This window comes from Anomalospiza imberbis, chromosome 1 (genome assembly GCF_031753505.1).
Source record: "Anomalospiza imberbis isolate Cuckoo-Finch-1a 21T00152 chromosome 1, ASM3175350v1, whole genome shotgun sequence".
NCBI classification, from domain to species: Eukaryota; Metazoa; Chordata; class Aves; order Passeriformes; family Viduidae; genus Anomalospiza; species Anomalospiza imberbis.
In genome coordinates, this window is record NC_089681.1 from 41883831 (window position 1) to 41944778 (window position 60948).

Sequence of the window (60948 nt, forward strand, 5' to 3'; positions counted from 1 at the left end):
AAGCATACAAGCTTCCCTCTCTGTGCTAGCCAATAATCTGGAGCTATTTCAGTTTATCAGAATTTTTCTTATTGCCTAATTCCCAGCTTCTTAAAAACATGGCTTTAGTAAGTGAGTGAAAGAAAACTGGGAAGATTGTAACTTTGTCTCAGACATAGACTGGTATTTTAAAATAAAATACTAGATAAAGACTATTTCTATCACTTACGCAATTTCTAAAGCCTGTCTGAGAAACTACAGGAGAGGGTCCAGTTCATTCTCTTTAAGATAGAAAATAAGACAAGTCCTTATCACATATTTTACATAGAAGCTCACTATATACTGTGGCTCATTTAAGGCTTGATAGTGAAGTTGCAAAACTGAGATCAAAGTAGTTTTCAAAAACATAATCTTCTTCTTTTAAGTAGAATCTGTAGATTATGCAGTGTTTCCTGGGTACGCATAAACAACCGGCTTCATGAAACCTCATCATTTAGTAGTCTTGAGACAATGGTATATTCTTACAATACTTGTCTGTGACAACTCGTTATTATAGCAGAAAACTAAACTAACACGTCCTTAGGCCTAATCACTGAAAGGTCTATTCTCAGTTTAGGATCACATTCTGCCTAACACATAGAGAAAAAAAAAAAAATCTGTAAGGCCAAAGAGAAAAACACATCCCAGACTAAGGACAGTATAGACTTGGACTTCCGCATGTCTTCAACACATCCCATTAGGCCCATTTGTGGGTCTATTAACATGATCCAAAACTCAAAGAAGCCAAACACTTTGTGTCTCAGTTGTTCTGGCACTAGAGCTGTCCCTGTGGTTTGCAGCCACACTTGTCTCCCCAGTGCCAGAAATGTGCAGTGCAGAGCTGGCCCAGCACCGCTGACAACTGTGAGAAGTTTGAGGGAATGAGCAGCCGAAGCCATGCATGAAGCTCACTTTTGCAAGATCTCAAGACTTTCTTCTGGACCAAGCCGGGGATCTCAGTGCCTAACTCCCATTATTTAGGGAGAAGGCAGGCATCTGATTTCCCTGTGCATATAACCTCCAGGACAGCTAACATAGGAACTTATCAACTTCACATGTATGTCAATACTTAAGCACAACTTTGAAACGCCTTTTCTTCTGCAGTGTCCTTTTCTTTTTAATAAAAATAAATGTTGCATTGTGTTGTTTAAGTTGTTCCATTTCCTTAAATGGTTTGGTCCTGTACCCCCAAGCAAATGGTTCTGCCCTCCCTTACCTCCTCCCACTTGAGTGTCAATCCTGTTCCTCCTCCGCCCCTACCCCTCAAAATCTGCCGAGTCATTCCCCTAACCCCACCCCGGGGTCTGCCTGTCACTCGACAGTCCTTCCCCTCTGTCCAGAAAGTTCCATCAAGGGCATCGAGTGATAGGCTGGGCACTGGGGCCCCCTCCCCTCAACTCCTTCCATTGGTGCCTGTTCCTGCCCGTTCTCCCTGTTGCCACTCCTCTCTACCTCGCCATTGGTCAGTGAGAAGACCACGCCCCTGTTCCCTCCCCAGTTTAAATGTTGCTGCACAGCTCAGTTCTATGCTCTTCTTGGCTGTTCTTCCCTGGGTTAACGAGCTCATCGGCGCACTCTAATAAACCTGGACCACGAACCCCAGTGACAGTCAGCTCCTTTCTTGTGCTATCGTCGCCTAAGTCTCCTCAGCGGTCTACGGCCAAACCCAAAGCCACCCTCCTAACCCCTGGGGAACTGGAAGGTGGCCCCCGCTGTCCGCAGTGCCAAAGTAAGCCAGGAAGTCTCCGAGCACTCAGCTGGAGCGGGCATGGTGACAAGTAAACAATTAAAAAGGGATAAGATTGTCATTTCCAGTATTGCTTTTGGAGTATCAATATATAACTATATATAGAATCAAGCAGAACACTGAACTCCTTACACTGAGGTCTCAAAGATGGAACAAGGAGAGGGAAAAAACCAAAGCTCATCTCATTTTCCCACTGGAACAATGCAGAGAGCTGCATGAGCACCTTCCCACATTGCACAGCTGTGGCTTCCACTTGAACACAGCAGGAGCAAACAGAGGGATTGTGGCAGGACCTGGCCTGGCTTCCTCACCTTGAAATACTGCCTTGAAACATCATATTTGGGGTCAGTCAGGTGTACAGGACAGGGAGCCATCATCTGAGAAGCAGGTAACACCTGCCTGTTGTCAAACCATCTGGGGGAGTAGATGGGAAAGAAGTCCAGCGGTGCAGCACCAGACTCAGTGCCAGATGCCCCAAGCACCCACACAGCTGGACAGCTCTCCTCCCACATCAAGAGACCCATTGGTACCTGGTCATGGAGACTCCAAGCCATAGGCTCTCATCTGGGAAAAGAAAAAGTGTCAGAAGGTTTTTAATCTGAAGGATAGTATTTTCCTCAATACGTAATGTTGCAAAATCCAGTTTCATGCTTTTGCGATTAGTAATTCAATTGCAGTGCTTGTTCCTAAAATTACATCGGAAAGACTTCAGGACACTATGCATAAACATGTGTATTAGAACATAGAGGCTGTTCCCAAAAGGTAAAAAAAATCCATTTTTTCTCAAATCCAGAAACTTTGACATCACATGTATGCATAAGAGATTAAGTGAAATGCCAAAAGTAACAGTTTCAATTGGATTTCATTACTCTGTGATGAGGTTGTCCTCTGTTATTTTTGGTATAGCTCTTAATGAGCTGAGCAACTATGCCAGTCTAATAAAGATTTGCTTAAGGTCTTTCTTCAATTTATAAAATGTATTTTTAAATAAATCACAACTTATTCTGACTAAGGAGTAACATAAAAGACTCGGTTACAAAGCAGAAGTTTCCTTTTGTGTTCATGTACATAAGAGGGTTATGTTGGTGATCTCCCTAGCATTCCCTATTTTTCCTCCCCTTTTTTTTTTCTCTGGATTTCCATCAAGCATGCACTCTTCTTTTAATGGTCTGGAACTAGAAGTTTCATGGGGTGGAGTTGAAAAAAATTGCAGAGAGGAAAAATAATTTCACACTTAATACCTGATAGGGTGGGTCATTTTTGCAGAATGGAATATAATTTTTTTTTAATTTCTTCACTGAATAAAATTCATTTGTCCCATGTTCCTTACACCTCATTGAGACATGAATGTCTCCTTTATTCACATACTCTGAAGAAAGATGTCTTCACTTTGGAAAAGACTATGGTTAGTCAAATAAGAAGGAGATTCTCCAAGTATGAAATTGCTTAACAAAAAATGGCATATTTCATAATAGCAATGAAAAATCAAAAAGACCTCTCCATGTCTCTGCATGAATTTTTTGTCTAAATGAGTGCCACATGTCATGGCTTCTCATGGAGAGAGGGGAATTTTTCTTTCTGAATCTCACATATGGTACACAGTCTAAATCAGATGGAGATAAAAATGGAAGCAAACTGCACAGTTTTTTCATGTGGTCTCTTTGGTTACGAATGCTGCTTGTTTATCAGAAAAAGTAATTAAAAGAAAAAAAAAGCAGAATAAACCCAGTTTAAGGCAACTAGGCCCACTCCTTCCAGTGAGATCCTCAGTGGTAAAAACTAATCTTGTTAAAGCACCATTTATTTTCCCCTTCAAATGTTTTTTCACATGCTGCAATGGGTAGGCACTGTGAGACTTGAACTATGAAGAATTTGTTTTCAATACTTCAGAAACCTCATAATTCTCAAGGTTCTGGTAGGTGCAATGACATTACTCTGCAACTGAAATCTCGGGTGCAAGGCCTCAAGCATAAAAGACAAGTTTAGGTCCCAAGCATCCCTGCTTACCTGAACAGATTCTTCAAAGAGTCCTCTGTTCTCAATGGGCCTAAATTCCTTGTTTAAAATAAAGGAAGTTAATAAAGTGGGAAAATGTCGAGGGTTTTTTTTTTAAATCAATGTCAGCAAGACTATATAACTAAGACCGTATTACCTTAATATACTTGTAAGCAATGACATTAACATGTATGTTCTTAAAATAAAATTAATTTTTATAATCCTTCAGAACTAACCATACAAAAAAAAAAAAATCCCAAATAACAACAAAACCCCTAGAAAAATTTCCACTTGTTCAATAAATTACTTTTCCTACTTACCCTGCCTCTCAGTCTTCCAGGAATAGCCTGGCATATACTCTGGTGTCTGTTATAAATTGAGATTAATAAAGCTTATGTTTTAAAGGAGTTTAATAAAGTACAGAACAAATTAAGCCAGAAGTAGCACAACAAAAAGCCTATTAATAGTGCTACACCAGGGCCCTCTTAAAGGCCCATAGCTTTGGTGCATTCCAAGTATCATCTTGCACAGTACCTTGAGAAGGTTTCACAATGCGTCTGGTTTTCAGTAAACCACTTGTTAAATTTTGGGTTAGTTTTCACTGAAATTGTCAAATAATCATTACTCCAAATTTGATTTCTAAAGTACTTTATTTCCTTATTCGATGTGTATTTTGGGGCACAAGATACACAGTGGGTTTTGTTTGATCTACCTTTACAGTGTCAGTTAGTAGGTTTAATTAGTCTAATAATAACCTTCACAGTTAGGAAATGTTTCTGCCCCAGTGCTACTTATACCCCCTTGGAGCACCCAAAATAATCCCTTTTACTATGATAATGCATTACTTTCAAGTTAATAATTCTTTTTATTTTGGGAGTCAAAGAATAGAGTAGGATGTAGGATCATTTCCATGTTCATTTTAATTATCTATTAATATTTAGAGCACTTCACAGAATTTGAGATGAGGAAAAATTACATATATCAAAATACTGAGCTCCTTGGTTTTCATTTCCAAGAAGATGAATACATTTATTACAATTTAATTAAAGCTCAAAACAACAAAAGATAGAAAATAACTTTTTAATATGAGTACTTTTTCACAAATAGGAAGAATCATCTGAAGGAAGCAAGGGTAAATATGTCCATAAATATGTCCATTACCAACTCCGCAAAGAAGTACCTTATGTGTAGCCACAGCAGTGCTAAGTTAGCTGGCTATTTACAGTTAGGTATCTGGGGGCTAAACCTACAAGGGATGTAGGTATGGTGACTCTTCCTTTTGCCCTAGCAAACTAAGGCAAGCATTACACCCACTGTACTGACAAGTCTCAGCTGCCTTACATCCCTCCCTCCACTGCCAGGAAAATAGGAGTATGGAGTGAGGTTCACAGGTCAGCAAGAGGGACACACACGGACACAACACAGGTGAAGAAAGAAGAGAGCGTGTCTGCCATCCTTCTACTCTCCTCAGCCTAAAAGCACTGAATTAGACACCTTTGGGAAACTGGTCTTTGATATCTTGCACTAGGCACATATGATTCCTGTCTGTATGTTTATCGCCTGGTTTCAGCTTGGATAGAATTAGTTTTATTCTTAGTAGCTGGTACAGTGCTGCACTTTTTGGATTCAGGTTGAGAATAATGTTAATAACACACTGATGTTTTGCTTGTTGCTAAGCAGTGCTTACTCTAAGTCAAAGACTTTCCAGTTTCCCATGCTCTGCCAGCGAGCAGGTGCACAAGAAGCCAGGAGGGAGCACAGCCAGGACAGCTGACCTGAGCTGGCCAAAGAGATATTCCATATCACAGAGCATCATGCTCAGTGTATGAACTGGGGGATGTTGGCGGGGGCAGGGGGGTTTGGGGACAGGCTGAGCATCAGTCAGCAGGTGGTGAGCAACTGGTTTTTATCTCAACACATGAGTCTTACTGATTCCTTTTTTTTGTTCCAATTCTCCACCCTATCCACAGAAAAGAGGCAGGGAGCGAACAAGTGGCTCTGTGGTACTTAGTTGCTAGCTGGGCTTAAACCACAACAGTGCACAGCAGGCTTATGATTTCTCTTGAATCACAGCTGGTATAAACATGAGCACAATCCATTTTATATACAAGAACCTAAGAAGCAGGGTCTCTTCTTGTGTGTTAAGATACATCCTAGCTGGGACACTGAAAAGTCCAGCATACAAAATACATAAGGGTTGGTGAGAAAGAAAAAGCAAGTCAATGCATTACTTGTGGCTTGAGGGGAAGGGCAGTCTTGCTGCGAGAGGAAAGATGTGGATGATGCCCAGAGAAACTTATATAAAACAAATTTCTATCCTATTAGGCTTTCACACAGAGAAAACTACACACCTACTTTTTCTTAAACTTCACCTCTCCCCTTGAAGGCTCTTCTCAGCTCTCTTTTGAACTCTGGGGGTTTTTCCACTCTCTGATATCTCATACTTTTAGTACCCTTCCCTCAGCCTCTCTGGACTTCACTCCCTCTCATAATTGTTGCTGTTTAAATGAGACAGACAAGTCACTTCTCCTAGTTGTCTCCTTCTTTCTTCCTCTCCCATAGTTCCCTTGCCTGAAGCAGTATATCGAGCTGCAATACTGCAGCCTTCCTCAACAATTTTTTTAAGACTTCAGTTATCTTTACAACTGGGAAGTTATTCTGAATACATTCTTTAAACCACTCTTAATTAACCAGTGATTTAATCACTTCAAATCACTTAAAGGTACAGTTTATTCTTTGCCCTTCTTTCTACCTTTTATGTGTTTGAATACTGTCATTTTACTCCCAAGTCTCATTTTCAAGATAAATTCTGTTTTTCCAGTCTTTCCCATATCTCAGTCTTCCTAGCCTAATCTGAATCCTTCTCAAGTTTTTTATATCTTTCTTGGTATCCAGTACCCAAAATAGTCACAACTCTCCAGCTGAGGCTTTGAGGGAAGAAAGACGGAGTGGCAGAATTACTTAAAATAGGTCCAACCAAAAGAAATGTGACTCATTTCACATGAAGTGTGGGTCTTGGTGAGTGAGGTGGCACAATCAAAGTAACATTTCCAAAAGCTCAACTCCATATTTTCCAACAATGGTAGAAGATTCAGCACTTTTTGAAAAGCAGAGCCTTCAAATGCACATGAACAGTATAATGTAGAATCAAACTGTCATTTGCTATGAAAATCCCTGAGTAAGGAATGGCCAAAGGCTGATGTCAGCTCTTATATCTGATACTACTAATCACTGAATGCACTCCTATAATTTTTAGTTGGAGGATGAATTGAAGTCTTAATTCTGCAAAAGACTGTATACACCACCTAAGCCATATTTCTGTGTAGTATTATGGGGTCCTCTGCAACTGGATTATTTGCTATTTGCACAAAACCAGATGACTTTATAAAGGTAGGAGGAAAGATAGCAAAAATTTCGGGGTTCCCAGAAGCTATTAAACCTTTTTACTTTGGATATCGTTTTAGCCAAAAATAGTTCTCATAGGAAAAAAACATTTTCTCTCTGTCTAACACTTTCCAAAATGGAATAAAACCTTTAAATGAGCTAAAAGGTTTTATACCATGGTATTCTACAAGGTTTTAAATTATAGGTTCCTGATTCTTCCATCCCTAAACAGAAGCCAAATATAATAATGTAGGGAATATAATGCCAGTTTAGCAGGTTTGGAAAAAATGTTGTTGTTTTTCTTAATACAGAGCACTTTCACATACTCCCTGCTGTGTGACTTTCAAGAATGGTGATGTGGCAATGTATAGTTGGCAAGGTATGCTCCATGACAACAGTTAATTAGTAAATAAATTATCCCAGGTCCATTTCCACTGTGTAATAGCACAGTATGCAGGTTTAAGCTCCAAGCTGACTAATTCTAATAGTTATAAAAGAAATGTTGCTTTGCTTTGATATATGCTTTAATTTTCTCCATTGACAAGCAACAGATTCAGAAGCCAGATATAGTTCTGGTCTCCAGCACAGGGATTCTAAACTGCAGGAACAGCTAATGAATGCATTGGGATGGTAAAATGATGTACAAGTTTACAGCCTATTTTAGAGAACAAAATAAGATATTTAATCACAGACCTTCATAAGGAGCCCAGACTCTTCCCATGGACCATTCTGTATTAAAACTACACAGGAAGGCTCCTGTACCCTGGTCCTAACATCAGGCACAAGAAAAGAGACAACAGTTGCTCACACAGAGATCACATTAAAAAGTCATTTCTAGCAATTTCTAGGAATTAAAGGTTTCCTCTTCAACTTTGCCTTAAGGCAGAGTAGGAGCACTCAAATGGCAAGTTACAAGGGGGAGGCAATTCAGGAAGTTGCTGCTTTTCAGAAACAGACAAGGAAGATCCCTTCACACAACAAGATGGGAGAATTCCTCAGGCACAATTCACTGGACACTGACACCATATTTTCATGCCTGCAATGATGGTGAATCTATGGTCTCATCTCATCAAGTGGGCATAAGCTCAGGAAGAAAGTCTCACCTGCCCTTCTGGGATCAGAAGTTTCTATTAGGGTCACTGCTCCACTAAGAGCTTTCTGCTTCACCTGGGCAAGCCATCAACATCCACCTGGCCCAGCAGGACCTCTCTGTCCCTCTCTCTCCAACTCCCTCCATTCTCAGTGGGAGAACTACTTTTGGTACCGCGCTGATACAAAACCATCTCGGGTACAATGCTGAGAAGCCTTCTCTTTTATTAACTTAAAGAGCAAAATCACTTGCAATTTATAAATGAAGGAGGAAGCTATTGGCTTGTTTTAAAATTGTTAAGCACACTATCTAGGCCAATTGAGTTTCATCATAGAATCTAGGTCAAGATTTTCACATGCTGAGGGAATTCATAAGTCTCTTTCTTGTCTTGTTTCTCTGGTCTCTAATTAGGGGGAAATTTATGCTTCAGCTTTAGGATAGTTCTGTTGAATTCAACAGCAGCAAGGTACAAATGCCTTAAAAAGCAGACTTTTGTGTGTTCACTGAACCACTTGTTTGGTCAGATCCATATGGTGAAAATTGCTACCACTTTCTAAATAAATAGAACTTAGTAACAGGGAGACCAAATTTTCTGCTGCTCTACATCAACAAACACCAAGAAACTCAATGAAGATTCACACCCACTGTAAATCTGACTGCTAACACTGACTTTTCTACATGTACAAGTCTGGAAGTTGCCTGAAGAATAAGATCCCCCTACATTCATAGACAGAAATTCTATTGGTGTCAGTGGGAAGCCTGGGATAGTATAAATATTTTACACACATGCTGGTATATCCTGTGTCTGCAGAAGAAAATGTTTGTTTAATTTAAAGTAAATGCATGTAGTGGGTCACATCCTCAAGCTGACTACACTTCTCTGCCAGGACCATGTCACCTTCTAAAGCTGAAAGACTGCACTAATCTTTCGATGCACAGATAAGCTAGAGGATATTTTAAGTTTCATAGCATAAAAATCATTGCCATTAAATATTAGAAAATATATAACAAAGACAATGATCTAGACATTCCATAGTCTGCTTAACATGAAATAGAACCTCATGATCATACAGTCACATTCCTATACTTTTCCAAAAAGGCTATTTTTAGGATGGAGTGAAATTTAATACTCAATAAATGTGTTCTATAAAAGATGTAAATGTAGAGTAAAACTTATTGTTAGAAAGTCACTTAGATAATCTTCTGGCTCTCACCAGTTAATACTATTCTGAAAAATGTGAAAAATCTACCTGTTCCTATATTTTCTACTGTTTATTGCTGTTGAACTTTCTAGTAATATGTAGTGATAGCATGCTTCCCCCTCTTATACTAAGGTCAGCTGAGCAAACGTGAGGTTTTTTAAAGTACAATTTGTGATTTTCAGTGGGCAATTTGATTGAAAAAGTTTGTCTCATAAGCCACAGTTTGTTAAAAAACACTTGAAAAAATAAAGTCTTAGCCAAACTTCTCTGAAGTTCATTGTACCAAAATTCAGACCAACCACTTCCCAAGATCTGTTTGAAATCTCCAATGGTCAAAATCTCTTTCCATTGAGATTCAAATTTTCACTATGATATAAAATATATAGTGAAATACATAATGGGAAAGATATAGTGGTACTTTGCTGCATCCCTGTTTCATCTATGAGAAAAGTAGGTACAAAAAAAGTAAAATAGTAGAACTGGACACAACATTGCCACAGCAGCACTCCACCACCACACACAGAAGTTAACACAGCCTCTCATTTCCCAGTCATACAACACGATTCACGTTGTTTTAGCGCTTGTTGACAAACATCAACATGAGAACTCATGAACACTAGAAAAACAACTCCTTTTGCAATTTTATTTCTTCTCAAGACAGACCAGTCAGCCTCTGCCTTTCTCCAAGAATGGAATATCTTTCTTAATGTATCACCTTAAATACAGCTGAAATGAAATAATATGACCTATGTTTATAATTCATCATTGCCTTTTTTTTTTTTTTTTTGGTCATCCACAGTTAATCTAAACACCAAATTCAGTGTTCCTTGCAAACCATTCATGAAATTATTAATGAACTTCCATGGGATCTTCTCATGTACTGATTGCCCATTTCAAGTTATGTCTTATGTAGGTTGTCTATTTCTCATTTGGGCAATACATAATCACACAATCCAGTCTGGAGAACCATACCAGTGAATTTATCCACCTTTCTGTCTATTACAACATCATTGATCCAAATTGTGTAACAAGTTCTGCTGAAGTCAGGGAGGAAACCCACTCCCTGGCAGCTTCTGCACTGCATCTTTGCAGCATAGCTTTTTTCCCACCAGATATTGCTGCACCATTTTAGGATAATCCAGCATGGCCTAGTTCTAAAATTACCCCAAGCAGAATAAAAGTCTAATTTCCAAGGTCCTGATGTAATGGCTGAATTATGGCTGAAACACCAAACTCCTCCCCTTCAGGTACAAATTAATGGCTTCAGAGTGCCCTTCTAAAAGTTTAGAATCCATGAATTTCACACACACAGTTAAGAGCACTGAAACATGCTGTCTTCCCTCTACCTCTTGAAAAATGGTTACTGAGCACCTGAACCTTATTTTGAGTTTTAAGGCATGAAGGAAGGAAGAAAAATGTCAATAAAACTAGGTGAGGCTTTAATTTCGCAGTCAGAAATTAGGTCTCTTTTTCAGTGTTCAGGGAGTCTTGACAGTACCCTGTGAGTCTATACCTATTTAAGAGCAAAACATCATTCAGAATGGAATAAACAGATCCATTAACAAGACTTCATCACATCTGCCTTTGAGATCTGCCCAGGCTCTCTGAAAATTGCCTGTGTCCAGTGACCATCTCCTCATGGTTGGTCCTGGCAGTGGCCACTAAGGAGGGAGGATTCAGAAGAGCCATTACTCCCAGTTTGTGGGGGGGTTGGGTGTATTTTTTTTAATTCCCCATTACAGTCACTGTTCCAGCACACTGCGACTGCAGAGACAGGGCTTCTGCAGAGACACACAGGAGGGACAAGGCACCCCTGGAGATGTGCCTGACACCAGCTAGGCAAGTCCAGCACATGCACCAGTTACAGGCAGTCCACAAAGTCCCTGTGGCACGATGGCACCATGGCAAAGTTTCCCTGGGCAGCACAGAGTGTGATAGCACTGAGAAGGAGATTGTCAGGGGAGAAAGAAGGAGGTTTGGCTCCTTTTATTGCCAGACCCATGGGAATTGCCCTGGGCTCCTGCCTCCTTCCTCCCCCACCACCAGCTTGGCAGCCCCTCTGTGCTGTCAGGCACAAGCAAAGTTTCCATTAGTCAGAGGAAAAGCATCCAGAAGTACTTGCTATGGATTTATTCAGTATAGCTTTAACCATATTTTGAAATGCAAGATCAATGGCACTGTATATATACCATTATTTTTTATACGGAACAAATTCATTTTCACACTTGGCATGCAATTTAACACCAGAGTCATGAAGAAGCACAGTTTCTAAAGGCCAGTTTCTAAAGCACATTTTATGCTGGAAGAGCACTGCACAGCTACCCCCTAATAAGATGTAATATAGACCACAGCAAGACATGATAGTTTGATAAAAGTGAACACTGTGGCCAATAAACAAAATGCTTAAAACTGTAAATATTACCTAAGCTAAGAACATGGAGGAAAAAAAAGAAACACAGAAAACAGATCTGACAAGTCCTTGAACAATGTTTCAGCTTCTCATGTCTTGAAATAATTTTCTCATGTTGGGACTGTTGTTTGCTCTGAAGTGATTGTTATGTGAGGGCAAATTCACTGTAACCTTTCCCACATCCCTGCTCCTCAGCATGTACTGTATGTGGCTTAAAGAGAAACTTCCACCCTCTGGAAAGCTCACCAGCACACGACCATTAACTGCATATTTCCTCCACCTTCTTCCTGCTTCTTTTCATTTGTCTCCTCAGAGGTGCTAATGAACTGCACTAGTCGTGTCCAAAAGCAAGTTGCCTTCTCTCACAAGCTGATTTTCTCTCCACAGCTGAACTTTCACAGAGAACCACAAGAACAGGGGCTGCATTTCACCCATAGGGTTGCATTGCCATAGCCAGACAAATCCTTGCTGCTCTGCTCTTATTCCACCGAGCTGGGCATCAGCCAGCTGCATCCCAAAAGTCCCATGGCTCTGTAAACCCAGGACTGAGCCAGGACAAGTCTGGACAAGTGTGCCACGTGGCCACTGCCATTCCTGACCAGCAGGTACCTCCACTGCTGTGCCTGGAGGATAGCAAAGCAAGTTCACATCCTTTATGCTTAACATGGCCTAAGCATAAGCAGAAGGGATTTCTCAAGATCCTGACCTACAAGGGGCATTGGAGTTGCGTGGTCTGTTGACCTGCTGGAGTCCATTCCCTTGGGAGTGTTCAGCCTGTCCCCTGCATTGAGGTTCATGGGGGACCAGTTGTGCCATATTCATTTACCCACCCCTATACAGTCTGGGCCAACTTCCCACCACAGATATAGACAGAAGTTATATTAGCCCACAAAGCTGTTTAATTTCACTTTTGCATAAAGTGTGCAAGGTTCTGTTCATCCTCACTCTAAGGACTCCCACTTCAGGCTGAGACAATCTGGCAGTGTGGTCTGGATGCTCTAGGGCTTAAGAAAACCTTCTAAAATAGCTTTCTCCTATTCTGAATTTATTCGCCCCAAAATAATCAGATTTTTTCATCCCCATCCTCATTCTCCCTCCCCTTGCACCTAAAGCAGTTCCTTCCCTCTGGCTTCTAAGAGCTCCCCTTTCCAAGCTATATTTTATCAGGGCAGTCTCAGCTTTGGCACATATTCTTTTGGGCTCAGCTGGCTGATGTCTTCCCATCCCATGCATTCCTCAGGTCAAAGGTATATCCCAAAATGTACTCACTCCCTCTAACCCAAGGGAAGCAATGGAAATTGTCAGATTTGAGGACAGCAGCTGGGTCAGTGAAGACAGCCAAGACTGTAGAGTCCACATGATTAATTTCAGGGAGGTACTTACTGAAATCATGTTAGCTTAAAAAAAATGCAGGAGGGGAGTTCAAAATTTGGACTGAGATTCATTGTAGTTGCTATTTTTATTGAAGTAGTTTGTGCATCCCTGGTGGACTTGTGTTATCACAATCATTTCTATGCTGGCAACAGCCTGCAATGTCAGAAGCACAGAAGTATGATTTCACTGCAGCACTAAGCCCAGGGAGAATCTGAATCATGAAGGAACAAGCTCTGATGGGAATGTGAATAGTTTAAGAACCCACAAATACAGCTTTGGTGAACTATTTTCTTTTTCCTGAAATGTTCCTTTTCTCTGCTTCCAGTCCACTTTTAGTATCACATCCCAAGGCCACCTCTTCTGTGCTTTAGTCTTGGAAGAAAGGGCTGGGGGTGAATTTGACAATCAAACAGGTAGCAGAAAAAGATTAAATTTTACTCTCAGTCTTCAGACAACTGCACTGTAATCTTTTCATTTTAATGAGTGAAATAATGTTATAAAATCTAACACTCTATATAGCAAAGATTCCTGCTATAGCATCTCACCTATGGTGAAGTATTCTACCCCTGAGAAATATAGAGCAAACCTTCTCTAAATTAATTTATGCTTAAGGAGCATGGATGAAAGCAGTACAAGGCAGCAGAAAAGTTATGGAAAATGTGTGTCTCCTGCAATCAGTTTTCCTAGAAGGAGGATCTCCTGAGGCAGCAGAAGCAAAATTGAAAGTCTTGGGTATTGCTGGAAATAGGGATTTTTATTTCAGCATTTAAGAAATTGGTTTTCACTAAAGGAAACCTAACTCCTATGTAACCTGATAATGATGATGATGTATAAATTATCTGTGCCCCATAGACCATTTAAAAAACAAAACCTGACTTCTTTTGGTTGATTTCACTTTTTCTGGTGCTGCAAACACAAGTGTCAACTTACATGAAGCGGAAAAGGTGTTTAGTGGTCAGGAAACATGTCCTTTTTAGTGCAAAGGGAATGCAACTCTCAGACAGAAATAGCCCACCAAAAAGAAAAAAGAAACTTCATGATTTATTATTCTGATTTACAAGCATGACAACTGTTACGTTTTGTAAAAAAAAAAATCACCATTACATCTTTGCAGAAACCCATAAACACCAAAGAACAAAAAGCAAGGTTTTGCTGTCTCACAACAGCAAAGTAAATTAATGAGGCAATTGAAATAAAAAGCCCTATAAAGCCATTTTTGTTTCTAAAAATCTGTAGGTAGGTGCTGTGCTCACATGACATCTGAGTGACTTTCTTACCAGGGCCAGCCTCAGCACAGCTGCTTTCAAAGTGACGCTGTTATGTGCCATGACACAAACTATCAGGTCCTTTAGACCACAGAAGTTTTAACTAGTGTGGTGCTTAAAGCAGCAATGGCAGACAGCAGGTCACAGCAGAAGAAGCCCTTGCACCAGGGCCTTCAGAAGCAGAGCACAGCTTAACCTAGGAGGTAACAGGGATGTCTCTAAACTAATGCAAACTGCAAAATATCTGGAAGTCCTACAGTACAGCATCAAACAGCTCCAGGACTTCCACAAGCAGCTGTCAGGAATACTCAACATGAAAAGCCTTGAGTCAGAGAGCTGAAGCAGGCAAATTCCCTCCTAGCTCTATTTTTCTACTGTTTGTCTTCAATAGGATACAGGGAAATTTTTTACCACCACTAAATGTATGTCACAGAGGCAATGTATGTAATGTAGAGTGGGGAGTTTTGTGTTAATATCTTTAGACTAATAAAATAGTGCTGTAAAAAACAAATATAGACTTTAAATTATGTATGTGCCATCAATACCTTGGCATACTGAAGAAATTTATCCTCAAATAATAAAAAGGAATATAAATGACAGTAAAAAAATCCTGTTTAGATTTCTTGACAGTTGCCATTCTCTCTATAAAGGTGAAAGAACAATCCTGAACAAAGCAGTAAAATGGATACCATGCAACACAAGTTTTCATTCATAACATTCACAGATCTCTTCTAAAATAACAGCAAATGTAATTTGACAGAGTCATATGCCTCCAATACTGTGCAAAAAGCAAAGCATTTTTGTAGATGAAATAGAAATAGAGTGGTCCTGCCAAAAATTTGGGCTACACAATGTAGAACTTCTTGCCCAGAATGGACATTCACTTCACTTCACCTCCATTTCATGACTTAGTGTTAAGTGCTATTAAAGCAGCTGCTAAGTATGAAAGTAAGCTGATGTACCAGCAAGACTTTAGTGTCCAAGAGAGATAGAAGAAACTTTTTTTAAATATAGCTCACATTTGCATTACATCAACAGTAGTCACTCATCAAATCCCAGATAATATTATTTGGGAACATGTCAGAGCTACCATAATAATACAAACATTTAGTCCACATTGGGAATTTACTAAACACACAGTAAACCATTCCCAGTACAAAAACAATGTGGGCAGTTTTCTGGCTTTATCAAAACTAACATGAAAATATGGAATTGAACAACAACAACAAAAAAAGCAGCAACAAATCTGGTGTAACAACTGCACAGCAAATATGTTAATCATCTAAAATCACTGAGTACTTTAACCCATCCAGTCCTCTCTTAATGTTTCCTGTTACATAATGGTGAATTCTTACAAAACTACAAGAGTCATCTACAGAACATGGTTACAAAGCCATTTCCAATGAAGTGCACAAGTACAGCCTGACTTGAAACAGCAAGGCAAGTTAACAACAGGGTAATGGAGAAGGTGCAAAAAATTCTCATCTCTTATGATCTGCTGTGTCTTTTTATTCAAATTATATTTCATATATATGTGGCAGGAAGAATGTAGGTGGCTTTGTTGACCCTGGCTGATCTGAGGACCCAGGTGTTTCAGATAACAGCAGACTCATTTTGTCCTCATAAAATTTCATATCTCTTGCTTCAGTATCTGGTTTCTCACTAAACATTTGCCCTTCAATCTATCCCAAGGGTGCAGAGCAGTGGGATTCCTAATAACAGCAGCTGTAAACATGCAGAGGGTTAGCTCTACTACCCCTGGGTGCAGCTTCTCTAAACTCTGCTGTCCTCCATCCTCTTAAAGAAAAATCAAAGACTGATGGCTTCTTGAGGGACATCAGCCTTCCTTGATATATTCAGCCATAGGGAGATAGAAACAAGTTTCTCACTGCAGTGATAACAGGAACCAGAACAGTGGGGCTCTCTTTGAGGAGTCAGCTTGTTTTTAAGACAAAATTAGCTCAAGGACTTTAAAAATGCTAAGCGAGAGAACAAATATTGAACTGCATTACTACACTGTTTCTCAAGATGAAGTTACTAATAGTGGTTCTATTAGAAGAGAAAGGGGAGAAGAAAAAGGCTGTTTAAAAAAGCCTGCAAACCCTTGTTTCTTTCAGTGAACATATAGTCAAAGATAACCATGATTCTTTGACTGACTCTTCACTGCGCATTGCATTTGTTATCTCCTCCTGCTCTTGCAAAGGTTTTTCTCTTCCCTTGCTCAGCAGCTGTTGCCACAGGCAAAATCAGCATCTTCTTCATCACTGGCAGGAAATTACAGTTCTAGACATCACTCCATTCACAAATTGTGTCTCCACAATGACTACAATATTGTGAAGCCTGAGCGGCCCAACAGGTTTTAATTTACATCAGGTAACTGGATTTGCACTTGTGCCAATGGGAACAGTACCTGGCCCAGAGAGCCAAGCCATAAACAGGTGGGAAGAAGTTTGGAGAGAGTTCATCACCAGGGATATGAGAAAAGTGCACGTGAAAAGAGTTTAGTCAGCAGTCAGCTCTAATTTTTTTTTTTTAATTTCTTTTATTTTTTTTTTACCACAATGGCTTTCTCCAAGAGCCCTGTAGACTTTAATCTGGGTACATTACACAACCCTGTCTACTTTAGCATTAGAAGGCAGGTGTATTCAGAGACGCACACACAGAGATCGTTCACAATCTCTGAATCACAAAGATATTTCTGCTGGCTCTTTGCTCTGCCACCTGCATACTCATCGTTAAGTCAGTGCCCAGACCCGCCAGTCGACTGTACAAGTTCAGAAAATCAAAGCCAGGCAGACGATGGCGTGGGAGGCTGAGCATGAATTGTTGCAGGGCTCTGACTAAAGCTTCGGCAGGGAAGCATGCAGGAAGCTGTGCAGAGCCAGGAAGGACACTGCCCCGGTGCTTCCTTTCTGCCACTTCAAAAATATCCACTAACAGACCTCTTCTAAAAAAAAAAAAAGTGCTTTGGACACAACCTGACGTTAGCTCTTGGCCTTTGCCTCATATTATCTTACTGAAAAATAGAAGGAAAGTACTGCAAGTAGTTAATAGCTTCTCTTAAACAGGATGCTGAGGATAATGATTACAAGGCACTCTGTAGAAAAGACTTTGAAACATTCAAGCTCTGGACATGGATATAGTTTGTACAAGTCCTTGTTACTGCTTTGTGAACACAGAACAAAGTGTTTTCTTTCACTTACTCCCTTCCTGGACACTTTTCATGTACTCTCTCTCCACAGAGTGTTTTAAAAGAGAATGTCAAACAACAATGACAACAACACAGTCATACTGGTTAGACCATACACAGTTATTTATATTGCCTTTAGTTTTGGAGTTTGCAGGGGTTGTCTTATCGCAAACTTGGAGTCATGCTGAAATGTAGGCTTAAGACAGCTACCAAAATGATCTCTGACCTTGAGTGAGGCACTTGATCTCCCAGCGCTTCGATTAGTCGTGCCATAAAACTGGGTAGAAAACAGCACCCCAATGAAATACAGATGGTTCCTCAAAGATGAAGCTATCTTCCATAAATTACAAATGTAAGGGCATACACAAAAAAGGACCGCAGATTTTCTTCCCTCATTTTGGTGGGTATGCTGCTAAAATCCTGCACAGCTTTACATTTATCCTAGTAGTATCAGAATATTGAGCTTACGCACAAAGATTTATCTGATTCACAGCTAAAAAGTCTCCCTGATAAAATTCAGCCTTATGCAAAGTGCCTTCATAAGCCTTACTGACCACTCAGCATAAGCCACTGCAAGCAGGACTTATAGCAGCAGGAAGCTTGAACTTCAGATATGGCACCTCTGTAATTGCTCTGTGTTTTAAAATTGATAGGTTTGACCTTCTACATTTATCTTCTGTGGTCATTAATCAGTTCTGAGGTGAAAGCCAAAGTTGCAGTGTTGTGTCCTTTCACTATTCATTTTTAGCTAAAATTCTAATCTTGTACGTTGTTTAACATTCCACATTGGGAAAATGTGGGGGTGAAATGGTCCCCAGGAGCTCAACAATCCATGCATAGCAAACCAAGTGCCAGGCATTCATTGTTAAATTATCAAAAGTGCACACCAAATTATATCGTCTTTTAAGGCAGTAAAGGGATTACACTCCTACCTACAAACTAACTCCAGTAAAAGCCTTAGGATTTTTAAACACTATTCCAGCAACTGTATTCCCTGCAAAATTTCAGACTGAAAACCTCAAAATCCTTCTTCATAAATTCTTGAATCACAGACTCTTTGATCAACACCAACTATACCATTCAAGGATTTTTGTAAATCCTGAGTGCCTTGGGAAATGCAATATACATGTAGCAAAAGGGTTACCTAATGGCCATATGGAATGCAGTTTATTCTTGCCCTCTTGCAAGTAACACAGAAATGCCTGTATGAAATGTCTCTGGGGGCCTTGGTGCAAGACAGATGAAAATTCAGGGAATGGGTAGAGCGGAGAACAGAGGAGCCACTTTGAATGTTGAACTGCCATTCTCATCAGTGAGTGTTTGATTCAAAAATGAGGACAGAAATTGATTACCACCTTTTATAACGAGCAAAGCCTCTGACATGATTTAAAAGTTGCATCATACAATCAGACCTCAGCTGATCCACATTGCATTATCTGCAGGGCTACACACAGGAAAAATCTAAACTCTAAATTTGAACCTAAATAATATACAAAGTCTCAGTGCATGACCTTCATATGTATTTTTCAATCAAAAGCTTTATAAAAGAATGAGCATTTTAAAAAAATTGATGTTGATTAACCAGGTCTGACTGTAATTAAGTATATGAATAGAGAGAAAAATGCAAAATTTTATTAACTGTGGAAGGAATGCTAGATCCTTAACTGCCCAGCAAGTTCATGAAGACAAAGGAGATCAGTTTACAAGGGTTAAATAAACATAATATTTTATATTACAGTTCAAATGAATCCAATTTCAACAAAACTGTGTAAGGGTCTAAAAATCGGTTTACCAGACTGAACATTTTTATGAACACTAAAACCCATTACATTGCTCTGAAGTACAGCTACCGAACAGCCAGAGCCACGCAAAGAAACCATTTGTTTCTTAGCCCTGTGGCTGAATTGCTTCTAGCCTCCTTGCTATTCATGTCTGGTGGGTTCCCTGTATTTATTTCTACATGCCTGCATGTTGTGCATTTTGTACTCCTTTAAGCTTCCAAGGCCATGTCAAAACAAAATGCATTCCTTAGTGGGTCAGCATAGGAATAGCCACACCAGACATTAACGTAATAACTCGATGCTTACTGCAAATCTGAGAAAAGTAACCAGTGGTTGTGAAACACGAATTTCTGGTAAGGGAAGGAGGCAGTACATGAACACAGTGCTCTGAAAAGTGCTGCTTTAGCAGGAATTTACTTTGAGGTCTTTTATTTATCTGTAGTATAGGCATGCACTCACAACCTCCTCATTCTGTTTAGCTAATTATTAACTCTGATGAGGCTGCAAACAAAGCTGCCAATTAGCACTAATTATGATAGCAACATTTCATTCACAAAAAATGAGTCTGAACCATTGAGCTCCTTTGGAGAGGAAAAGTCCTTTTAAGCACTTTTCAAAAGACTTCCAGCACACCATAGAATTAGACCACAGATACTATGTATGTATTCAAATACAACAGCTCACCATTTGAGGGAAAATCAGCATTAGATAATGGAGAAACTGTTATACAGCATGACACAGAGTGGACCCTTTGTACTTCCCGTAGCATTCAGAACGCTTCCCCCATCAAACCACAGCCACCACTGCAAAACATGCCACTCCTGAGGAGCTGTGAAGTCCAAACAGCTCTCACCGTGCAGCTGATCATTTCTGTCCTGATGGAATTACAAACATTAAGGCATTATCTGTTGTCTTGGTCTTACTTGGGCCATGTTTGTGTTGTGGCCAGTACAAAAGAGCTGAGGCGAGCCACTGGCTCTGGGGAGACCGATGGGCCAAAGGCTGCCCTGAGGGGATGCACCAGAGGCAGTCCATTGAAGGCCGCATCACGGAAAGAATTATCCCAGGCATTTTGAGCTTTGGATTTTTTTTATGGCTGAATTGCAGGGCAGATAAACCTTTAACGCACCTCACAAGCCAGGCCCAATAAGGCTGGTGCCTGTGGAAAATCAAGGAAATTGAAAGATGTGGGTTACACTGCGTGCTCAGCCACACTGGCTCAGGTCCTGCGGGCTCTGCAGCAGCTCTGGCCATGGCTGCCACAGCCACACCCAGTCTAGTCAGGGATCTGTTGGGATGCACTCAGAGAAAATCAATGTCACCACTAGCAGTTCCTCACACCAGGAAGGAGCCATGTTTTATTACACCTGAAACACAATGCTTGACTTCTTGGGATGTGGAAGTAGCAGATGTGTCAGGTGAGCCAAAAGGGATCCTCCCTTAGGCAGGCCGGCAGGAATGAATGTCAGGTTTGTCTCAACCAGGCAGGACTTGCTCTTGCAGCTGTTACACTGAAAGGACACATTATGAGAGGTGAATTAACACACTGGCATCTGTACTAGCTACATTAAAACCACCAAGAGCATGGACAGGATTGCCCACACCATGTGTGCAGAAAGTGAAATGCATGGGTTTGTTTTGTGGCTCTTGCTTGATCTCCTCAAGACTCCATTGGAATAGGTTGTGGATGGGCAGGCTGTGTACCTGCACGGCAGGAGCACAGCTGGGAAAGGGTCCAAATCCAGGAGAGAGCTAGGGAGTAACCCAGTGACTGACAGTCTGGTTTGACCAGGAAAAGCACAGCCTTCCCAGTAAAGACAATGATGCCTTGCAATAGGAGTGGGTGGGTAGGGTGGGGCGAGGGAAGTCTTGAGAGAATTGAGCCCAAATGACTCCCACACTCCAGCGAGCTGGAGACTGGCAGCGATCCTTTCTTGAGAGAGGCGTGCTGGGGTATGTGAGTAGCAGAGAAAGACATTACTGTTAATAAAGATGGGTAGGAGCTGCATTATTTGGACTCCAGTTTTCAACACCACCAAGTACAGAATGTGTGTGGGTCTGAGCATCTGGACCTAACAGATCCATCTCAATTTCCTAAGATTTGTAAAGGCAAACTTTTAGCAGTGTAAAACCTACAATATAATGTGGAAAACCTGTGTTGCTGGGGGAGGTAAAGAGGCATGCCTTAGCCTTCATGGAAAAAAAAAAAAAAAAAGGCTGTTTTGGCAAGGGCAATAATTAATGAGGTAGCGGTCACTTAAGGTGGGCATAAATATTTGCATCTCAGAAACATTTGCCACCTTCTCCATGCCCCATTCACTCTGCCTGTTTTTCCCCTTCTCTGCAGCCTCCTCTCATGCGCTCTTCCCTCCCCTTCTCTCCCTGCCTGCCTGCCTATCATCTTGCTCTAATTGTTTCCAGATTTGTGTGGGAGGTCAGGGCCCGGGAGTGCTGCTTCATGCCAAGTTTATAAACAGAGCAGTGTTTCCAGATGGCCACTGGCTCCAGCCTGGCTAGCAGGTTGATTGGGACCAGAATAACAACAGGTGGAGAACAGACAATGAATTCCTTGACACTTATTTTACTCCCTCTGTTTTTTTCCCCCTTCCCTCCTCCCTGCAGCCACCACGGCTACCACCAGCAGACCTTCAAGCTCTTGAATCCGGGCAGGGAGTCAGGACACAGGGGAGGGAGGGAGGGAGGAAGGGAAGGAGGATGAGGAGAAGGAACGATAAAAGAAAGTGCAAGTGACTTCCTTGACCAAATAAAAGGCAGGACAGGAAAGGGGACACATGCTGCTACTTCCCTGCCAGCCATTACTGCTGCTGCTAATTAAGGTGTCCTTCAAGCCCTTATGGAAAAGACCCTCTGAGCTGAAATAACATAGAGAATAAACAAGATATCTCATACAAATAGGGAAAATTAAAAAATTGATTTAACATTGTTCCTTAGGCAACTGCATGCATTCAGCTTTTGTCAAGACAGCCTGGGCCACTAAAGTCGTTGGCAGTGACAACACATCTGCAGTCACTGTCAGCTCTGTACTCATTTTTTTCCAGACAGAGCTCGTTTCCCCAAGGCTCCGGTTTGCTAACCCCACTCCCAAGCTCCTGTCCTTCCCAGTGTCCCTCACATCTCCAAACTGATGTCTTCTTCCCACTCTCCACACCAAATTCCCACTTTCCTCATCAGAAGCTGTTTATAGAAATGATGGGAGCAGGAAAAAGATGTTCTGCGAGGCAGTTGCAGAGATGCTTTTCTTTCAATTACCTTGCTCTTCTCAGCACATTTAGGAGCGTTACTTGGCAAAAATGCACTGCTCCAATGATTTGGACTTAGAGCAGATCAAAATGAGGCCACTGATGACACAAAACTGCAGTAGGTTCCACTTCAGAAGAGGAAAAATGAAAGCAGACAATCTAGATTTTGGGCCTGAGGTAACATTCATACACAGACAACCATACTACCATATTTCTCCTGGAAATTCCCAAAATAAAGGCAGAACAAATGGGTCAGGGTCACAGCAGCAATGCTTAACTTTAAATGCCCAGTCTGCTTCAAGCTGCAGTAAAACATTTTGGAAGCATGAACAAAAACACATCAGGAGAAATTTGCAGCAGCACATTCTGGTTCTGATGCCTGTGGTTGCTACCTTCTCTGTCCACAAAGAGACCAGCAGGATGCAAGAGCTGGATGCAGATTGAGCTGTACACTGGGTATGCCAGGGGTGCTCATCCTCCTCCCAGGAATCCAGACAACTGGGAGCTCCACTACAGAAGGAGAAGATGAGGAAAAGGAAGTGAATGGGATACTAATGGGGGGACATAAGGAGTACCAGTCAGTCTTCCAGATTAATTCATTTTATATTACTGAACTGCAAATGTTCTTATTTCCCTGCCTGGCCCAGTTCTGCACTCCTGAGGGTAAGATAGCAAAACTATTAAGAAGCAAAACTGTATATGATAAAAAAGTACTATCATCTCCAGTGAATTAATGAATAATTAGACTAAATTATTGAAGTTGCTGTACATCACCCACTGATAGGCTCAACAAACTTGGTATACACAAGAGAAAGCAAAAAAAGGTACAATTTTCTCTCCATTTCCCATTCGTGCTTACACTCCAGAGGGTCAAATTTAAACTAGGATGAATATCATAGAAATAAACCCATAGAGAAATATAAGAATTATGAAATTAAGAGTGGCTGTCTTTAAAAAAAAATATTCTTTAAAAATTAAATGGCTGCCATAAAGAGAATATTATCCAAAGCTGGTAATTAACCCAAGACTCCAGTGCGCTTTTTTTATTTTCTATTTGCTGCACTCTTCACACATAATTAGAGAAATTCAAAAAGCAGTGAAAAGGCATACACAATCTCCTCTGTTCAAATACAGTGTTTAGTAAACTGACTGAACTGCTCACATGTGTAAAACAGACAGAACTTTCTCCATTCATTATTAATAGCATATTTTCTTATTTGTAACCTTTAATTCATATCCTTAATTGTTGACATGTATTCTTGGATTGTCTATAAAATATCCAAAAAAACATTTTTTACTCAAGTACCAGTGTGAAGGTGGACTGAAATTTAATAGGACTACAATTTGCTGCTACTCAGAAAGCTCTTATATAAATGGTGTGTGAAAAGCAAGCGTGATTTAAAAAGCATTTGCTAATATTTGCAATGCAAAAGATCTCAAATTCTTGCATATGTATACCTGGAAGCAGATTTGGAAGCATTTAGGGGTTTTCATGAATGTCAGCAAATTGTTAACAGGTTTTTATTTTCCTGGAGACATTTCATGGCTAGTCTTAGCTGTCAAATTTTATACTGCGTAAGTTCTACATCTACAAATAAACACAAAAACATATTAAGCCAGTTTAAAAAATCTTTGCACTTCCAAAGCTTCTTATATCTCAGGATCTAAAAAAAGTTTAAACAAACATTGTGCCTAATCCTAAGGTTTGGTTTAAATGAGGTCACTCAGCACCTTTTAAGTAGACGCTTAGGATATTTTGCTAAAGTGAAAGATACATCATTTTATGTCAATAGGGTAAGCTCCAACCATTTGGAGGTTCTCCCAGTTTCAGACTGTAAATTCTTTAGGGCAGAGGATGACTTTGACCATATGCTTAGGTAGTAGTATCTAGATTTTACTGGGAATTCTGGGCATAACTGAGATGCAGGTAGGCTGAAAAAAAAAAGAGAATAGGAAGTGCTAATGACACAATGCTCACCAAGGCAGGATTTCATCTGATAAAAAATGGTAATTCTTATGTTCATACGACTTCCAAAATTCTACTCATGTACAAACTTTCCATTTATTTGTAGAGCTTATTGGAACTGTAGAGTCAATCCATTTTCATGTACCATTAACGCTACTCCTTTTGGCACAGAACTATGTTTTGTACAACTCAGAAATGCTTGGCTATGCCTTTCTCATTGCTGCTTCTGTGTTCTACAAGAAATCTGTGTACCATGTTTTTCATAAAGGAACTCAGTTCATTCCTTGGTTCATGGATGTTTTGCAATATCTGTGTTTCTGCTGAACAGAATTTTCCAACTCTGAAATATTAAATCCAGGATAAGTAATGATGCCTGAGAGTTGACTGTGTACCAAATTCTAAGTTCCTGTAGTGAAAGTATTGATCTGATGTAGAACAATGTATTCTTACACAAATCCTGATTCCCTTTCAGCAGCTTAGCATTGACTGTGATGACTACAGTCACCTGTGGCCCTCTCGTTGGAGAGAAGGTAAAATGACATTCGTATTTTAAACCAGCAAAGAACAGATTTCAATAGGTCGAAGTCCTAAGAATTGTTAGCCTTAGTGAGTCTTTTGAGTTTGTTTGCATAATGCTGATTTGTAGTGTTGATATCTACATGAACACAGTATGGTAAATAGATGTTCTTGTTTTGGATATGACTCCTTAAGCTTTTTCACACCCAGCCAGCATAGTGGGAAATACCAGGGAGTCTGGCTTCAGCCACTGGCTCAGATATCAGGTTAAGCTTGAAAGGTCAAGTTCTGGAAATCCACATTGCAGAAGCTTGATATGTAAATATAAGCAAAAGGATTCATCTCACCTAACTTTCTAAGTCTTAAACATCTACTGCAAGGTGCTTAGATTAAAGGTGCTTCTTCTATAATCATCAGAGACAGACATCTATGCAGGCGTCTTCACTGGGATGATTTCTCACTTGAACACTGTTCCCTGTAGAAGGACTTCAGAAAACTAAGATAGCAAGACATCCTTTTTCAGATGCTAAAATAAATTCTGCTCCAAGCATGGCAAGAGCTTTTTGGATTTTGCCAAAGATTCAAAAGATTCTTGAAGAGAATCTTCAAACAGACATAGCTATTGAGATGTACTGGTGGAACAGCATTTTCAAATGTGAATATTTCTGAACATTCCTGCTGTAGAGAGATTACATAAATGCTTCCTGAATTATAGCTTATTTAGAAGTGAAGTGCATACCTTAGTTAATATTCCTGAAAAAAAAAGCAGCGACATTTCTCCTCACATAATTTTGAAGTTGGCAGGGTAGTGAAAAGGCTTGTGTGCAATAGGTGACAAGTACCATTTCTAAATGCTGTGAAAACCAAGTAAACTATCCACAGTGACAACCCTATTCAGTGACTCTGAAATATTTGTTATGCCAGTCAGAAGTCTGAAGTGCTATTCTGGACCCATGATACAGGCAGAGCCGTGACTGAAGATGGGACAACATGCAAATATTGTTCATACAAGCTCCACTAAATTCTTAATTAAACTGCAACTCATATTTGTGCAGTTGGAGTCCACTCACAAATATTCAAATGGCTGGGTGTACCCTCCTGAGGGTTCAGGGACAAAATGTATGATTTTGTCAAAACACCCCTGCAAAGACTCTGAACATATACAGACTCCTCATAAAAGCTTTTTTTCCCTGCAGGAAACACATTACAAGTTCAAATAAACACACTAAGAATGAGGTAGCTGGTATGAGTGAGCTTCATTTGATGGTGCCCAGTGTCTGCTACTCTGAAGAGCAGACCACAGCTTTGGGCATTAAACTATAGATTTCTGGTCTTCTGCTAGCCAGATCCCAAGTTCCCTGGGCAAGGAGATACAACACTACCTCAGTGGGACACTATAGTCTATCCCAGGTGGTCTGAGAGATATTCAGTAGTGCAACAGGTCCTGGAGATAAATCAATCACCTACTTTAATGCATATGTTCTGAAAAGTGCAGAAATACTGTAAGCAATTGCATTGACAGTAACAAATACAGGAGTAAATATAACATTCTTCTGATTTACTTCCTATGTAGGACCTCAAACAAGTCATCTCAGGCTGCTTTTCTATGTCGCTTCTTTGCCTTCCTAAAGACTGGAGAACAAACACAGCAAACACACTTGACTGAAACATGGAACATCTTAAATGAAACACATGTGATATCAAGAGCTGCTCCATCACAGAAAAAGGCAAATTAAAAGAGACCCAAGGAGAGAGATTATAGTTATGACCACTGAACATCAGATGTAGCAAGTATACTAAGTAGAAAAGGTGAAATCCCTGTGGATTTCAGGGAACCTAACCAATGAAATTTAAATAAAGCATTTGCTCCACAGGAATTCATTGATTCTCTGGGAGATTTTTCCTTCATGTTTTATGAGATATTAATGGCAGGAGTTTTTAAAAAAATACATGAAGAGAAAAAAGAAAAAGTGGTGCGTTGTTCACAGAATACCTACATAAATATGAAGATGATGAAATAATCTGCTTCAACATTTCCATCTGTATTTATGGACTTGCAGTGGACTGCTCTTTTTCTGAAGAATATTATAGTATGTCTAGAACTACTCACATATCCCCTACCGCCAGAGCTTATAATCATACAAGACTCAGTTCAAGGAGTAAGTTTATGGCAACAGTCTGCAGTATATAGTGTTATAAAGTAATATTTGGTAGGAAGGCAATTTTTTTAAAAAGTTAACTTCTGTTGTTACTTGCAATCCCCTACTCATTTTTTGATTTAACTGCAGGTATAGTGGTCTGGGTATAGTGGTATTATACTGACACTATAATAATTAGCATTATACTGTTCTTGTACCTTTTGTACAGAACAAATTGTAGCAATGGAGTTCTGCTCTAGAGATACTGTGATATCACGGACTGAACAGTGAAGCCCTAAGATGAGGCACTAAAGTCTGTAAACCGTTATAATAATACTACTTTGTCTAAATCATAGAGCCTAAAAGATCTAATAGATCAACACATTCATCTGTCTGCCAGAGGACTGCCCATGTTCTGAAAAGTCACAACAATTCAAAGAAGAGCAAATAATAGAGATTAATGAGCAAAGAACAATGTAGTTGTTGCAGTGGAGTTGGTTTCTGAAACAAAACAGAATTTAGCAGCTAAATAAAGTGGAAGCTATTAACTGCATCTTTATTACTATGCAAAGGCAAGTAGCAACTGTGTAATTTAACTAGGTCCATTATGCAATCTTTTTTCTAATTATTTCTGATCTGCTAAACTAATCTCTGTTTTTAAGGGGTTTGAAAATGAATTAAATGGATTAAAAATGCAGCTGAAAGCCAGGATTATTTAAGGAATGGAGAACAATAGGAAAACATGACAAGGAAAGATCAGCCATTTAACAATGAAGCAACATCCTGAGCCTGAAGCACAATACTATTGAGTAAGCATCTGAGAAAATGTTTTATTTCATTCTCTTTCCTCTTTCTCCTCCACTCCTAGCAGTGGACTTTGGCTGGATGTTAACTTAGAGAAGTTTAACTTGGGTTTTCCTAGATGGGACCAAGAACTCTATTTGTTATGTAGCTCTGTAGTATGTCCTACATTTATGGTGTATACTGGATGTCCCAGTTTCATCCCACTTAAATATAGGCAGCTACCCATGAGTTGTAGCATCCCTAAATGCCCTTTACAGTGCAGAGGAAACTCCAGCAGCTGACAATTCAAAGAGCCAAAATACAGATTACCTTCTGGAGACCTCTCATCCTCCACTCATTCTAATGGAAACCTTAAATGGGTATAGTTAACACAGGTGGCTAAGTTAGGTGGGAGGATTCTTATCCAAGCTATGTTGGATGAGAATCCTCCCTACCAGAAGTGAGGGTTAAAAAGGTCTTTCTTTCTACAATGTTTGTTATATGTGTTTCAAAAACTGTTCCTACCACAGTTTTCCAGGCAGCATGAACAAGGGTATTAATCTGCTACAATGCTGGCTTCCTCCCAATAATGTCTTGTTATGTAATTATCAGAAAATAAATCTTTGTCTATCTAATAATCATGCTGCAATCATGCAAGCCTTAAGTTTTTTAATTTCCAAAGAGATCATGATGCCTATCAGGATGTAAGGAATTTTCACTTAATTTTTTGGTCACATGGACAAAATCATTGCAAGTCATGGGAGCAGTGCTGCACCATCAGTTAATTTAGTGCAGCATTTTAACAACAAGTCAGGCACTTTTGAAGATTTGGAAAATATATTGAAAGGCTTTATATTTGAAGCTAACACCTTTTCATTTAGGCATGTAAAACCAGTGTTACCTTTTTATCTAATTTCCTGCTCCTTTTACTAGTGATTCAGTTACAGCTCCTTTCTGTTAGGAACTGGCAGTTCAGTAGTTCAGTGGACCAAAATGTAATGAAATATTTTGCAAGTTTTGTTGGAAAACCAATATAGTAGTGCTATTACTAATGAGGAACATACTATTACTACAACTGGACGTTAGGAAATTAAAGAAAAATAACAGGTCCTGCTCTGCCCATTGTCACACTTGTACAATCCTTACTGATTAACCAGAGATGCACATGCTCACCTAAAGATAAAACCGAGTCCTATAGTGGGGCTGAATCTACTAAAAAGCACCCAATTTACTCAAATTCACTTACAGGAATAATTTAGACTCACAGTTTTCAATCGTGGTGTGCATAGAAGGTTGATTATATTTTCTTAATTGTGGACAACAGAATTAGAGATGGGTCTGGCTTAGAGTCCCAGGCAAAATGCATCTTCATTTTAGAGAGGTTCAAAACACCGTCCTGGTCCCAGATGAATTAATTTCACCCTCACAAAATCAGAGCATCCAAGTCTTATTTCTTCCATCGGGAAAATCTGAGAAGGGGATCATTCTTTAGAACATAGCAATTCTTATTTGTATAACTCAATTTAATCTGATAGTGAACAGTTATTAAATCTTCTGGACTGACACATTATTAAATGATCGTTTGATGATCACTGAAATTCTTTGCAATCTTCCCTTAATCTTGGGTATTTAAAAGCTCTTGGGTTTTACTTGTTGTGTTTCAGGACACCTGACTTGACTGTGATGACAATTTCACCCACCAGGTAATAATAAATTGTGCTTTTGCAACAATTTTTTTTTTTATGGTTTCCTTTGTCTGTCTCTTAACTTCATCTTTATGTGTTTTTTTTTTCATAGCCACCATGAAAAAAAATGCCTGCAATTTTTATTGTTGTGGTTTTCTTTCTACTTTTTTTTCCTCTTTTTTCCTCTACTTCATTCTTTCGCTGTTCTTCATTTTTGCTTAGTCTCACATTTATTGTGGTTTATTTTTAGGATACATATATATTTGGGGTGGAATTATAATCTGAACATTTATATACTGAGTTTATATTTTTGTTGGAAAAATATATAATTGACGACTGTTCTTACTCTTCTGAGAAATGCCAATTACAAATGGCAGGCTTCAGTTCAATGAAACCTCTACTGTTTTAACAAGACAAAATATTGAAAGCAGGCAAAGAAAGTACAACAGGATAATTTTTTACAGTTTATACTGGGGTCAAAAATATTGCAAATATTGGTGTTTGACTTTCAGATCTGTCATAATATGCTGAAATACAATTCAGATGTCAATAACATTTTGCAAAAAACATGGAAAAGATACACTGTTAATAACTCAGTTGAAAGGAAAAAACACGCTTGAAACTGGAAATTCCTTTTTTTTAGTTCTAGGCAGATTTCTCTGTTTATTTAGATGTTAAAGAGATCTATTGCCTTTTAAAGTACAATACTAATACCTGGGTTAGTTTAACTGCCCTTTTCCCACACACATATGTTTTTGCAGACTAACACTTACTGATACACTTTTCAAACCCTTAAATCCCCTCCAATTCTCAACGTGCTCTTCTGCCTTCATTTCTGAATGATGGTCACAAAGCATGAAGCCTACTGGAATAAATATAGTTTCTGAATGCTAGTCCACAGGTTTCACTACTGTTTGAGCATGTGTGTAGATAAAGCCGGCTTGCCTAAAAAAACCCCACACAGTTAAGATTTCTCTAAAAATTGGATATTATTTGAAAGACCAATTGTCTTTTGAAGCTAATATACATGGGTAGGAGTCAAAGGAAGTGTTACAGAGTGAATGACTGAGGACAGGCATGGGCACATATTTAAAGCGAGGTACCCACGTGTACTGTGATACATGGCAACATCAACACACAGGCACACTGAGGTGACATTATTGGCACAGCTAGGAGAGTTTTTACTTTTGCTTTTACATTAATCCACACTGTTTATTTTGTCACAATTGGTAATTTTTGTTAGATGCAGAACATGAAGTAGTCATTTCAAAAAGAGATGATTGGGGAAGGGGGAGTTGGTTGAGTTTTGGAAGTGGGTTGTTTGTGCATTTGTTTTCTTACAACTGGCAAAACTCCAACAGCTATTCTCCAGAAATTTCACAAGAAACATTCATATGGGCAGGAAATCTACTGGCAAGAAACGGCAGATGAAAGAGTTATGTACTGCTGAATGAGAGTTTTGCACCTGCACATTGCTTAAGTTGGAGCGCATGCTATTAATATAATAACAATAGCATAATCAGTAGGATGCATAGTCATCTACCAAGATTATTTCATTTTGAGACTTCATGGACACTTTTGGCATTAGTGCAAAACAGGGAGCTGAATCAACTTCAAATGTGCACTAAATAGAACGGGGTAAAAAAAAAAAAAAAACATGCTTAAACAATTCTTACCAAGACATCATGTTTAAAATTAGGACTAGAACTGTGTAACTGAGCCCAAACCAAACTGGATGTCCAAGGACACCAGTGGGATTACAGGCACAGTTGCCCAGTAAGTAAGGGTCATAGAAGTACTGCTTCAGACTAATTCACTGGATTCTCTTTTATTTCTCCTTTATGGAGAAACTTTTTTTTTTTCCTCTCAGGGTCATTGAACTTAGACTAGAATAGAGCTGTTAAAAAAAACTCCTATGGAACACTTTTTGGGGTCAGGATTTGGTAATTCATAAAAATATTTCCAATGAATACCAAAACACATTAAAAAAGTTTCAAAACAAGTGTTGTCCCAGTTTTGAAACCTGGAAGGCCTGAGGTCTTTAGTTCAAAGGTAGACTACTTGGTGGGCCATCCTGCAATGATAGGCCATCAATCCTCTACCCTGGCAGTCAAAAGGTTGAGCAATGGTCTGCCAGCCAGAGCCCTGCAGGCTTACAGAAGAACTCAGCTAAAATCCAACTGTCCCTTAAAGCTTTAGATTTCAGTCATCTGCCAAGATCTCTGTTGAAGTTTGCCAAACAGCTTTGCTTTTGAGACTGGTTCCATCAGCCTTTCCGTGTAGACATGTGGAGTTTTTTCCAAATAAATCATTTCACTGCAAAGAAACCATTTTATCCATCTCAGTAGTCACCTAGATTATGCAAAATGGTGTGCCATCCCTGCATTTCTCCCTGGACCCATGATGCTGCTCCTGACTTCAGGCACAGAAAGGTCATTCCGGACCTTGGAGATGTGCAATTCAGTCTTTCCATGCTGACCGACACCTCTCCCATGCAGAGTCCCCTCCTTAGGGAGTTTCACCTCGAGCGGTTTCTAAGCAGCCATAAGGAGTTGATGCTCACTGCTTCCCCTGGTGAGAAGGCTGAGACCTGCTCAAGATGTTCATGGGGAATTTTGGCCCTTTCCTACTGGGATCTGAAACATCCTGAAGTAAGAGAAAACACAGTTGTGACGGAATTACTAAAATCAACTAAAACGGTAATAAAGAAATATGGAACTTATATTGCTATTTTTTGTGTAAGTATTATGGTATCTCTACCCAGAACATATAACAGCATTTGGAAGGGCCCTGTGCGGGAGTAGGAAATGCACTGCCAAAACTTGGCACTACCATGGTGCAAAAACTGTTGTCGAGCCACAATTGCTGCCCAGCCCAAGCTTTCCTATGTGATAGACAGGTTTGCCTTCACTGAGAATCAAGGAAGCAACCTACTTACCTGGAATTTTATCCACCAGAAGGCCAAAATACTGAGCGTGGCCTGTGAACTGAGAAGCGACAATGAACCGACATCCCTGGAAAACCACGTGGTGGTCAAAGATTTTCTACTCCTATAGACAAAAATGGTTTAGGGGTCTGACCTGCATATTTATTTATTAATACATTTACTGAGAAAGATTTTTCATTAGTCTCCATACCAGATAAGCCACTGCTCTCATCTGAATCAGATTTTTACTATAAAGACAGCTAAATTAACATCAGCATCAGTATGTTATCAGCAGTGTTTCCTGAGGTTTGTTTTCTCTCCTTTATGAGCTGCAAAATCGATTGAGTTGCAAGGAATACTGAGTGGGAAAAGCCATTTAAAATTGCATATTTGCATTGTCATTGGTTGGACTCAATGATCTCAAAGGTCTTTTCTAACCTAGCTGATTCTTTGATTCTGTTTATGATTTAATGTTGTTTGAACAACTAACCTATAAACTTTATAATTTTGCTATTAGAAAGAAGAAATAAAAATTATATGAAACTTGTAAAGAATCACAGAGTTCTCTTCCAGATTGCTGACAGTCAGTAAATGCCTCAAAAACTCTCTCCCACTTCTTTACATGTAGGTATTAAAATTCAGCAATCCAGTGAACTGGACTATAAAATCAGCATATCTGCCCCAGAACAAGTACACTTTTTGCTTTGCAGTAACGTTCTTTGCAGAATGCATTTGTGGGACAGCAGGTTGACACTGGGGGGTGAAAGCTATTGACCATTTTGTAAAACAAAGCAACCATGGCTAATCTTTTTTTGTTTCAACTTAATAAAAGGAAAGTCCCATTTTGCAACTATAAAAAAAAGAAGTAGTACAGCTGTAAGCAGAAACACACTCGTAGTTTAAAGGGCTCCACGCCTACTGTACATAAAATAATACACTGGTATCATTAGCGTAGACAACAGCTTGTTTTTAATTTGGCTGCAGATAATGAAATTATCCCCCAAATTACCATAAAGTGGAACAAATAAACACAAAAGCAAACTCTTTCTTTTTCTCTCTCTCTTTTTTTTTTTTTTTTTTTTCCTTCAGCAGCGCTGGCTTTCAGCTATTTATAATAAAAGCAAAGCTTCTGTTTTTCCAGAGCTCCAGTTTGACCTCAAGCAGATAAAGAACATGAAATGACAAACACGCAGCAAAGAGTTACTGTGTCCTTCCCCCCTGGCCTCTGTTTACATTAGGAAATGTACCCGGGGAGGAGGAAAGGGGAGGCAGGAGGGCTGCCTTTCAGCGCCGCGCTCGGCTCCGCTGGCTCCGGCTGGAGCTGGCCCCTGTTTCTGAGTAAGCTTACTCCACTCCAGATGTGCCGCGGCTCCAGCGTGGCTGCCATGTACAGTAAATCGGCATCTGAGGGCTCGTCAATCTGTGGGGTAGAGCAATTGCGGTCTCGCCAGGCCGCCCCACTGGCACAAACAGAAATTTGCGCCGCTGAACTGGAAAAGGAGGAGGAGGAGGAGGGAGAGGAGGGAAAGGGGCGACAGGGAGGGAAGGAGGCAAAAATGGGAGAGCAGTGTGTGAAAGTTGAGGGGCTGGAAGGTGTCTGCTCCCGCGAGGAGAAGGGGAAGAAATAAACACTAACAGTCAACTGAGGAAATGTTCTTAATGCATTTGTAAATTTACTTGTAAATGTTTTACACTTAGAGAGAAAGGGGAATGCTGCGTATCATTTGGCAGTGTTGGCTGTCTATAGGTCCCTGTGGATATACTGCTTTAGTACGCATTGTAACCAGGGCAAGAGAAACATAAAATAGCTGGGAAAACACAGCCAATTAGTCATTACACATAGATTGTAAAAACAAGAGAGAGAGAGAGGAAGAGACAGAGAAATATATGCCCCCAGCAAATCTGAGTCCCTCTTGTTTATGTCCCTGCAACACGAGCATGAAAACCAGAGGCAACGATGCCTTCTAATCAAAGTGCAACTTGCAAAACAGTCAGTGCTCCCATTCAAAATCCTCCAGGATTTCCTGACGCTCACAAGATTCACCTATTTGCTGTCATTGTAAAAAACAAATTGTTTCACTAATCAGGCAGTTTGCTTTGGACCCGACCCCAGCTGTACGAACTCCAAGTTGGACGTTCATTTCTGATCTCCTGCCGCCTACGCAGCCGTTGCTAACTCGGTTTTAATAGGATGAGAAAACGATATTTTCTTTTATAGTGGGTTCAAATGAGCTACCCAGCTTCAGGCTGCCTATAGCTGTGTTTTCCTAATCACTATTTTTTTACAGCAATTCTGAGGATGAAAATGCCTGCTCCCCCTCCTTTCTCTTCCAACAGCGCCAAGTCTAAGAATGTAAATAAGTGTTAAATTGAAACACAGAACAAAAATGGGTCAGATTTAGTGTAATTGAGTCATAGTTAAATTTAGGCTGCTTTTATTTGCAAATGTGTACTTTAGCAGCAGTTCCATACAGCATCTCTGGATAGAATGAGATGCCTCATTTATTTATTATTTTTACTGTGGTTGTGCCTGAAATTCTCAGTGAAGGCTCACAGCTCCATTGTGCTCTAAAAGATGAGCTATGCATTTTAAAAACTCTTCTTTGCCAGAGAAGCTAGCCTCAGAGTACTATCTGCATTAAATAGCAGCACCTTAAAAGGCCAGAAATATTGTCAGCTGTTTCAAATTTTCAAAAATTGTGAATCAAAGCTGAAAAATCCCAAGGCTGCAGGAGAAAAAGTAGTAAGATTTTCAAAGAGTTTATCCTTTCTTGTCTCCTCTTTTGTGAGTTTTCAAACCCTCACAATATGCTGTAAGATTATTGAAGTTTCTTTTTTAAAAGGAATGTTCAGATTCTCATGGTATCCCTTGACTTAAGGAATGAAGGCTTAAAAGTATAAAATATCACTAGATTTGAAACAAAACTTTTAAGATTTGGCAATACAACATACAGTTCTCTATGGGACTTGATTTTCCTTAGCACTCCACTGTCTGGATGGGGTAGTGAGGTCTCTTCCCTCTCTTCTTTTACCTCCTCAAAGGTATAAAGGGCTTTGATTCTGACCATGAAGAACATATGTAATCATGGATGAATAGACAATTAAATATGACTGTTCCTATGCATAACTTTCATACTGGGTTTTCATCACTGGAGGCACTGCAATCATTCTCTTAGATGCAGGGCAATAGAGAAGCTTAACAAGACCTCAGCAAGCAAGCAAGCAGGAACATATCTGCTACTGAGGACCAGTCCTTGAACAAAGTATATGTGTCACATTATTGGCTGTTCTGTGAGGACCAGAAGGAGGACACTGCATCCCAGTGATAAGCCTGTGCTCCAGCCAGCCCCCAAAGACAGCGCATCGTTGCTTTATGCCTTGCACAGTCATTTATGTCAGGACAAAATGGACACTTAAAAAGTGTATTGAATCAGGAAGGCAAAATCAGGATCAAAATTACCTCAAAACCTGTCCCTTTTTAGGCTGGCCAAAGCACTGATAAATTTACAACTGGGACTTCCCTCATGCAGGCAGAAATACGAACTGGGTGATCGAACAGGTGTTTCCAACGGCCAGAATTTCCATGCAGAAAGACAACACAGACGGGTCTCATTAGACAGTAGCTGAATTTAGCAAGGAATGTGACTTTTCCCACCCCATGTTGAATGGGAAAGGCCCAGGGGAAAAGTGATACTTAGAGGACATGAAGAGCAGCACAGTTCTTAGCTCATCCACCACAATAATGGCACTAATTTGTGAATAAGTGAGCGTAAAGCTGATAATAGTTGTCTGTAAAGAATCGTGTATGATGGTAAGATTATACCAGAGAACTCTAAGTGACCATGGAGGAATGTATCTAGAAGCCAGGACACAAAATGAGTGCAGCATGAAGAGGGTGTTGAAATTGAACGGGTGAGAGAGATAGGAACAGCATAAAAAATAATGCATTCCCTCTTTGGAGAAGTCCCTCTCAGTATTGTGCTCTCAACTCACTACCACACTGTTCTTGCACATTAGTTTGATCCATGTTTTTACCACGTAAAATTTGTTTTACATGTGTATTATAAGTGGAGACTCTTAAGCTCAGGTTTGGTAGTCAGAAAGGCAAATTTCCCTGACAAAAGTTTAAAAAGAACAAAATTAACTTATCTTACTAAAATATGATGATATCTTCTTTCTTTAATGGCTCAATTACCACAAAGAACACTTTTGCAAGACAGAAGGTACTAATGAGTCAAGAAAAATTACTTGAAAAATGAATCATGGTTTGTATTTCCAACAAAAACTCCATTTTATTCATGCATTAGGATCTTGGATCTACTATTTTCTTTGGGTTTTCTTCTATACACATTCCAATGCACCTGACAACTGAAGGAACAGTACTGTCCAGCCATTGTGTGGGCAGATGTTGTGTAAATTTCCACAAGAGATTCTGCCAAGCCTTCCTCTTACACAGACCTCTGACACCTGCATTATTTGGAAGGATTAGTTTCTGTATCATTTCCCCGAGGGACTGAGGCAAGAAGAGCAACTGAGAACCTGGCTGCAGAGCAAGCATGCAGAGTAGATACAAATGCAATTATCCTTCCCTACTTAAGGAAAATGAAGCAGCCCTAGATCCCCAGGAAGACAGTAGTGGTTCATGTCATGCATCTCCTAAAAAAGTAGTGATTAACAAAAGTCTGTTAAGTATTCCATTTGCAATTATTTCAAAGTACAATAAAATCTAAATAGACTACAAGAATAGGCTGTGTTGTAATTGCAATTGAATATAACACAAACTGCAAATTTGGCATTTCTGCTGATAAAAAAAAGTATATCAATAATTCCACAGGGCTTATATATACTAAATGTTTAACATCTCAGTAGCATACTCTTTATGATGCCTTTGACACCTGCAGAGAAATCACATCAAATCTGTAGCAACAGTATTACGTAATGCACCAGATTTCAATGTTCAAAACATCCTGTTCTTTACATAGCCTCCTGTCTTACACAAAAGCAGTTAAAAATAATAGAGCTTGTTCAAGAGCCAGATTTACAAGCTTATGTTCATAGACTTTTAAGGCTCATCTTATAACGCAGTTTTGTTATACCTGTGAGCTGGGAAAGGAGGCAGGAGAAGGCACAAGAGGAAGGAAAGATTTGTGAATGGCTTGTTTCAAGCTTTCGGGGGAAAACAACTTCAATCACTCTGCATTTATGGAAATTCATTTACTATTCTGAAGAGTAATATGAAGAAGAAGTGAAACTTGTAAGAAATGAGTAACAGAATAAGTCTCCTGTAGCTGGACTGGAGATTGATTAAAGTCATGGGATATTTATATTTGTAGTTTGAAATCTGGAGGTTTGGATCAGCTAATTAGAAAGATAGATACCATTTGCAAAACTTGGATGTTGATCCTGAAGCAGATTTTGAGTTCATCAATCGTTTGGAATGTTTAAAGGAGAGAAGCTTGGCTCTGCTCTTGAATTTCACACTAGAAGGCTCTAGCTGCCTTCAGTGATGAAAGGAAAAATGAATAGGAGAAGAAAAAAAAAAGTAAAGAATGGCTCTATGTAGGCTTCTACAGCCTTGCTATGTAACATGTACTTTGTAATAACCTCAGAGCTGCTGTTACAGAACTATGTGAGTAATCAGCCACTCACTGGCATCTTGGGTTCCTGTTGTTGTTGAGGGAAATGTGAGCAGAACAATGCAATTCACCAGAGCCTCTACGGACTTTTCACACTCATGAGTCCTAAGACCAATCTTTTTGCAATCAGGATATAAAGCTATAATTGATTGCTTTGTTCTTGTTTTCACAAGCTGTTGAGAGCTGTTCTGTTTTTCAGTCTGTTTATGAAACACTCATTTACACTGGAAAGCAGTGTATTGATAGTATGTTGAACTGGGAATAAAGGGACCTGGCTCAGCAAATCAGTGAAGTCTGCTACCAACTCCTGGCCTTTGAAGCACTTCTTAGGCACAGATTGTATTTACAGTTACCAAGTCTAAAAACTGTAAAGACCTTCATTCTTGCTTAATAAGGTGCTTTGAGATCACAGATGAAAAGCACCAGGAAAAAAATAACAGTAATTTGTACAAAAAATAACCAGTGCTGCAGAATGAAGCACCAGGTCACAGACAAGCTGAATTTCTTACTTCCATTAAGGGTCTTCCCTTTTATACCAGATGAGATTTGAGCCCAGCTATTTTGTCCAAACACCTACATACAGTCTATTTGTAATGTATCCCTCATAAAGCTCTTCCTCTTACTTCCTGTGAATAGGAATATTGCAAAACTGCACAGAGGAAGTGGAAGTTTAAAAGCATTGCAGATACCAGATGGAAAATGTGATAGGAAACTGAAAAACAAACATTTTGTGTTTTCATATACATTAATTACACTTCAGAAAAGTTAACTTCCACTCATATCGTCCCCTCAATTTTTTTCACCCAGAAGTTTTCATTCTTGTACTAACAGTTATACACTGCAAGGGCTTCTACCAATAAAAATAATAAGAGTCTGGTATATGTTTTATTTTCAAAGGCAGCAAAAAGTCTTCTTTTATGTAGAGGAAATAAGCCAGAATCAATAGAGATAGAACCTGTTGCCTTTATTAAATCATTGCAACAAGACTTCTCATTTGATTTCTATCAAAGTGCAGTCTCCATTACTGAGACTCTCTGAGTGATTTTTACCAAGGTTTTCTTTGCAGGAAATAGCGGACAAACTCCAGATCTCTAAAAGAATGACAAATAGTATGAAATACAGGGTCTCCCACAAGAATGCCAGCGACTTCATCTCTTATGGACCTGGGAAAGACCAAACAAAATTTACACATGGCCTAAACCCAGACTGGGGTCTGGCATTTGAATCATCTTGGAGTATTTTCAATCCAACTCACTCTATCCTAGGATCTGCTTCCTTTTTCTAAAGCCGTTTAAGCTCAAAACATCTTATTTATATTGTTATATCAGCTGATTTTGAAATTATTGGCATTCGCCAGCACATCTGAAAACCAGAATACTTATTTTGCATTGTAAATGTGAAATAAAAATTTAACATTTTACCTGTGTAGCATCAAATTATTCTGTATCAATTGTCTTTTGCATTTACTGGCCATCAAGGATCAGTGTTGCCCTGTAACGCCTTGCTGATGAACACACTCCTCGGAATGCCTAATTTGTGAGAGATTTACACTGGGCAAGCCTTATCTACAGAAAGCACTTGATTCTCTGTAAATCAATTAGATATGCCTTTTCAGGCACATGTCTGTTGGAGGCTGACAGAACAGTGCTTTCTTTTTTACCTGAAATGGGGATTCCAAAACCACCTCACCTCTGAGAAGCCACAGGGTGGCTTGGAAATAAAATGGTCCTGCAAGGGCAGCCTCCTGTATAATTGAAATGCAATTTAAGGGGACTTCAGAGGAATTTCTCAAACTCTGGAGGAGGCCAATGAGCAATCTGACCTCCAATAAAGACAACAGAAGGAAGCTCCCTTTGAAAGATAGAGGAAACTTTTTTTCTTTGAAAAGCATTCTCAGGGGCTGTCTGCTGATACAGTACAGACTTATCTCCTGAGGTCCAGACAAGTCTGTGTTACTGATTATACCAATATACCTCATGTGGTCCTCACTGCCTTTATCTAAGAATGAGAAAAGTCAAGGAGAGCAAGTGACAAACTGAACAGAACCCTGCCTAACTGAGAGGTTTATCAATAGAAGTGTTCTATGAGAAATCTCCCTGCATATATATGAAGTTTATGAATTTTACTAGTTCACTGGTCTCTGGAAACCACAAGGCTGTCAACAAAAACAAAATGTGTCTATAAACCTACAAGCCTGATGGATACATGTACAAGCAGATAATTGTATTTGCAATGATGCATTGTGTGTGCAAAATGAGCATCTGTACCTAAAGGTATACATGACTTCATGATGTTCAACAAAGGCAAATACTAAGTCCTGCCTCTGGGATAGTCTAGAGACCAACTGACTGGAAAGCAGCTTTGCAAAAAATGGACCCAGGGCTCTTGGAGGAAAAACTGAACATGAATCAGCAGTGTGTCTTTGTAGCATTAAAAGCCAGCCTCATACTGGGCTGTTTTATTAAGACAATAACCAGCAAGTCAAGGAAGTGATTATTCCCCTCTATTCAGCACTTGTGAGACCACATCTGGAGTACTGCATCCAATTTTAGGACACTGACAAACTGGAGTAAGTAAAGCTGAGGGCCATCAAGGTGTACCAAGGGCTGGAGTATGTGACTTGAGAGGACAGCTGAGCAAGCTGGGTTCATTTGGCCGGGAAAACGAAGAGCTGAATTAGAGGGTCTCAACACCATTGTCACAACCTAAATTATTCAACAAACTTATATTAGTACACAAAACTTCCTGTTACCGTGGCTAGCCTATCTTCCATCTCATATCAGAAACAAAGTGCATTCTCTGCGAGTATACAATTTGTGGGACAAAATGACCCACTGCTAGGGTAGAGTCAGACTAAAGAAGACCTGGAGTCAGGCCAACCAGCATGCCTCAAGCAAGCTAGAGCAATGCAATAAAATAACCAAATCCATCCAAACTACAGTAAAAGTTCCCATGACTCAACCGCCTCCATAGCCTGTCAGCTGTACCTCCCACCTCCACAGCCCTAATACCAGGGCCCTAGGTGACGGATACTTCAATTCAAACATTGTGGTTATACTGGCCCCCTCCAAGCCCAAGGCCCAAATCCATGAATCTGCTTTAATCTGCTCCTGAGAATGTGCGTACTTTTTGGTCAGAATTTTGGTTGTCTATATTTGGAAAGTCTCACCCACAGTCTTGAGCCGACTGAGGGAAGCCAAAGAAAATTCAAGATGTAGTGGTTACACAAGCTGAAATCCTCCTTCAGTGTGACTGTTCCATACGATTTGTACACTGTTTATGTGCCTACCAAACCTCCAGCAACTCAGTCTTCTTAGTTCATTTAAAGGAAGAAGATGAGAAAGAGTCCATGTCTACAGAATTCCTCAGACAGAATCTACTGCAGAATACATCATTAATAAAGGATTTTTCTATTTATTTGTTTCACCCAGAGCAGCTGGTCAGTCATGTCTCTCTGGGGCATGTCAACTAATACTTATTATTTCGTAAGTTGAACATTTTTGAATAATACTGTCTTGTCCCTTCCGTTTGTATTCCATTACATGGGAGTAAGGAATTATGTTTGCATTATACTGTAGAAATTTAAGGGAAAAATATTTATGAAACTTCAGGAAAGGATTGAGTAGAACTGATGGTTATAAAATCCTGATAAACCTTTGTATAGAGGTTATGTTTCATACTGGTAAAGAAGCAGGCTAAGAATAAATCTGAATCATGCTCATGTGAAGTAAAATTAATGAAAGACAACCAAGGAAAATTTATTAAAAGCAACGATTAGGGTTTTTTTCCCCTCACAAATCTCAGAGTGCTAGAGTGCCACCGAACCCAGTAAGAATCTATTATTGATTTCAGTGAGAAATGCTGGCCTCATTGTCACAGTTGGAGAAACTGAGACACAAAAACATTAAGTGAGTTGTGGGATATTAGCCAGCAAATGGCAGAGCTGGGAATACTATCCAGCTCCCCTGGAGGCAAATCCATGCGTCATCCACTGCACCACTTCCTCATATTAGAAGTCAGCAACACAGCACAAATTTCAGGGATTCTGTTTAATGAGAAAGGGAGATGGAGAGATCCGGAGGCTACCTATAAAGTAGAAGAATGCTGGGCTTGACTTTATATCCATGTGCCACTACTGTCTCTAAAATATGACCACATCTTTGCTCAGATGCAGATGGTAAAGGGAAGAGTCCAAGAATAAGGAAGAATCCTATGAAGAAAATATATTATCCAATTTAATTTAAAAATAAACATATAGCAATGCAGATTCTGTGCACTGAGTCAGAAATCAAGTTTGCAAGTCATCATGAAATGTGATTTAAACACTACTTCTGCTGAAGTGGTTAAATCAGCTAGTTGGTTGATGTAAAAGGAGTACAAAGCAGGGATCTTACTTTAACAGCAGATGTCTACCAAACCTGTTTTCCACAGATTACTTATTCTCAGTTTGAAACAGGGGATATCAGACTCTTTAATAGAAGACATGACTTGTAGCATGATTATTTATGTCTCACCACTGTATGGGTGGCATATCACTTTACTCCTGAGACAGATGCACCAACTTTGCAGCTCATTCCAACAAGGATATTGTAACCATTTAAAGTGATGAATATCAATCTGTTTTCATGGCAAATACTGTTTGATAATTTCCTCTCACTGGGGTCACTGCTGCACATGATTTCTTATTCATCTCGTTCTAGGAGGTTCTGCATCCTCAGAAGAACACATGGAATAGGACAGGAATAAAAGACACCAACTTTTCAGTGTCTTGCTGAATGGTTTAGTCCCCAGCACCCAAAATGTCAGTATACACAGGTTGAAAAAACACTCATAGTTGAGAAATTGCCCAGTCCCAGGTAGGGGCCCCCTCCCTTTGGCCACTGGCCATGGCCCTGGTAGGGGTCCCCATGCACTGGGAGAAGAGTGGTGGCTGCTGGCACTGGCTCAGAACAGTCCCCAGCCCCAGTGCTCAGCATGGCTGATGGCTCTGCTCACTTACTTGTGACTACCTGTGTAGCACATTTTTTCCAGAAGATTTCAAATAATTTCAAAACAATAACTGCTACATATTATTGTGATGGTTTTGTGAGAAGGAAGAGAGCAGTTATGGCCAAGACTATCTGAGATAGTTACTAATTTCAAGGGATTTAAATTGAAGGACATGGTAAATCTTTAATATGAAGAATTCACTCATGTGAATGGCAGAACAGCAAAAAGATTATAGGATTCATATCTTACAGTTCAGCAACCTTTCAGATGGACCAAACCATGATCCAGGGGTAGAAAATTCCTGCTCTTCAATTCACTTCAAGCCTTCTGACTTTGCTGATATAATACAAACATAATCAGCTTCATGAATGTTAATGGAAAATAAGTTTTACTGACACTTCAGGCTATGAACATTTCAAACGTTTCCTCTGATTTTAATATTTGAAATCTTGTAAATAAATTTGTAACTTTGACATTCCAATCCTTCAGCAAACACTTTCTTCTTAATGACATTTTACTCACTACACTGTTCACACCTACCAGGAGCTTCACGTCTGGACTGGATTTCGTTTTATTGTTTTGGTTTTTAAAAAAAAACCTTGCCATTCTGCAGCTGTGTAATATATGACAATAGAGGGTGATAAACACTGCACAGCTGAAGCTGAAAACAAGTTGAGTTAATGTAATGAGGTGAAGGTGATGACACTTTTTTTTAACAAAGAAAATCATGAGATATATTAAACAAAATGTTTTACACATACACAAAAAAGAAATCCTTCAGTTTTTCCCTGAAGAACTTCTGGTGGAAAATTAATTCCCAGTGAAGAACACACACACAAAATTTCCTAACCTCTATTTAATGACTTCATGGATTCACACAAAGGGGAATAACATTTATGTTTCTAAAATCCCTATGAAGTAGCAGTCTTCCATTCTGCCACTAATTCTGTTTCTGGTGGCTGCTGGAAATTAAAGAGTTAAAATGGAGACTGGAAAAGAGTAAAGCATATGTTATATGCAGCACATTACTTTCTTGCTGGGCTTCCCATGGGCCAGTGAAGTTTGGGAACCACTTCTGTAAAGGAAATGTATATGGTGTCAAATTATTGACAGTCCTGTGTGTCAGCTCCATCTCTGCAACTGATTAGCCCCAGAATGACTTTGGCCTCACATAGTTTCTTACAAACATTATTTAGTCAAGCTTCAAAACCTAAGTAGGCAACACTGTTATTCCCAGTTTACAGATGATTTCTAAGTGCAACAGGGTTAAAAGCTACTGCAAGGGAAGACATTAAAAGAGCATCGGGAGCTGGAATAAAATTCAGTTTCCCAACCCTTGCCCACTTAACCATAGTGTCCACAGTCTAAACCACTTAGATTAAAAAATCAAAATAAAAATTAAGCTACTTCTCTGAAACCATGTCCCCTGAAGCCATTTCTGATGCCTAAGTAAGCATTGTAATTTTTAGAGCTGCTGTGCACCTGCAGCTTCCAAATAGTTTCCAAAGGTCACCTACTTATCCTGATTTTTCCAAGCCTCAGCTTCTTAAATCTTTCAAAACATGGAAAGAATAGCAATCTGTCTCCCAATCTTCCTGCCCACTTGGGCCAATAAGAGAATTTTCTTTGACTCCAGTAGCTGTAAGGCTTCCCTCCCATATTTTTTTCCTTCAGTTTTGGAGAGCAATTGTCTCAGGGTGGACAAATGTCTGCTTCAAGAGAAACTGTTGTGCTGAGAATCACTATCTAATCATTACCACCCATGCACCAGACAATGCAAATTGTAAAAAATGACAAGCAAATGAAGCAGCAGAAAAGTAAAGAAAAAGAAAACAGTACAATCATCCTAACAGCAATGGCTGGAAATTCATCTTGGAAGCTTTAACTGCTCCTGTGGCACAGAAGCTAGGAGGAATTGTTCTGTGCCATGATGGCATTGCCCAATAACCCATTCTGTTAAAACTAACAGAGCTGGCTAAACTATCCTGCCTTGTGTTCTCTTTTAATTGATTGTTTAGTTTAAAGAGAGGATAAAAAAGGCTGGCTGGGATCCAAGCTCAATCCCCTGCTGCTATGGCAGAAAAAAGTACTGATCAGAATATTTCTCTGCAGAATGAAATGTGCATCTCCTGGGCTTTTTGCAATAGCAAAACAAGTTTACATTTCTGTCTCTAATATGATTCTGTCCTCTCAGTCATTAACAGTTCCTTGATCCCTTCTCTTATTTCTGCCCCCTTTATCTTAATTATTGAAACTTGTAATATAAACAGCATTTCTTCACCATCTTTTTGAATTGTTAATTCAAACAATGGCAGCAGTGCATTTCCTCTGCACAGCAGTGGTGTTTCATTCACATGTGGTAGTCTCAGACACCAGCTATCATTTAGGGCTATCAGGGACAACTTTGGGAGCCAGACACTGGGTCAGTGTAAATGAACACAGCACAATGTGACCTCAGGAGCATCAGGCAGATTCACACAAGGCTGAGGGTCTGGCCATGTGACTGTTTCCAGCTAAAATTACATTCTTCCCCCACCACACACTGGAAAATTAGAGACTGCAGATCTTTCTAAACATGCTTATGGATGTAGAAAACCCTTTCATAAGGCAGGGAGGGCAAAGGAGGAGAGGTTTCTTCTGAAAGGCACATGGGATGGGATTGGAGGTGCCAGCACTTTTGCCCCTTCATTGTCACATTCCTTTCCCAGGCCCGGAGGATGAGGCAGTCTGTGAGCCGCAGTGGCTGGGAAGGATTGCACTGCTGAACAGGGATGGGAAAGGGAATGTGGTTTCCTGAAAGGCTTCCAGCAAGTACATGGGAATGGAACACTTGAGAGAGACATGGAGCTGGAAGCACTTCCCTTCTGAGAAACACTTCCAATCTGTTCCTGGGGCCAAATGTAATAACATTTCTGACATTATTATTACAAAGGGGGGAAAAGTCATTCTTTTAGCTTGCTGCTGTGATTTCTTCATTTTGAAACCACACCTTCTCTGAGACCTGGAAGCCATGCGGTTCAACACGCAAGCTATCTCGCAAGGGATGCTTCTTGGGTTCATCTCTACCAGCATTTACCACCAAGTCTTACTGAAGGTGCCAGGAATGTTTCTGGCAACAAAGAAAATTAACTTATAGTTATGCTTTTCTGCTTAGGTCCCTATCTTGATTTATGTGGAATACATTGACACAAATTGACAGCAATACTTGCTTTTTCCTACTGTCAGTCATGAGCCAATATGTAGACGAGGGAAAATTCTGCATGAAAAACATCTATTTTGCCATGTGATGTAACAAATTTTTGTCAAATCCTTCTACAGCATCAAACTCTCTCCCTTTCTCCACTTAATGCACTATATTACACAAAAAATGAAAAGAAACTATTTGAAGCATGTCCCTAAACAGGGTGACAGGAAAACACACAAGAGAATATCCAAACGGACTTGTGCTAAATGTTCAGACTAACACTAAAAGGGTTAGGAAATAGCCTTTGAAGGAAGAAATGAAAAAGCAAAAGCTGCAGGACCCGGTTTCTGGTTTACCATCCAGGAATATGCTGGAATATGCACAGAGGAGTTACAAAACAAGTGCTGTTGACAGTACAAAGGGGGAAGTATAGCCATTAGGAACAGTATAAATTGCACTGGCATGAATAATGCTTCTCCCCAGACTTTGTTCTAGAAAAAAAGGAAAAAAAGGGGGTGGCATTAATTCAGCAACCTCTGTGTCTAAATAGGTTCAGTTAAATTGGTACCATTTTTGTTTAGATAAGGCCTCAGACTCACTGACTCTCTGGAACCCCCTCTTAGTCTTACCTCTAACCACTTTTTCCAGCCCATAGCAGGGAAAAATGTACCACAGAAGGCAGAGCCAGACACCAGCAGTATCATAAGAGCCTCAACCAACAGTGTCTCAGCAAACACTGGGCCAGAATCCACCCCCACACACAGTGAGCAATTCATTTGTTTGGGGCTACTTAAAGAGGCAACTTTTAAGCTGCCAGCTTACTGACACCTGACAGCCATCATCCTGCAGTGCCTAAGTTGCTATAAGACATGAGTCAGTCAATGAATTACACGATTTTTGGAAAATAATAGTAATTTAGAACATTCTTTTCACATTTCTGTGTATGCATCATTTAATCTCGTGGGTGTTTTGGTTTTGGATTTTTTTATTATTATCATTTTAACTAAGCATATGAAAGGAATAAGAACAAAAAAGTTCTTATCAGTATCAGGAAAAATGTAAAGATTTTTTTACAGGGTTATATCCATATTTTAAGTAAGGATTTTTGCCTTCTTTTGAGAAAAAGATATCTTTTTTTTTTTGAGAAAATACAGGCCTAACTATACAGCCCAGAACTGACAGCAGACCTCCCTTAAAATATAAAATATGGGATTACAAACAGTTGATGGTGAATTTTATCTGATCTTAGTAGTTCAGTTAACAACTGAGAAAGCTATTTCTGCAGTATTTCTGGGGTTGTAGCTAACTCAAACATCTGCACATTCACAGCCTCATTTCCACTGAATTAATTTTCTAGGAGATAAATACACTGCAATTTGGATGAGGGTTTCTTCTTTCAGTTAGATTCTTTCAGTCAAATACAAACAACAAATAAATCAAAGATTCATAATAAGATATAGAAAATACTCTCCGAAGCCAAAGAACTCCTAAATGCAGTCAATTTCTGCAAAAGACTGTATTAATACACCTTAGAACACACAGAATCTTGCAGTCAGAGCTGGGTGGATATGAAACACCTGAATGCAAAAGTTTGACAAAAAAAAAAGAAAAAAGCCTAGATTTAAGGTGGCTAAAGTCATTGGAACCCTTCTTCCTGATGTGAAGTCCACTAGGCTGCAGGAGAGTCCTTCTACAAAAATGCAAGATTGCCAGAATCTCTGTTGATAAATAATTTATTCCTGAACACAGACATATTTTAGAAACATGGTTCTAGTTTGCATCCTTCAAGGAAAGAAATTCAACAAGTGCTTTCAGAACAAGCTCAGCATACACTGATAAACTGAGGACTCCACAAAAAGTCAGTTGTGAACACTGCGTTTAAATGAAGCAGGAGGAGGAATTTGTGTCATTGATATCTTTGTGCTTCTCATTCAACACCAGGTTAATAATACACAGACTTGGGCCTGGAAGCAGAATTCCTCCCTCCCAATAGAGCACCCTAAGCACTAAGCAACAGACTCACACAGCTTTTTTCCTCACTTTGTTTTGATGAATCTCATGGTCCTTGCAAGCAGCAAACAAGTGCACCAAACAGTGGCACAAACAAGAAACTACTCCAGGTCATCCCATCCTGCACAGGGTAGAAGGACACTTGGGAGAGAATCTAAGAGGAGGATTTGATTCCTCCCTCCTCCTCCATAGAGATTAAGGAGAAGACAGAGCCCATGTCTACCCCATTCAGACAAGCACTCTAATCTGCAAGCCTTCCCTCTGGCTACATTGTGGAAGAGAAGTTACCCGCTTGCTTCTGCACACTTCAAAGAGGATGCTGGGCTCTGGATCATGGCTAGATGGAGGAATTTTCCCACAAACCCTGCTGAGGCTTGGTGATGGCTATGACTTCAGGCACATCCTAGCTAAAGTTCAGTGCTTCCTCCTGGCTCACTCTAGACATCTGGCTATTCACTCTGAGGGTTTTCCGACTCATCCCTGTGAATCACCACTTTTTGGTGCACAGTCTGGTGCACTCAGACTGATGGTTTCCCATCTGGTGAAAAGATTGCTGAGCTCATCAGACAGCATTACTTAACAATGCAACAGTTAGAAACAAACTGTTCTGGATCAGTGAGCACCTCTTCACATTTGCCTTGCTTTCTGACTGACTCCTTTTCTGATGAAAAGGCAGTGGAATGGCACGCTACTGGCATCCCCTATTTTATTAGTATGACGGTCCTCATGTACGTCAACAAGAGATTTTCATGTCAGGCAAGCACGACACTGACATTCTGAATTACCAGCAACCCCATCTGGTTCTTGCAGGGTCTCATAAAAGCAGCATGAATGCCCATAAACATGAAATGCCATCAGCACCATGTAACTCGGGCAGAGTTACCTTCATGTGATCTTCAGGGCTGCATTTTCATCAAACCAGGCTCAACAATTCTGATGGTGCAGCCTGTACACAAACCAGAGCAAGAGAACTAGAGGACAAGCTATCAAAAACCATAAAATGCAAGAGTAGGTGACCAAGCAGCAACTAACTAACTAACAACCAAGTTTAGGAAATTAATGTTATCCACTTTGATTCTGTATTTGAATATTTCCTAAAGTCCTCTATTACTCTACTTCAGCTCCCATCACACTTTCCAGCAAATACTCCACAGAGGCCTCACTGTTCTCCATCCCTGAGCTTGACATCATGTCCCATGGTGAATTAATGTGGAGTTCCTATTGGGCATGCTGGACTTGCCACTCCACATAAGAAAAAAAGGAGATGAGAGAATGCAGTCACCAAACCTAGCAGAAATATGGCTGAAATTATTCTGAAATGTTCCTAATGCCTGCACTACTCCAAGTCTCCCCATCCTCTGCTATCATTTTCTTCTCTCTTATATAAGAGGAAATGGATGCTAAATCAGCAAGCTAGGTTTGCTCTTTAACATAACAATTACTAACAATATACCTTTTCCCCTTTGTTATAAATTACTTTAGTGTGTAATTCAGCCAAATGAGAAGACAGACACCACTTATACACACTGTCTCCATCCTTTTGTGTAAGGCTAGGATTAGCTGCATTCACCAGCCAAGAGATCTGCAAAATGACAGCTATTTCCTTCCACTCTAGTGGCATTCATAGCTCTCCTTCAACTACTACCTCTCTTCATCCCCAGGAAATGAACTGTTGCATACAGAAAAAGAATGAGACTTTAATCATTCAAGATGCTGAAGCCTAGAGCTTAACCTCCATTTATTCCACAGATTTTTTTTTTCTTATGTAAGATGGGCCCAAAAACCATACTTAGTGATCTTCTACATGTATAACACTACTTGAGTTAAAAGTACAAATATCTTTGGAGACTGTCCTTAGCTTCTTCTGCTATATAAAACATGCCCTATTAGGTCACTCTAGCAGCGGTGGAAGACACCATTGCATAATCACCTACAGCATACTCAGGCATGCCATCAGTCCCACAAAATCTGGTGGCATCCCCAAATACCCCTTTCTAGTGCTTTCCACTATACCCTTCCCATGTGCACTATGCCTACCTCACACCCAAAACATAGGGTGTCTTGTAGGGTGTGGCCCTACAAGACTCACGCCATGAAGGGAAAATGTGAGGCAGAGGAAACTGTGGGTCAAACAGCTTCCAGAGTCCCACTCCTGCTTAATAAGAGAGAGGAGTAAACACCTGCCTGCATAGGCTTCATGTGTCTTAATATCTTCATGGAAAAGGGCTGTCCTTTCCCAAAGACTCTGTACTGTGTTACACAAGCAGGGCCTATAGGTATTTGCCTTGTTTCTTTAATGTATTCCCAAAGGCTTGGATGTTCTCTCCCTGTAAGAAGCCCAGGTAAAGAGGGAGAGCAATGGAGAACTTCCTCAGACCATTAGTGTGCATATGCAGAGGAGATAGAGACGGAAGACGTTGCCAGTGGAATTCACACAAAGCACTGGACAAGGGAATCAGCTTTCCAGTCCACCTTGACCTGCTTTGCAGTCAGGCAGCTCGCAACTGCTTACACTACTAAAATCCTGCCATGTCAGCTTTGCAAAAGATAGGAAACATCAAGAGAAATATCTTTGGTCATGTCTCTGTATAGGTGTATTGTCAAATCTCTGTGTCAACAGCATCTGTCTCTAAGTCTTGCACAATTTTCTGCTGGTCCTGGGAAACCTCTAAACTAAAAGCAAGAAGTGACCACCCAGGTTCTGGGGCAGATGACCTAGAGAAAATAGCACAGAGGTCCCCCTGAAGTCCACCTTCTGGCAGAAGAGAAAGGAAAAGGGGATGCCCTACTCTGTCCTGCCTTGTGGGGACTCATTTGCTCCAACATCTTGTGCAGAGGAGCCACCACAGTGGCTGTGGTTTTGCCTGCAGGACACAGAAGAAACCTCAGAAATGCTGCGGGGAATTTTCCATGAGGCGCAACACTGATCTTCAGCTCCTGCCAGCCCTCCTAGCTCTATCACCCCAAATCTGATTGTTTGAAACTTGCCAGCAGGCTGAAGAGGTGAATTTCACTCAGCCTAGGGACACCAAGTCTTGGCCCTTACTGACACCATGATAATGACCTATAAGAGCTAAAGGACTATCTATACAAATTAGGAGTATTCAGGGCATTTGAATAGATCACCAGAGTATGTTTTTTCTGAGGACTCAGGTGAAACACACACACTGCAGACACTGGCATGTCCCTGGCTTGTTCAGATTTCAGGTCCTACACTTCCAAGTCAGAATTTAGTCAAATTTAAAGACCATTGTTATTCACAGTTCACTTGAGAGAGCAAGTCTGAGGTTCACAGCTGACCACATTTTCTTCACAAGCATACTATGTAATTTTAACTCCTTCTTGGCTTGCTCTGTTGCAGATCTATTACCAAAAAAATCAATGTTCATTATTAAAAGATTTCAGTATTAAACACTGAAGGCTAGTTCCACAATTGATTTGATCAGTGTAGCTGTACTGAAGTTCTTGAATGATCACTAAGTTGCACCAGTGGATAGGTAGTCTTGTATTTTCAGTATCAAGATATTTGAATAGCTTTATTTTATTTTTATTTCTCTCCAGCTGAACTGGTGTGAGGAGGGAGCAGTGTCATTGCTCTTGGCAAGACTCTTAGCTTTGTATTTGTTTTCATGAAGCTTCCAGTCAAGTTTTTGCAAACTCAGACATTTAGTTACTGTGGTTTCCATACACACCTCAGCCTATAGATAATTAGCTGAAGAAACCACCAATTCCAATTCTCTGGTAGCTCACCTATCATCACTAGTGTAAACCAACCAGCCTTTCCTCCACCAGCAGCCTAAATTCCCCAAAGCACTGTTTCCAGATGGGGAAATTGCCTTCACAAACACCTGTTACATCTCATAATATCAGATAGCACAACGTCTGTAATTCTACCTCAGACTCATCCTACAACTTTGTGAGTCACACTACATGTTTCATGTACCCAGTGAACTAAAGCAAACAAACAGGAACTATTTGTATTCTTCTTACTTATGCCAGGGCTTATAATAAATCCCTTTGAAAACACTTCCGAACAGGTAGCAGCCGGCACACAGGTTTTGCCAAGGATTTAAACTAGTCTTTACCTGTTGCAGCTGTTGGGAAATTTCTAGCTGTTGCTAGAACTGTACTTGTATCTGCATGCTGGGATTGGGAGTGTGAGCAGGTGTTTGCAAACCACAGTTACATTGCTAACCATGTCTCAGACTCAAAACCAATCATACCAGCAATGTCTGGCAGATTATCTTGCTGCAAAGATTCTCATTCAATTCGTCTTACAACAGCGATCAGAACTGCTTTAAGCTATAAAAGCCTCTCCAGCTAATTTCTGAGTACAGCATGATGCTCCTTACCCTGAAGGCCCTTTAAGATCTGACCTCTTTCACCGTTTTTCCTGCTGTCAGCCAGGACAGCAAAAGAGGAGGTGGTATGCAGGCTGAAAAGCCTAGCAGTCCTCAATCAGCCCTTTGTCTTCCATGCTCAGCTTTTTATCCAGGGGCAACAGTCTTTTTCCATTACCAGTAAAAATGAGCCCCCCAGTAGGGGTGATGAAGAAACAATAAAACTAATCATTAAGCAGGCCTGCTGAGAAGCGAATTCCAGTCTCAGGTCAGATCTAATTGCATTCTGACACTGAAGTAATGGCCTGGTCATTTACATTAGCAATGTCATGTTTCTTTTTATTTATTTGTCTCCATTCTGCTCTCCATCCCCATAAAGAAAGAACTATAAACAGATTGATGAAAATATGTACATAGAGATCAAAATACACATATTGTCCTGTGGTGTACTTTTCAAATTTTTAAAGTACTCTCTCCTTAGCCAAGATAAATTTTGGAAAAACTAAAAAAAAATGTACCATTTTGGAAAATGATGAGCAACTTTAAAAGGAAGACTTGGGAAAAATTATGGTGGTGTCATGTCCTATGACCAAGGAAAACAATGTACACAGGGAAGAAAAGACAAATTTAATCATGCATGTAAGGACACAAGATATATACGTATGGCTGATTTTTGAAACTAAGGAGATTTACCTGCCTTTGAGTAATTACAGGGAAATAGTCAGTTTTTAAATTCAAGTGCACCACATGAACACACATGGTGTACACACACACCCACAAATATATTCCTGAAAATATAACTATTTTTAGGTCTCTTTCCTCCCTTGCCACCTTCCTTCTATTGCTCTTACCATTAATGACGTTTTGCCCCTGTCTGCATCCTAAGCCTCCTCCCCCACTGTTTTTTTGCCCAGCCTCACAGTCAACCTCACAGCCTATGACTTCTTCCTTCGAGAATCTAAACAAGATGGCTTTGCATCTGAGTGAACACAATGGGTCTCTCTTCAAAGCCAAGCAACATTTTTCCTATCATTGTTTGCAGGGGAAGAGTCACTCTGCACTCTGCTCAGATATTATGGTCACACAAGCCTTATTAGCTTATGGGTAGATTTGCTGTCCTAAGAGGGTTCGTACAACTAACAAGATCACTTAATCCCTTTCTAGGTCCCTCAGCATTTGTAACAAGTTTTGTAATCGCTTTTTAAATAAAATGTTCTGACCTTGCAAACTCACTTGCAAGCCAGCTCAATCCTCTGGCTTTTTTCCCTCCATATAGCTTTTATGACCTCTCCTATCTGGATAGCAAGCCCTTCCCCAAAGTATCTTAGTCCAATCCTCTTGATGCTATCCAGAGCTAAAAGCCCTCAGCATGTGCTTTGGATCCGATCCCTACCTGGCTGCTGTGCTCAGAGAGGCGTTGATCAAATCTGGTAACAACAAATCAGGGCACAGAAAAAGTAGTTGTAGAACCTGGAGTTGTTCCATCTAATTGCAAGCAGGCTTTCACAACTCATTTACTGAAGAAAACTTCCTTATCAGGTGAGGATGTGAGTAACTTCCACCCAGATTTCATGCTGTGGTTTTTATCAAAAACACATGAAAATATTTTTTACTTTATCCATAGAAGCAACTTTCCAAACTTGCTTTATCAAAAGCCTCAGGATGGCACAGTGACAATCTTGCCTAGTATTTGCCATGCACTTCTTGTTCTTGGGTTAGCCCTGCTAGTGAAGCAGGCCTGCGTAGGTAGGCCACAGTTACATTTTTATATTAAGCTCCATGACATGATGAATACACTGCCACCAGTATCCTAGGTAGCTTGTTTAACAACTAATTTATTCCCAATAATTCCAACCTTGTGAACATTCATCACTGCTAGGACAGGCATGCATTCCCATTTATCTGCCCACACTGGCTCTTTTTAGTTACCTGTGGTGAATCTCTTAAATGTCACCCATGGATGTCAGGCTGAAAACATCTGTGAAGGTCTGGTACAGTTCAGCCCTCTCTGTGCACACATGCCAGAAGAGCCAGGCTGTAACGCCTGGGCTCTGTTTCCACCTCTGCCACTGAATTGCAGGACAAATTCCAACAAATCACATTATTTGTGCCTACATTTCAGCCTTTCATCGAATACAGGGAAGTTCTCTAATTCCCTAGGGTCTTCTGTGGCTTAATAAACACTTAGAGGGTGGGATGGATCAGTGTGCAACAACATGGAAAACACTGGGATTTGCATCTAGGACTATATGTGTCATGGTGTGCAGCAACATGACCGAACAGATTGGAACAGGAAAGCAAAGGAAATGCCACATCCAACCTGCAAGTTCAGAGGGGATTAGGTAAACAAGGAGGATCCCAGGTGGAACCAGGATTAGGGCAACTTGAAGTTGCTACTGCCAGAGAAATTATTAAGAACACTTAAGACAGTAATTGTGAATAAGGTATTTAATACCTTTTCTGAAAAATATTACCTGCATCAGCAGTGTTCCCTACGTCCTATTGAGACATGAGCACTGACTCAGGCAAGGATGTGCCACCTCCAGAGGAACTACTGCTGACTGCAGCACTTGGGAGCTGCAGGAGCTTCCCCAGCCCTGCCAGGACATCAGAATGGCACCAGGCAGCCAGAGCCTCTTGCACAAGGCACTTCACAGCATCCCCTCTCTTCTCAATATCAAACTGCCTGGAACCTTCTTCTTCCACAGTCCCACATATCTCAAAACATGAGCAGAGGAATTTAATTGCGAAGAGGCTCCATTACTCTTATACCCATAAGCTGCTATTTCATTTTATACTTTGCATAAGTAAACTAAGTTCATTTTCACCAATTATTTTCCCTTAATCTCCATACTCTTCCCTAATCTTCATTAAAATATTTTAAAAATTTAATACATTTAGTTTCTCAGTCTTTGACTGTCTTTTCCTAAAATAGCAAATTATGTCTTAAACTCCTATTCCTTTATGCTTTTTATTTTTATTTTTCTAAATTACAGTTTTGCACCAGAAATTTCTTGGTTTTATACAAAACACACCACTTAAAACTACTACATATTATGTAAAATAAATGAAGAATTGCCATTTTGTTAGATTTTTTAAAGCATATAACACATCACAATACAAATGTGCCCCAGTACAAAAATTTCAAACACCCTCAAACTCAAGGCTACTTCAACTTAACTCTTTCAGGTCTTGATCCAAAGCTCTTTGAACATAGAGATAATCCTTTCCTTGACTTTTACTGCTCTTCTTCCATTTCTCTAAAGGTAGCACTAGACTATCTGGAGATAGAGCTGAGTTTTTACATACACCTAACCCCCAAAGTCTGGGAAAGCCTAAGCTTAGGAATGACAACCCCAATACTATCCATAAAAGTGATCCCATGCAGCCAGAAAATATTGGCAATTCCTGATACTTTCTCTTATCCCAAGGAAAGGTTATTGGGAAGAGTTTTGATGTACTGTGCAGCATCCACCCTATATTAACATATATTAATGAGGAAAAAAAAACAAACACGTGAGAGAGTTGTCCAACACCTACTGGCCCTCAATTTAGGGTACTTGCAATTAAAGGCAGCAGCAATCAGGAGCTTGCTAAGTGTTCTGAAAACAAACCTTCACTTAAAAAACGTTTGGCTACAGCCTTGAAAAAAATCTGGTTTGTAGGACAGTTATTCCAAGGTTTTCTTGGCATTTATGGTTTTTATTAACGTCCATATCAGCTTCAGCTCCTTGTCATGGACTGAATTTCCAGAAGCTCTGGTTCATAAGGCTTGTTGGAGCCTATTCTACACAAGAAATTACTTGGATAAAAATTGCTGGAGTCAAGACAGAAAAAAAAAGCTCCTCTCCTCTTCCATCCTCCAAATGATTTACAGGGACTTAGTGTAAGAGCATATTTTACCAGTAGTTTTCTTACTCAGGAGGATAACTAATTTAATAATGCCATTGAACAAATGACAAGCCTGATTGTCTCTGGGAGAGAAGTGAAGGAACAAAGAAACCTTGTCACACCATGTTTTTTGGGATGATGTTATACAACCCCCATAGCCTTGCCAGCAACTTCTCGTGACTCATTCTCCTCTGAAAATGCTGTTATCGATCTCATATTGAGACAATGAAATTTGACTTATTTGGTGTCTGTTGCTGTTCAGTTGGCCTTTCACAGAAGCCAGAAAACATTTATAAAAACTGGAATGCAATAAGAAGATTTGGAGAGAACTTATTATGGATAAGTATGATAAATAAACAGAGGGCAAAAGTTACTGAGAAACTGAGGTTTCTTCCAATTCTTCCTCTTCTGAGGAAGCAGCAGAGACTTTCCATCCTCAGTCAGAGGAAACTCTGGTTTCAGCCTCAGTTATGTGTTAGGCATCAGCACCCCAAGGCCATTATAATAGCAGATGCTCCATCACCAGCAGCTATGTGTTACTCCACTGGAGAACACATATGATGTGGAGCTATGTGTTTTCTCCACAGAGAAAGCCTTCTTTACTCTCCTTGCACCAGCTAAAGTATTCACGACCACTTCAACCAACTGTTGTAGGTCTACAGCAATACCTGAACAGGCCATTTTAAAACATGATCTTATTTGTACTGAAGGCAACAGTAACCTGATTTTGCTGTGAAGGCACTTTGGGGATCACCCTTGCTCAAAGAAAAGTCACCAGAAGCATACTCCAAAACTTACTTTGATAAGAGTGAGGAATAATGAAAAAATAGGTCTTTAATCCTAGGTGCTCTACCAAGATTTACCAGGAAGCAGGCAATCTGCCAAACACCCCTGTACTCCTTGCCCAGCTCCAAGCCCTCAGACTTGCTCCAAAAGACCCAGGTTCCCTTCAGGCCTTTTTCACTGCCAGAGAGAGCTCTTCAAACCTTGCTGGAGCTTGCTCCCTCTCCTGCAGTACCAGGTTATTAAAGAGCCTGTGTTCGTCTGCCTGCCCCCACAAACATAATTCCTTATTTTACATTGCTTCTCCTCTAACACTGAACATAAAAGAACATACTTTTTATTGAAGTTTTATCTTTGCCTGGGCTTCTAACAACCCACACTGAATACTCTGTTATTATGGCTCCTTTTGGATTTAGAAGTATATAAGCTGTTTGTGCTTGGCTGTATGCATTGGTATTTTTATGTTCTTATGTATCTTTATCTGTACAGTATCTCTGAATACGCTTAAAACTGTTTCAAAGAAACTCCCTAAGACTTTTTTCAAATAGAAGTGTAGAAAAGTGATCTGCTACATACATATTTCCCCATCACTTGAACTTTCACATTTAGCGAGGGCTGGAGTGTTTAATTTTGGCCATTTGTTTTAATTTGGCCATTACAGTTTAAAGGCCGTGCCCCAGATTTGGCCCTGTGAAGACGTATTTTGCTCCAGTTTAAATAGGTACGAGGCATAGCATTTTCACATCATAGAAATGCTTCTCTCTCCTCTTTTTTCTCCTAATGTAAATTTTGCAACGCTAATTCCTTTCATAAGAGACGTAGGGATAAGTGGTGGTTTACAGTTCAACCTTCCCCTGGAGCCCATAAATATTTATTGTTCCTTGCCCTGTTTCAAGGCCCAGATGAAATTCATCTTCCTGGGGGGAGGGAGGGATGCTGGTGGTGGAGAGGGAAGGGATGTGGAAGGGCGAACATCATCTTTAAAGTATAAATATGAAGAAAACGAAAACAGATGCGTGGAGAGGAAGAGAGAAGCTGGTGGGAACACGGCAGGGCTGGAGCACATTTTCCCTGGGAGACGGCATGCCGCGCACTTCCTCGGGACGCCCCGCGGGCGGAGGGCTCCCCTGCGGACTCATTCCCGGGAGGAGCGGGGAGCCGCCGAGGCGAGGGGCGGGATGGGAACCGGCCAGCTCCCGGGCGACGCAAGTGCACCCTCCGCCCTCTAGTCAAACCTCCGTCCCTTCCAGCCAGAGAGGAAAATGCCTCCCACCTCGGGAGAGCTGAGGCACGGCCCGTGGCGCTGCCCTCGCCCGGGCGCTGGGCAGGGCGGTGCGGCGGGGAACCAGGCAGGGCACCAGGCCGGGCAGCCCAGCTCCAGCGGGCACCGCCGTGCGAGGACAGCCCTTCGCAGGCGGGCGGGCCCGGGGAGGAAGAGGGGGAGGAGGTGCCGGGAGGGGGACCGGGAAACTGTAACTCATTGTGGATGGGCTGGACTGGCCGGGGTGGCGAGCGCTCGCAGGCCAGCACATCCATCAACCTGCCGAGCGGCCGACAGGCTGGAGCCGCGGCTGCTCCCGCGCTCCCCGTGTCAGGAATGATCCAGCCCGACTGCGCCGCGCCGGCGCTGCCCGGCCGGCGCTCCGGCCAGCGCGCCCCATCCCGCCCGCAGCCCGCGCTGCCCGCCGGGCTCCCGCACGCCTGCGGGGATCCCCGGTCTAAACCCCCTCCGATCCCTGCGGCTGCACTCGAGCTTCATTTAATCCCATCCTGTCCAGTCGCATTAAAGACCGCGGTTGGTCTCGCGTCGCCTCTAAGTCAGCCGTAACATTGCTGGCTCCAGCAGTCCCTGTGTGTGCGAGGGAAGAACCGGGCTCTTCTGCGCTTCAAACGGAGCACACCAAATGCTCTTTTTTTTTTTTTTTTTTTTTTTCCACAAGACTCCCTGGTGGAGAGACTCCCCTCGGAGGTACCAGCTCGAGTTGTTTCTCAGCTGCTGCACCATGAATAAATGGCTTTATGGAACGGTACATCTTAGACTTTGCCATGGAAAACCTGCGGTCAAACTGGTTAGAAGCTCCCTTGCTGTCCCACTGGTAAAGCCATGGCCTTAAGAGCTGCAGAAAGCCAAAATGCCTCGGCACCGGGCCAAATCTCCATTCGCTGCTTGCCCCCCACCCAGCTGGGACGCTGGCACAGGACATGAAGGCGCTGGTTTTGCTGCGGTGCCTGATCCGCATCAGCTGCAACACCTCCTCCTGTCACGGGGCCTTCGCTCGCAGCTCCCGCTCTAAACTTCCTGCACTTTGTCTGCTTAAAGCAGAGCCAGAGCACAGCTTTAGTGATGGGGGCAGTGAGAGTGATTTGTCTGGTTTCAAAGCTTTTGCTTGAAGGATCTCGGTATTTTTTACTTGTTTTTTGAGGCTGATTTAAATAGGCATTTTGAAAATACAGGTAATAGCACATGCTAAATATATGCAACTTTCTCAACATGGTGGACCATTTATATATGATACAAGCCTATCTCTGACATATTTTCCACATAATTTCCAAATTTTCATCAAATCTTTTGTTTCATTGGAGCTCATACATCTTAACATGCCCACGTAAATTAATAGATTTCTGTATTATTATTTACTATTCAGTAAGCATGGCTGTTACCCTAAAGGAGAAGACACAATGAAATATGAACAGTTCTTTCATCTCTAAGAATACCAGTACAATTTATAACCTTAGGTCCTGCATTAGGAACACATCAATACTCAGGAGAGCAGTTAACACATTTTAGCTTTAGGTATGTTCTCACACCCTTCTGAAATCAAAGGTACTGAAGTACAGAATCAAAATAGGGGAGGGGAGCTTTTGTAAGAATAAAATTCAAAAGATAAGCATAGAATCAAGGGTGGAAAAGATCTCCAAGAGTCCAACTCAGCAGAACTGTGTTTACCACTAAACCATGTCCCCAAGTGCCACATCCACATGTTTTTGAACATTTCCAGGGATGGTGATCCCATAACTTCCCTGGGAAGCCTGGGAAGCAGGCTTGCAGTGCTTGATTGCCCTTTCAGTAAAAAATACCCAAACTGCTTTCCTGCAGCTGCAACCTAAAAGATATTTCTGCCTTAGGATTTATTATTCCACCATCACCAAAACGTTCTTTCTTTTTTTTATTGGATAAAATAAATATGTGGTCTGTCAGGGGGGAGGAATTAAATTAGATTCTGTTTTCAAATAAAGTGAGAGGGTGGATTTTAGATGGGCAAATACAATTCTTCAAAGAGGTGTTCTGCTACGCAAAAAAGGATTAATATCCCTATACTTAAAGAAATACACACTCAAGAGTTCAACACAATATTTGTTCACAGTACTGAAGCTCTAATGGTAC

At 40.5% G+C, this 60948-nt stretch overlaps 3 long non-coding RNA genes across 5 annotated transcripts; 1 reads left to right on the forward strand and 2 right to left on the reverse strand.

Moving 5' to 3' along the window:
* Positions 1-3766: 3766 nt before the first annotated feature.
* LOC137473296 (uncharacterized) lies at positions 3767-20502 on the reverse strand. Its single transcript, XR_010998681.1, has 3 exons — positions 20310-20502; positions 4081-4126; positions 3767-3820 (listed from the first exon to the last, which is right to left on the reverse strand). It is a non-coding gene; the product is annotated as an uncharacterized lncRNA (long non-coding RNA).
* A 285-nt stretch (positions 20503-20787) lies between these two features.
* LOC137473314 (uncharacterized) lies at positions 20788-36044 on the reverse strand. 2 transcript variants are annotated; one of them, XR_010998690.1, is made up of 4 exons: positions 33978-36044; positions 32327-32440; positions 21061-23226; positions 20788-20967 (listed from the first exon to the last, which is right to left on the reverse strand). It is a non-coding gene; the product is annotated as an uncharacterized lncRNA (long non-coding RNA). The 2 variants fall into 2 exon arrangements; XR_010998689.1 differs by having other exon boundaries at positions 20788-23226.
* Positions 20893-39863, forward strand: LOC137473305 (uncharacterized). 2 transcript variants are annotated; one of them, XR_010998687.1, is made up of 5 exons: positions 20893-20989; positions 25155-25212; positions 27187-28145; positions 29784-29822; positions 39433-39863. It is a non-coding gene; the product is annotated as an uncharacterized lncRNA (long non-coding RNA). The 2 variants fall into 2 exon arrangements; XR_010998688.1 differs by having other exon boundaries at positions 20921-20989; positions 25158-25212.
* Positions 39864-60948: the final 21085 nt, after the last annotated feature.